At 38.6% G+C, this 72089-nt stretch overlaps 1 protein-coding gene across 1 annotated transcript; it reads left to right on the top strand.

Moving 5' to 3' along the window:
* The first annotated feature begins 12154 nt into the window (after positions 1–12154).
* tox3 (TOX high mobility group box family member 3) lies at positions 12155–48088 on the top strand. The gene is made up of 7 exons (XM_030129934.1): positions 12155–12256; positions 31800–31865; positions 37939–38193; positions 44877–45140; positions 45313–45543; positions 45714–45794; positions 46020–48088. Exons 1-7 carry the CDS (start codon positions 12155–12157, stop codon positions 46848–46850), a joined length of 1830 nt encoding a protein of 609 aa, XP_029985794.1. The 3' UTR covers positions 46851–48088.
* Positions 48089–72089: the final 24001 nt, after the last annotated feature.

The following is a 72089-nucleotide window of genomic DNA, read 5'->3' as shown; positions in this document are numbered from 1 at the left end:
GCTGTAGCAATTAACCCTATAACGACTAATGTATCATATTTGATGCATGAGTTTTGAAGCCCTCTATATGGTCAGTGGGATATTTTTTTCTTGGAAAAACCTGATGTATACAATTAGACACATGCAATACATGGATAATCCACCAGGGGGGAGGAATTCGTTCACCAGAGGCTTTTCCAGTGACACTACAAGATTGTCATTACTGAGGAAGGACACAGAACTTTGCTAATTACCTCCGCCAAGGAATGGAGGAGGTTATGTTTTCATCAGGGTTTGTCTGTCTGTCTGTCTGTCTGTCTGTCTGTCTGTCTGTCTGTCTGTCTGTCTGTTTGTTTGTCTGTCTGATAGCAAGATAACTCAAAAGGTTATGGACAGATTTGGATGAAATTTTCAGGAAATGTTGATACAGGCACAAGGAACAAATGATTACATATTGGTGGTGATTGGGGCAGGGGTGATCTGCCTTGGTGGAGGTCTGCGCTCTCCAAGTGTAGTTTTGAAAAGGAATTACCAATTCGTTAGACATGTTTCTATTATATTATGTTGTTGTTTGTTCAAAAATAATATTTCAACATTGAGACCTACTGTATCAAATATGATACAAAATTGAAACTCATACATGGAAATTGATACTTGAAAGCTTTTTTTTTTTGGTTGTTCAGAAGGACCAATAAAGGCTCCAGTTTGAACAAACTGGAATTTTCTGTCAACAATTTAACGGTTCAGGCTTTATAGGGTTAAACTGTCTTGGAAGGAGGAAAATCCGCTAACATACAGTAAAGTGATATCGATACTTGAGGCATGAAATGTATTGGGAATGCTGATTTACACATGAACTAGAGTGATTTATCTGCGATGATGTTCCTGCAAGCCCACTAAGAAAAGAATGAAGCTAGTTTACTTTTAATGTCTAATCTCCTTTATTATTACTGACGAAGTGTAATAAACGCAATGGGACCCAAGGGCTCAGCATAAAACGCAAACACAGTGGTGAGAGAAAGGGAAGGGTGGGGGTGTTGTGGTCCAGAGGGGGTTTGGCTTTGCCCACTGCAGAATGAGGTGTTATGATACTACCTGCTGTACTGTATGCAGCATGCAGCATCAGTCCTGGGCAGCAGATAAAAAACACCATGAAATTGCTTTTAACATCACATCGACCCAAAAAATCTGAGATATGAGATAGATTTTGCCCTTTGCATTATTGCTACACTACTACGACCACATCAGCTTCAGAAAATGATCATTTTAATTTAATGTAATCTGTAGTATCATAATGGAAATGTGAAATAATCAAATGCATTTTTAAACTCTGCTTATTATACTCAATCTGGTTCTTTTAACACTACCATTTCTTTTCACAACCCCATGTTTAAATTATACATTTTGCACAAGCTTATTCACAGCATGATGTATTTTATTCAAAGTTGTGATGGTATTGCAGCAGCTCCAGTATTATATACAACTGTGTAAAGAAAAAAAAAAAACAAAACGCCTGGTCTGCTTCTTTTTTTTTTTTTTTTAAATCAGATACTCAAATACTGATCTTTACAACATATACTAAAGTTAATCAAATGTGTCCTTAGCTTCAGTTGCCAGATCTGAATTGTTTGATTGATCATTGTAAGTTTGATTAATTCCTGCACACAAAAGATTTCAGTCACTATTTAGAATGGCATACCTTTGCAAATTGAATGTCCTTGACTGTAACATAATATTCAGGAACCTGGTGTTTGAGACAGAAATCTAACATCTGAACAAAACTGCCCTAATAAAAAGCTGAGCGCCTCATGTAGTAGCTTTTATCCTCATTTAAGGAAATCTATCCAAGAGGGCAACAGAAGGATAAAGCTGATATGTAATGACTCAAGGCCTAGAGAGTTTCTTCGACAAAAAAGGCATGTTCTCTGACCTACTAAACAGATTATCACTGCAGTCATTCCATTGATTAACTTTTATTGTATTTTTTTCCCCTTTCAGCCTTAAAGTCTTTTTCCATTTTTGTTTAAAAAGAAGAACAGATAATAAAGTAAGAATATAATTATTAATGTGTCTTAATAACAGGCACGTGTTCGGAATAGTGATGGATGTCAAAAGCAAGTTATGTGATGATTTGCTGTGAGGTTTGGAGTGTGTTATCCTCTCATGTTTTCAGTGTTTAGCTGCAGGCCACTGTCTATCTGTGAGTGGGTGTCAGACTTAAATTTGTCAGTGAAGTGTGTGTAGACATGTGTGTCTGTGTGTGTGTGTGTTTTAGGTCTCAGGGCAGTGGCTGTTCACCAACACTCCACAGTAACTAACACAGTCTTACACCAAATCCCCATTTTAATCGTATAATGGTATTCTCGTGCATTATGTTTTTTTTGAGAGGATAACACCTCATGCACCTTTTCTCTGTCTTGATTTTATTAATTTAGAGCTTACTGAAATGACTGTTTCTCTGCACCACATAAAACAGGCACTTGTTCTATATACTTATGGTATAAGCATGTAGAGTTACTTTTAGCTCATGTTTAGGCTGTCCTTCTAATGATACAGAAGCTATCAAACATAATAGTAGAAGATTACCTCCAGTTTGACTGTTATTTCTTCTACCGCCTCTCCTATTGTGCAAGTCTGGATTTGTCAGCTAAAAGAAACAGCGATGCAAAAAATAAAGAAATAAAAAACAAGTGGTGTCAGGCACAACAAACCCCGCCCGTCGCATATATTGTAACTTATTTTGATATTGATCCAGTTGATGTCATCATGTCTATGCGTGTGCTGATGTCAGTATATCAGTTGCCTCTATATATGTACCAACTTTGAAGTAAATTGAAACAAAATTGATGTTTTTATAGATGTGAAATCCTGCCCATTATAAGTAAATGGGAGGAAAAAAAAGATGTAAACTACAAAAGGACTCGGAGAGCGCAGACATCAGCCAAGACAGATCAGCCCCCCCCCCCCACACACACACACACACACACACACACACAATCACCATCAAAATGTATCATTTCTTCCTTGTGCCAGTATCAACATTTCCTGAAAATTTCATCAAAATCCATCTATAACTTTTTGAGTTATCTTGCTAACAGACAAACAGACAGACAAACCCTGATGAAAACATAACCTCCGCCGTCCTTGGCGGAGGTAAAAATTCATAAAAAATTTGAACTTTGACCTACTTTTCCCAAAATGTAATCACATTTATTCTTGGTCACTGGCAGTCTATAAACCCAACTTGATATGAATTCAACTAATAGTTTTGCTGCTACAGACATTTGAAATTTTGCCCATTATAAGTAAATGGGGATTTTATTTTATTTTTTTAATTCATAAAAAATTAAAACTTTGACCTATTTTTCCCCAAAATGTAATGACATTTATTCTGGGTCACTGGCAATCTAGAAACCAAATTTGGTATGAATTAAACAAGAGTTTTGCTGCTACAGACATTTGAAATTTCACCCATTATAAGTAAATGGGGGGAAATAGATCAGAAAAATTCATATAAAATTTTAACTTTGACCTACTTTTCCCAGAATGTAATGAGATCTATTCTGGATCACTGGCAATCTATAAACCAAATTTGGTATGAATTCAATCAACAGTTTTGCTGCTATAGTGTTAACAAACAAACAAAGGAACAAACTGAACCAAAAGCAATGTCCCTTACCTCCCTTTTGGGGGGCAGGGTAAAAAATAACACCAACTGAACTGAAATCATGATTTAAAATATCAAACATATGGCAAAACAATTTCCATAACATTTGCATAAAATTGTCAGGTTTGTGTGATATGATAATGGATATCATGTGATAATAGAAAATGGAACATTGTTTCCTATCATGCACTATTGCCTATATCACTGTGATGTAAATCACCCACTTTAAGGCACTATTACATGTCATTTGTTTTCTACCACATGGTACAGATGCAGACAGGAAATTTGCATGAAAGGAACATGAAGGAGAGTGAATGTGACACAGAAGAGGCAACAGAAATTTGTTGTAAGCTTGAAATGAAAATTACAGAAAATGTGCAGCACTCATGACATATATAGTGAAATTACACATAGTGCAGTAAAAGACTTTGGCCATATGTTATTTAGTGTTAGTTGAAAATCTGATTGTAGATACTTGTGAAAGGGTCACGCATTAACAGAATGACACACTTAATACAAAGGGGATTGTACAGTAAATAAAGATTATTAGGTTAATTAATTATTTTGCATTTATTACTCTTTTGTACCTCTATATAATTACTCCACACTGCTTTAATTGAATTTGTGCAGGAGCCAACAGAAGATCATTTGTTTTCATGTTACCAAATGGCTCCAGTGTTTCCAGGATGAGAGGAAATGACATATGGTAGAAAAGCATAATTCATCTGGAGACACTGATACCCAACCATCAGAAAGGAAATTAATTCCGCTCCCTGGCTGCACAGCCACACAATATGAAAAAAAAGAAAGAAAAGAAAAGGAGAAAAAAAAAAAAAAGCAGAAATAAATAACAACAGCAACCAAAATACACACACACCACTCTTGTATCATATTGAAAAGCAAACAACCAATAACTAGGCTGAATTGTGAATGTAGTGGGGCTTGCTTATCTGATATGTAGTGTGTGAGTGTGTATATGTGTGAGTGGGGAGGGGGCTGCGTGGGTTTTTGTTTTATGTGTCTGTATGTGCAGGAGTGAATGAGATTTGATTGGGTGGGCGTATCAGTGTGTAGTATGTGAAGGCATTGCTTCGTTATGCATGCAAGAACCCCTATCAAACAAGAACATGACGAAAAATGGTTTGCATATGCATCAATATGTCCATAATTACAAAGCACATTTCTTGGCGACTATCATGGAATGTTGACCATCTCTAGGCAAGCAAATGAGGATTATCTCCTCCAGCACAGCACAGTGGAGTTTAGCGCTGTATGTCATTGATTAGGCTTGCATAGATTACATGCCAGCACACAACCCACTTGCATAGTGTTTCCTTCTGCCTCATAATAAGTGCCTTAAAACATCCTTATCTAGGGACAAACATGGATACTATATGAATACATTAAAAAAAAAATACTGCTTAATTTATGCCATACATTTGAATGAATATACAATGATGCTATACATTTGAATGAATATACAATTACAATATACTTGCTTTTGCATGAATTTAATAATGTTTAAGTAACATGTACAGTAAAGCCAGTGCAAAAAAAAAAAAAAAAAAAAAAAAGAAAGAAATTGGCTCCCTTGTCTAACACTATGGATGAAAACAGAGCATACAAGTGTATTTATGGATTATGCGCCTTCTAAAGATGCACAGGTCATTGGACTGAATGAGGTCTAAACACAGCAGCTGAGAAAACATCAGTAATGCATGTGCGATCTATAATGCACTCTTATATTAATTTTGATTTACTGATTACTGTTTAATTGTGCGGCATTCATTATAATTGAAATTTGGTTTGAATTTTAATGATAAATTAATACAAATATGATTCAGAGGTTAACTCATGATATTTATTTTTAATACTGCATGAAAAGCACAGATGTAATTAAAGGAAAGCTGCTTTATATTCAGCTCCTCTCCGTGTAATACTCAATATACATCGCAGTTACATTACAAAAAGGATATTAACATTTCCCTTTTCTTTGTCTGGAAATGTCTCGAATACATAGATATGTTTTATCTGCTCTTTCACATGCACAATATCCTTACCTTTTAACCTTATCAAACAATCTTATAGTATGTGTAGGTGGGTTTCTGTGGAGCGCTGGAACACACCGTTTTCCCCTTTGCTGTATAACATCTCAAAATAAAGTCTCTGTCTGGTTGTCGGAAAATAAGACTTTCCAGCAGATACAAACAGCATACACCTTCACAACCCTGACTCAAAAACAGAGCAGTGTATTAGGGGAATAGTACACAGGCTTTATGTACAGAGTAATCATTTACAGTAAAACAACAGTTACAGCAGGGCCAGGGATACAGAAGGCAAAATGTTCTCTCAATATATCACACACTATAGTTGACTGTACGATTATTTAGCCGTGGGTTAGGGATAAAACTTGTCCGTTTAAAACTTTACTCCTTCAAAAAAAAAAAAAAGATGACAACAAATTTAAGAGTCAAAATTACTAATATTAAGAGGATGCGCTGAAATGTGAAACACCATGAGGTTTGTGCCTTAAGTTTAGTCTGTGTTAGCATTCATGGTCTGGCTCCTATATCTAATATATGTTGTAATATATCAGGTGATTATATCTTTTTTGTACGTGGACAGAAATTAGGTTTTGCTGTTTTTTCCACACCATTCTCTGGAGGCTAACTCTGTTCATTATTATTATTATTATTATTATTATTATTATTATTATTATTATTCATTTTGCAGCTGGGGTAAGAATAGAGTCAATATAGGCTAAAGTCTAGTTGTGAAAGTTCAAGGAAATGTTTTCTTATCATTAAAAGTTTTTTAAGGCAGACCCACACAGGAAAAATTACTGAGCATTTTTTCCAGAGTCAAAGGTATTTTCCTCAAAAAGAATAAATTTAGCTCTATATGGAGTAAATTTGGCTATATATTGAGTTTGGAGAGCTCTACCCAAAGAGTAACTTTTACTTTTTTTAAAGACAGACCAAATGTTATCTGAGTAGAGTAAAATTTTCTTCAGTTTGAGTAAATTTTACACAGGAAAATTTCCTGTGCACCCATTTACTTTGGAACCTTCATGCATTTCTCATTCCATCTTGTTTTCTTTTACTGTATCTGATGATGATTACCATACCATACCAACTTTATTTATAAAGCACTTTACAAACTTTACAGTCGGCCAAAGTGCTGTACATGAATCATAAAACAAGGGAATAAATAAGTAAAACTGTGATAATACAAGATTCAAAGTGGGCTAAGAACAACAAAATACAATCATAAAACCAAAGACAAATTCAAATCCGGTAAAAACAGCAATGGAAATCTAAAAAAACAATGAAACATTTCACTTATTGATAAAAGCCAACAAGAAAAAGTGTGTTTTTAGATGAGATTTAAATATAGCCAGAGATTGAGCCTGTCAAGATTATTATTATCATATACACTGTTGCCCATAAAGTTAAAATAATTTTGTTTTCAGAAAACTTCCTCTTTTTATTCCTATTTATGCACATCAGTGGTCACCTTTCACCAGTTCCACCCCCAGTTCCACTTTATTTATCAAGAATAAATCCAATTGTCACAATCATTTCATGAGAAGAGGTACAAATATTTTATTCCAACTTTATGGCCAAGAGTGTATTTGCTTAAAAATATGAAAGTAAAACCAGGGGAAATCTGGTTTGTGGGGATGAACATTACTAAAGAGAAATTATGTAATGCAATATTGCAAAACTTACATTTGAATAAAAAAGGAAATAGCGCATTATGGATCTACCTAATCTCAATTTAAAGAAATACAAGGAAATATTGGAAAAGGGACAGAGTGAATGATGCCTGGAATATGAAGACTAGTGCTACTGAAACTAAAAGTGGGCCAAGCCAAACATGTCATGGAAAAGTGGCTTGCAAGCTGCGCAGGTGTTGCATTAGCAGTTCAAAGTAGATAAATACAGAACACATAAACATGCACTGGGCAAATGCAGGGATAAAGTAGGGTAAAAACCTGCTTACAACTTCGGTTTGAATGAGGAAAAATAATGTGTGGTGGATTCAAATGAGGCTACGCTGCACCAGTATGTATAGAAATCCAAGTGTGTTTAGCCAAAGAATCTGACAGCAGCATCTTTTTTAGTAAATGTAGAGGTGAGATGGAAGTGAATAAAGTTAAATTTAAAGTTTATATCATGAGTGTCAAACTCACTTTAGTTCAGGGGCCACATTCAGCCCAGTTTAATCTGAAGTGGGACCAGTAAAATAGTAGCACAACAGCCTGTAAAGAATGACAACTCCATTTAAGTGCAAAACAAGTACCATTACACTATGAAAATATTTACATTTACAAACCGTTCACAAAAAATACGCATAACCTCAACAACCATCAACAACCTACAATTTCTTTTAAAAAAAAAAAGCCATTTTAACTATATTCTGCCTCAGTTTATCATTTACACATGTACATTACAATGAATAGCTCATGGTGGATCTACAAAGGCACAAAACATTTGGTAACAGACATCTGGAACCGATAAATACAGTATTTAACTTTATGATCAAAACAACTAGTCCAGACTCAGTAGTAGCTTTTCCACTGGACATCTGTGCAAAACTTTACTAATATATATGCTTTATGTTGCTTTATATTTACTAAATGTCAAATAAACAAAAGTGTGTAATGTCGGTTTTTCCATTAAATCACAAATGCGATGACTTCTTTATTTATTATCGCGGGATAGCACGAGAAGTCATTCCATAAACATGGCGCCAAACGTAAATATTGTGTTGATTTACAGATATATTCATTATTATTACGTATTACCCCTCTGTCCCGTTCTAAATTTAGAAATTATTTGGTTTCGTGGTGTGTCCACACATACCACACATACCACACCATGTTTCTTTTAAAACTCTTCTTCTTTGCTTGTTGTAATGTCTGTCAACATCTGTTTTCTTATTCATGTGACTCTACTTGCAGAAAAAGGTCTTTCCATTGCAGTTTTACATGATATACCAGTTTCACTATGCCTGAAAAACCACCTTTTGCCAGTGCAAAAACTTTTCATTGCAAAACAAGCGTTTTGGCAAAATTGTTGTTTTTCCATTAGGCAAATTTTTATGCGCAGCTTATATTCACGCAATTTGAGGGTCAATGGAAAAGCGACTAGTGGCACCCTTGACTGAGCCCGTTTACATGCACACTAAAACTGAGCTCATGATCTGATTTCTGGAGTTATCAGATTATTCAAGCGCTAATATAAACAGCATAAACAGATATGCTTTATCAGATAATGACATTAATCTGATTATAAGAAATCCGATTAACACACCTGGATTTCTCCCCAATGCTATTGACTTTGTGTGTGTGTGTACCTGTTAATCTGATTTATTTTGTTCTTTTACACCTAGAAAATGTAAGCAACATAGTTAAATGTGAGACAATAATAATATGTTCTCTGAAAGAAATAGATAGTGGAAATGTCTAAACCAGGGGTTTTTTTGATTATCACATTTCTGAGGTGCATGTAGTTGCTGTCTCTTAAGTCCAAAACGATAATTTTTCAGGAAACTGGAAAAACTATGCATATAATTTAAATAAATGAATGGAGTTAAGAGATGTAGTCACAAGCTGTTTTCAACACTTTTCATTGGTTAAATATTTCTAAAACCATCAGGCCAATGTGAAGACTGACCAATAGAATCGTTTTATGACAAAAAAAAAGAACAAAAATGGATTTAAGAGGTTTCCGCCCAACAGCGACGATATGATTGCTCCTAGTTCTCTGATTTTGATGTTCGTGTAAACAGGGTCACTGTTAATGTTTTCTGTGTATTCTTTGCACATTCATCCCGTGGGCCGGATTGGACCCCATTCCTGCCCAATTTTGGCCCATGGGCTATATGTTTGATACCCCTGGTAAAAGTTTCAGTAAGCAAAGGTTTTGTCTTTTTTACATTAAATAATTGCTATGATTGCAACAGTTTTTTCAGACACATATTTTATATATTTTTTGGGTATTTAGCATTATTACAACCCATACAACTTCGTGTATTGGCCATAAACAATAGGAAATTAAAGGGCTCCGCCTTTCAATCATCACACTATACTTCCGATCAAATTATTAAATGTTTATATAATCAATGAATAACAATGCTTTTTTCCATTAAGTGTATTAATTTTTTAATGCCTCTGGATATCAAATTTAATGCTTTTTATGCCATTTAAGGCCTTAATTTTTACAAAATCTGTTTAATGACTTTAAATGACCCGCATCAACCCTGTTTATGTCTTATAGATAGATAGATAGATAGATAGATAGATAGATAGATAGATAGATAGATAGATACTTTATTAACCCATGAAGATCCGGTGCTACTTTTATGTCAGTCCCCAGTTGAAATTTTCTCCATATCTCACCTTTCTTGAAGGATTTATCACCATTTATTTGTAATATTATCCTCTCTATTTTGTATTTTATCAGTATAAATCAGGTATTTTCCTATATTTAATTTACTGATCGTGAAGATGTTCATTAAAGCTCAGATTAAAGTTGAGGGCTATTTTATCAAAAACAGAGAAAACTGCAGAAAAAGTTACTTTTTCAGTCAAATATGTCATTAACTGAACATAAAACAAGCATCTCCATCCATTGTCATTGATCCAACTGAATGGGTTTTACTGGTGAATCGATGTTGTAGAAGATGACAGTGTTTCCATGGTAACTACGGAGCCTCTGAATGTCCAGATGAGTCATATCTAATGACCATGAAAAGATGACAAACTTTATTTTACACCAATTATTTACATATATTGATAGGATTTGTGGTTTTCAAGTTATTAAGTCTTATATATCAGTAGATGCTTTTGGACACCGGTGGATATTTGGGTTTTATAGGTTTATCCGGAGAGCTGCAACCGATTAGTTGATTAGGTGCTTGAAGCGAATGTAAATATTCACGATTCGATTAATCAACTCAAATTGATTGAAGGGAAATATTCTATTGCAGCTTTCCTGAATTGAAGCTTCTTTGTGCGTCACAATAAGTGTCCGTGTGAAACGCAACAGTGGAACCAATGTTTAACAGCAGAGAAATGAAGGAAACAAAGCTTTGATTCAGGAGAATTGTGGTTGAATGATTTTTTTTTTTATCACTTTGAGTTGATTAACCAGTTGCAGCACTGATTGATAGATAGATAGATAGATAGATAGATAGATAGATAGATAGATAGATAGATAGATAGATAGATAGATAGATAGATAGATAGATAGATAGATAGATAGATAGATGTACTTTATTTATCCCAAACTGGAAAATTCCTATGTAGCAGCAGCATGACACATATTCAATAACAATATAATACCACAGCATTATTATTTTTATTTTAAAGTGGACAGCAGTTTTTTTTTTAGTTTTTTTTTTTTAATTCATTTATTTTAGGTGAAGCTGTGAAACTCTTGTCCATTATAGAAGGAAAAGTATGCATTGCTGAGTCTCAGGAGATGAACCATACATGTAGGCTGTATGATGAAAATGCAAAGTGATGCAACAGTTTGGTGTCATTCAGACCCATTTGGTGATCATATAAAAAAAGAACATCCATGCATACACTAAATGGTAAAGTACACGCAGAAATGCAAACATAATTGTAATGCAAATACTACAAGCGTCTGGTGATTAATTCTGATGTGGCAGGCTGTCACATGGACTTAAATGCGGTGTTTTCATGGGAGTGGCTTGGTGTGTTTGGGGAGTGGCTGTCTTGTTCACACATTTCGCCTTGTTCATCAGTAGGACAGGCAGAGCCGAGGGCTGGACCGGGATACGCACTGTACTACATCCCATCCATTAATTGCACCATCTGTGGAGTGTTGTTTTGCTTGTTTTACAAACTCCTCAAACGATGTATTTAGCAGATGGGCTCGGACGGCCAGCTTAGCTTCCTCAAAGTGCTTCATCAACTAGTTCAGTAAGTTGGACTAATAAAACTTCAGACAGACGCACCGGAGGACGCGGACGCGCACGGGTCACACAAGTGCGCGGTTACATCCACGAGGTTTTATCGACACTTTATCGCCGTTTTTTTTTTTTTTTTTTTGTCTTTTTTTTGTGCATCTGACAGGGGGGGAGGAAAAGGAGGTGGACCCACGCTCAGTCGCCGGTCTCGTGGCTTCTTTGTATACAGCAGCAGCAGCAGCTGTGTGTAAATGCATGGGCGCACAGCCTCTACAGCTCCTTGAGGGACAGCGCGTTGGGTTCAGTCCAGCCTTCATGTGGGCTTCCTCGGACATGAAGCGGCTGACCCAGGTGTAGAAGAGGAATATCCAAACATTACTCGAACCTTTTTTTCCCCCTTCCTCTCTCTTAACAGCAGTGTTTTTTAGTCCTCCAAAGCTCGGGTCAGTTCCACCGCCTCTCTTTCTCCGTGCGTCTCTGTGCGCTTGGATTGTAAAACGGCACAAACAAACTGAGCTCCGTGCACAGTAGGTTACTGCTTCAGCTGCGCGGCTCCCACTCACCATGGATGTACGATTTTATCCGACTGCTGGTGGAAATTCTATTCCAGGAGATCCACCAAACCTGGATTTTGCCCACTGTCTGGGCTACTACAACTTCAACAAGGTGAGAAAGCTCCTTTTTTGTGGTGTAGCCTAGTTTTGTCTAATGCGCCCACGTTGGCGCTGAGGGCATGCGTGCGTCCTAACTCAGATCTATTCCAGCCTCAGTGACAGAAAAAGCATCTGAAAACTTGATTGAAAAACCACTTTCTCTCACTTATTCCCTTGTGGAGTAATTAACCCTCACCTACTATGTTCCAAAACTTTGGATGGAATTGTAATGAGAGCGCAAGTGTAGTGACAGTGTGTCCACGGTGGTTTATCAGCTCAGAACAGCCAAAACGCACCGCTAAACTGTGCCCACAGTGATGTGATCCACAGTCATGGACGCAGTTGGATATTTAGTTTCATGTAGCTGAACATCAGCGGTGGAGCTCTGCATCAGCACCCGACAGAATAAACGTAAGAATGTGATAAAAGTCAAATAGAACCTATCAGGTGTCTTCCAAACTGCTCTGCTGGACTGTGATCCTGTTTCATGAGCCTCTACATGAAGCCGTCAAACACCACGTTATAACTAACACTTGTCTGCCCTTTGGCTTTTACTGGGACTCTGCAACTCTTTATATGTCAAGTTAAAACCATTTCAGTCTGGTTTTATTTTAATTTAGTTTTGATCACACAGGAAAAACACACATTGATCATTTTACAACTTCACAGCTCTGCACATACATACATATAGAAGTCTGTGTGGTATTAATGCAGTTATTGTCAACACTGTGTCGTACACTTACACAGCATATGTTCAGTAATAACTCATCAGACTGTTTTACTAATAGAGGAAGTAACATCATGCGTAAAACCCGGTGCTTTATTCACTCCCTCTGGCTTTAACTGTGTTGACAAGTTGTTTTATTCACTTACATAAGTATGTAAACAAGTATTCTGCTTTTATGTTCTATTTAATAGCATTGCACATGTATGACAAGTCCACTGTCAGACTGGGGTTATGTAAAACACACTGGATGGTTTTGCTGTTGTGTTACTGATGTAATACTTGAACTTTTAGGCCCTTAATCCATCAGCAGCTTGACTCCTGTGTACCCAGCGTGAGGGAACATCACTGTGACAGAAAAAAATTACACAACTGCAGCGTGCTGTTTTTAAAAAGTCTAAACAATGGCACCCCTCACCCTTCCTCTCTACCCCCACCCACCACCCACCCACCCACTCCGACACACACTCAACACACCCACCCCCTTCCCAAATTATTCAGCCCTATAGTGCAGCTCTGTTTGCCCTTGCAATCTGATGCTGCTCGAAACAGTTACCAGGTTTGTCTCACTGTTTCATCAGCTCTTTGTCATCTGGCCAAGTTGTCATATGTGCCCAATTTCATCATGTCTTCATCAGCCTTGAGAAATTTTAACTGCATTGCTTTGAATTGGTGTAAGAGTTGAAATATGAGTTTATTCCTGCTCATAAATTCCCTAGGTCAAGTAAAAATTTCCATCTGTAACAGTAATGGGACATAATGCAAAAGGAGGTAGAGAGTAGGTGGTGGTGGTGGTGGTGGTGTGTGTGGGGGGGGGGTGATGGGAAGGTGCTTATCCAGTATCTCTACCAGTTACGTTACAGACAGAAAGAGACACAGAGAGGGAGTACAAAGCAGGCATTTCATGCTAATTACAATGCTTTTCCATGGTGAACAAATAGGCTCTTTTGCATGCATCTTTCAAATAAGCCTCCAGTTTATCTGAATCAAGTCACTGAAAGGAAACACAATGCATAGCAGTTAGTCATCCAAAAGATATGGCATGCTTACAAGTCAGAGAACTGATTTATTTTATTTTTTTTTTTTTTATTTTATTTTGTTTGACTTCTTTAATCTATTTATAAGCTGTCACAGCACCTTTTGCAAGCAGCAAAACTTTGACTAGATTCACAGTTTTTGATTCAAAAACAGGCAATACCCACTCAAAAATGCTGGCACAGGAAATGTTCAGATTTAATGACAACAGAGACAGAGGGGCCCAGAGGCACTTTGAAACATCACAGATTCTTTTAAATTTACAGAAAAATCCAAACGAGTGGCTCAAACTTAATTAGGTACTGCAGTCATGACTAATGAAGCTGCCTGTGTTTTGGCACCGAGATGAAGGAGAAACAGTGGTGCTGAAGAGAAACACGCCACAACTTCACACAGTTGAATAAGGCTCATAAAGTCTATCGTGAACAATTGCAAGCTCTAATCTAACAGAATTAAACACGGTCTCTTTTATTAAAACATATTAAAGGCTGGTGTTTGGGTTAGTTTGTGTGAATGCTGAATGAAACATGTGATGCTGGGTGTTCAGGTGTGTGACGGGGCTGGCTGTCGCAGCAGGGTCTGTTTTTGTTAAAGTACCCTGACTTAAGGTTGAACACGGATCAGTAAAGCTTTAGTACTACCCACAACGCCACCTATTTCCACTGATGGGTTGTTACTTTAAATGGTATTGTTTTCATTTGATCTTTGATAATGAGTCTCTTGCAGGTTTTGGCTTGTTTTAAGAACACCTGTTTGTAGCCAGTAAAATTTCTAAGAACTGCCTTTTTAACTTTGGAAAACTTCAAATGAATCCATGTGTCTATTTCTCATTTGTATAATTTCTTACTTGCTCTTACTTCTGCCAGTTAGTTCTGCAAAATAGTTAAACGAATATGTTTTTTTCTGGCAACTCTTCAGTCATGTACAACCAAAGACAAGGAGCTGTTTGGATTCAACTGGTTTTGGTATAAGTCAGAAGTGATTGACTTTAATGGTTTCATGAAAGAGACCCAGTGTTATTCCCATATTTATGGCCATCTGGTCTTTTCTTTCTTAGAGGTTTAATAATGTTTCAGATACAGTATCCATTTAGTGTGGGCTTTCATTACCTTCAGGCGCAGAGAGACTTAAATTACCAACAGATGTTAATATAAACTCTTCACCTGCACCGGTGGTAACACTTGAGGTTTATTTGCAAAATGAATTCCAGCACCACAGAGACATCTTAATTATTTGTACCTGGGAATTAACCATACATCAGAAATGTTTCAGTGGCTTTAATGCGTATGTTTTGTACATGACAAATGTGTTTTTAGAACCTTGTAAATGGAAGTACATGAGATAAAGTGATCCCACATGACCAAAGAGAATAAATGTGAAATAGTTAAATGATATAAAACGTCTGTGCAGGTAAGAGTGAAGTATAAGCAGTCGAGTTAAATAAAGCTTCAGATCATTCACTTTTTTTTCCCATTTTATACTTAACAGAGACGAGACACCCTTTGTTTAACTTCTACTCTGCGTTTTATTACCGCTAACCTATGATATGACACAGGAACTGTGCTGTAGAAATAATAATAATCAGTTGAAGTTGAAGGCTGTAAGACTTGACATGACAATGTGAGGTTAAGGCTTCAATTATCTGAGGATTTTATTGAGCCTGAAACATGAGTCAGTTCATGGTTAATGCAGCCAACTGACCCCCGACACATATGCAAGAAAAACAAAACACAACAGAGACGTAAAAGAAGCATCTCAATTGAACTACTGTACATTCACAGCAGGACCCCCCCCCCCCCCCTCCCCCAGGCGCTCTTTTATGTGCGTGTGTGTGTGTATTGAGCTTTTCTTTCTGCGTCATTGGGACAGAAAGGGTTAACACTCATCTCAACTCTCGGGCCTTGTGCATCTCTCCAGTGTACACAGCTGGTGCCATTTCATCACATACATTCTAAACATATCCAAACACAACTTAAAACGTGTGTGTATGCTGTCATGATGTGTGTGTTGGGTGGATACTGGTGGCGGTGGTGGTGGTGTGTGTGTGGGGAGGGGGGGGGGGGTTGTCTGCTTTGTCAAACTCAACTGTTGATGGATATGACTCCGAGGTGCATGTTAAATGTTTAAATGTCCAAGAAGTGAATAGCTGATGTGTTTTGCTGGGTCTTTTAATTGTAGCTTGTCAGGAGATGTAGTTCAACAGATTTATTAAACACCTAATTTTCCCACTGAGATTAGAGAGTGTTATTTTTAGTCCGCCTGCTCGAAGACACACTGTATTGGAGCTCCTGCCTCTAAGAAAGACTGCTCTGTCTTACTGTTCCATGATGTATTTGCAAATAAACCTACGTCTACACAGAGCAGATGTGCACATTCTCCTAATGCACGGCATTCTGCTTCTTGGACAATGTCTTAGCGTGGATTTTCTTCAGAACAGTTGATTTTTTTTTTTTTTTTTCTTGCTGTGATCCTACCAGGACACATAATAGAGACTTAGTAGTAGAGGCTTTAAAGGCTTTTAAGGAGTTCATAGTGATCATTTCTGAACACGGGTCTCATGGTAAACCTTGAGCTTGATAGTTTCTGATTCCTGCGGCACCACATTATCACAGCTGTCACTCTCTTTGCTTTGTTGATCGCGTCGAGTTGAGATGTTGACATATAGCATGTATGCACATACATACACACACCCGCACACACACACACACGCTCACAAACATGACAGCTAAATCCTCCTGAATTTGTTTCAGTTCATTTCAACTTGTTTTGCCCGTATAATCCGATCTGAACCAACAGTCTGAACCTGTGAGAAACATAAGACCAGGTTGTGTGCTTTGTTTATGAGGTGGATATGACAAAGGCTCTGAAATCTTAGACAGACATACACCATTAGCCAGATCAGCACTCGTAAAGACCTTCTGTAATCCTGCCATCACTGCTCATAAATCCACTTCATTACATCTCGTTGTATGTTAACTCAGCGTCAGTTCATTTAGGCAGACCACACACTCTAAAATAGTTTCCCAAGTGGTGGGTTGTGAACCTAAAGGGCACCACGTGTCGTGACATGATTGTAGATGAAGACCGTGTGCCCTGGCTTAGGTTGTGATCTCATGACCAGGGACAAATTAGGGGCCTCAATGTAAAACCAATCAAGTATCCATGCTTACATGTTGTATTAGCGTCCCCTTATCTGGGTCATTCATGTCTTTCAGTGATTAAAACAGTGTATTTTTTCCTCCTGATTTTAAACAAGATAGAGTCGAGGCAGTGCTGTGCAGACTGTCGGCTGAGGAGATCCACAAAACCATGAAAGCGTAACCCACTGCAGAGCTGGTCACAAGTCGTAGTTCTACAGTGAGACTAAATTTGCCTGAGAAATGAGTTTCCCTCTGTTATAATTCCTCAGAGAACAAGACTCTTGTCAAGGTCAATGAGAGGACTGAGGTTCAGTTTTGATGATCTGTAGATAAAACTAAGGTACCTCTTGACAAGGTAACCCAAGTACTTTGGTGACTACAGTTTTGCTAAGTTGTATATGTGTCACTGAAATAAGAAATAATGTACTCGTTTTTGGATTAGTTCATCGTTTGAGGTCAAGAGTGAAATTAACTGTAGGTGTTGAATAAGTCCCCTCATTGCAAGTACTACACACTTTGAATCAAAGTGGGGAAGGGATATTTTTCCAGCATGATAAACTGTTTTAATGTAGTTGTGGTTCACTACATCTTTGACAGCCTTAACCTTGCTGACTTATTAAAAGAAAGGAGAAAAACTGAGAGCCCCAGAAACTGCCTTTACCATGAATTAAGCAGTTTTCAAAAGGACCAGTCAATCACTTCTGGTTGGCTGATTCAATAAGCGTTGTGTCCCTACAGTGGTTAGCCTTGCTGTTAAGACACATTTATTTTTAAAGCTTTCCAGAGAGCGAGGCATTCCATGTTTCATAGATCTAATGTCCAACCCTCTTAATGGGCTCACGGGCTGTATCCAAACATTCAGCTGTATTCCCTTTGACTTCACTTGTTTGACTTAAGCCCTCGGTTCTTTTAAAGAGCAGAGGCCACTGACACATGTCCACCATCTCACACAGTTAGCTCTAATATTTTTTTGGTGAAGTTAAAATGAGTGCTGTATTTTAAATTAGACATTTGTTTCAAGCTCCTCTAGCGATTACCCTTTTAACTTCTTGATTTATTTATTTAACATAAATGAAGTTTAACATAGTTCCTGTAAAACTGGATGCACTGCTCAGTTCACTGCAAATTTACATACACATTATGAAAATTTGGGTTTTACTCTCATAAAGTCACAACAGACCACAGATATAGAAGTATAATAATGTCTAATACATGTAACATAATACCGGGTAGTAAAATCAAATAAACTGCCATACCATACGCTCAACAGATACATAAGGCTTTTCCACCAAACATGAATTAATGGCTGTGTCGGATTTCTTTCTATATGACCAGCTAAAGGAAAACAGCCCACTCATAGCAATATTAGTCACTGTCTCAGTGATTGTGTGTGTATCATGTTGAATGTGAATTTCTTCCTCATTAGAGCTGTATAGGCTGCAGGTGTGTGTACTATTATATGCTACCCAGTGTGATTAATCCACCCTTTTTCACCTGCCCCCTCCCACATCACACATTCCCACAATGCAGCATGTTACCAGGTTGCACTAAAAGGACTGACAATAGTAGCAGGTGTGCAAATATCCCTCAGACCCGTTGGACAAAGAGCTTAAATAATGGGAGTAAATAAAACTTTTATTTGAATGGGCAAATAGATGGCGTGTTGGAACAACACTGCCCATGTGTTCGAGGAAGGGTAACATACATTTTAACCTGTTTATCACACTGCAAAACATGCAGGCATTACTTGGTAAAGAAAAGTTATTGGAATAAAGGTCTACGAATATTTTCTGCTATAAAAAGAGAAATTAGTGTTAATATATTTTTCATCTTTAGCAACACTTTTGAACATGATTTTTCGATGTAATGGACAGCTTAAAAAACATAACCTTTTTGCATTATTCCATTCACACCATACAGGCTTGTTGATTATTTTCTAAAAGGTTTTCAGTCATTGTCAGACATTATGTGTATTTGTAGCAGTGGGGCAGTGTTAATGTCTGTCTGAGCAGTTACTGCCATAGCAATAATACTGCTGCCTATAAACCTACTTCGCCCCCTAAATGAGCTTTAATAATCTCATAGAATTGGAAAACTGCCATCTCACACTGCCATAGTTTGATTGCATCTTTTATGTACATCCATTACAGTGATAAATATATTGTATGCCTTTTTTTTTTTTTTTCTAGCAACAATGTCCTTTGCCATAAATTGTATTCATTTCAAATGATATCAGGATCTCAGTAAAGTGCAGTGATAGAAGATTGTTTTCTGTAAAGCCCCGAAGACAAATGAAACAGCGGTGTTTAGAGGAATATGTTTGCCCTTCATGTCTCCCTAACCTGAATCACCACATATCTTTGTATCAGCCTGACACAACATTTAAGTTACACTAGAATTAAACTAAGATAAAGCCCTTAACATTGCGTGACTTATATTCATTTACTGCCTCTTATGTGTTCACTTTAGATTAGTCTGTAATTTTCCACCAATGCTTAATATTTATGGAATTAACTAGTTAACTTTGCGGATTAGATAGACTATTTTCAATTTAAAACCAAGATTCTAATCATTTCCTTAGCCGAGGGTCCTAACATAAGTGCAACCATAAAAGTATATTTTCATCTTATAATAAGTGCCCAGGGACCATCTATCGTTCTCATTTAAATGAACATTGTGTGTTAGTGAAATATCACTGCTTTAAGATTTCCAAAGTGATAAAGATCATGCAATATGCTGTTCAGTTTCCATTCAACTACAGGATTAAAGGAACAATGGACCCTGCCTCAGTACAAGCACCAGCCACAAAATAAAGGTCCGGTCCCTGAAACCTCCACTGGGTTAAGTGAAAGGGGTCCATGAAATTCTTGAGCCGACTTCTGATATTTTGGAAGTTGAAGTTGAGGCTCATTCACAGCATGTCTTTGTTTACTGTGATGTGTGTATTTTGGCGGCTCGCATGCGGCCATAGTGCGGGATGGCAGAAGTAGAAACAAGATCAAGGTCTGCGAGGCCTCAGCATTGGCAGGGTTTCCTTCGCTGGACGACCACTGACAATTCTTACAAATGGCATTCCTTCCAGGCAAACTGATCTACTGAAGGTCCTCATCTTTTGGAGGTTTTGACTCACGGTGTAACTTTTCAAATACCTGCGTGGCTCAGGAAAAGGATCTCTGTCTTTTTTTTTTTAAAACAGGCTTCGTTACATTTGTGACTCCCGCTGATGAACAAGAAGAAAAGCTAAATGATTAAACTGTTTCAAAGGCATTACAGGCAGCTGATTAAAGTGTTAGGTCGGAGTTAGCCAAGGTTAACCGTCCATAATGAAACACATTTTGAAAATAATGATACGCTGCATGGTTTTATGAAAGCTTGTGGCTGCTCAGCTCAGCAGTGGTGACCTTCAGCAGTTCCACAAGCTAATCGCAGTGATCCCACAGCACCCCTGTAGTTTTGAGACTCCATTACCTTCTGATATGCATCTAGGAGAACAGACTTCGCACAAGGTCTGCCTCTGAAACCATTCCTGTATCACTGAGGTGGCTGATCATCATAGCGTTCAGCACACAACATGAGATATGCCTGAAACTGCTGCTTTGAATTTGTGAATGTGGATATGGGGCACAGCAGGACAAGAGAAAGTGGTTATAAAAGAGTTATTCTTAATAAGAAAAGTGAAGGACTTCAGTTCACCAGAGCAGCTGTATTGTATTTGTAACAGGCCTGCTGAACAATATTACATCACGTCTGAGTATTTGTCATCTGTTATTGAAGAGCATGTGGCCTGCGATTAAAAACAGCTGCATATTGTGCACCTGGGTAGTTTGGACTATACTCTTGCCAGTGCTTTAGGTTTTATATCCAATACTGGCAGCTGTCCATGCTGCTGTTGTCCATCCAAAAACCAATACCTATTGAGAAACTGAAACAACAATATTAGCTTTGGCTAAGTGTAATGCCTTTGGGGTGTGAACACCCTTGGGATTTGTCAACAAATATAGCAGTGAATGTGTTCGACTTAAGACGTCCAGTTACATGACACACTTGTTTTTACTCACTTACGAGGTGGAGACGTGTCATGTAAAGCGACGGCTCCATGTGCAGCCTCACATTTTGTTGATCTAAATATATATATTTTTCAGAAGAATACACTCCTAACAGGAGCTAATGAACAAATAAGACTAATTGCCTGTTTCTTTCATTCATCACCAGAGTCTCTCATATCAGGCAAGCTTCAAGCAGAAACAACAAAGTAGTACATAAATCAAAGTAGTTTCCTCTGCCAAGCCAGAACCCCCTGGGAGGTACCTTGGTGCTTAATTAAAATCCAGAAGGATCATGTTTTAAGTGTAGGTGAGCGAGCACTGAATAACAATGACAAATCATGCCCTAGAGCATTAGTGGTGTGTTTTGGAAAAGAATAACTGCATCCCCTTTTTTTCAGTCCAAAATAAATGAGATTTAATGTGAAAGAAAGCTGGTTTCGGTGTGGCACAAGGGCTGTGGTTAATTCAGCTTTCTTGGCTCCAGAACCTGCCAAAACCAGGACTGACATATTAATCTCATAATTACCCTTATAGTACTATAATGAACTGCTCTTTATTAGACATTATTGGAAGGCTTACCCTTTTCAGCACTGTTTATCATCCCTTTTTGAGATTTGCCATCACTCAGACTAATAGTTTTTAGGAAATGTCATAAGTCATGCCTAGAGAAAATGAAGTTTCAATGAAAAATGTCATCCTACCAAATTAATGTAAAAAGGGCCCCGTATGGGTAGCACAAAATAAATGAGATTAATGAGACAATGCATTTAAGCCATTGTATACTATTTAAAAGAAATATTAGCAGCATGTAATATATTGAGCTTTGTACATTCTGTATATTTTCAGGGATCAGAGGTCAGGATTTAGGCTGTTATTGTCCTCTGTCTTTATGTTTCTAGATCTGAGTTGTTGCACAAAGACTGGGTAAAAGAAAAACACAATCTTCGTGGCTGTAACCACAAATAGAGTATAATCATCAGATGAAACACTATGTAAGTTCACATTTTTTGGGGTTGACATCTCAGACGTAAACTGTCCTACATAACTGTTTCTGCCAGCGTCATTATTCTGACGTACACAGGCTCTTAGGAGAGGCTAAAAAAAGAAAAGTACATTAAAAAGAGAATGTGTGTAGTTATCAGCAGAAAAACCTCTCCCAAGTCAAATCCGCTCAATTACAGAGCTCTGGAGAGCTATCCCCAAGCAACCCTTCCATTGGCTAATCAGTCACAGCAAATTGCAGTGGTGAATATTTCAGACTCGACAGATTTGAATAAAGACATCATGATTATTTCACTGTTGTACAGTATCCTGGAATAATTCTACAGCCCTTCAGTTGAAACCAGTACAAACTGCATAACTCCTGATTTAAGAAGAGGAAAAAGTGGAGGGGGAAGAAAGCAAACACAAGGGCTGTCAGTCAATGTGGCAAGCTAATTGGGTCGATCTCTTTAGTGAAGATGAATGAAGAGATTAACTCTCCCTATGTGTCCAGTGAATCTCCCCCTCTGGCTCCAGGTAAATTAGCTGATGACAAGTTGACAGTGGGAATTCTCTTTCTCACACTAACTTAAAGCTGCAGTCAGTATTTCAGCGTTGGGCCCACTGACATCACAGATTCCCCATTGCAGGCCTGTTTATGTATTGATTAATTGGATTAGTGACATTTGTCTGTCAGGGCTTATTCATTTTAACCACCTGACTGACACGGGGAATCCCATTACCTGTATTTTCTAGCTAAAAAGGTTTGATTATGCAAAATGTATAAATGCTTAAGTGATTAGCATTAGTCCGAAGCATCCGCCGCTGTGATTAAACACATCCAATCCTGTCGTGTTGCATTGTTCTTCACATCTGCAGTTGGCAGCAGCATGCCAGGGTGTCATCTCTTCTATATATACTGGCAAAGAACTGGAGAAGTGGGTCAAACATGAGCGAAATGAAGACAAATGAAGAGTGTTTGGAGAACATGTTCACACCAAGGTCTAAGTGCAGAGCAGTGCCCTGCTCTCGTTTATTTTAGCTGAGAAACTCACAGCATGGTCCTAAAATAGAGGTCAAGGCTCAAATACAGAAAGTGTCACTGACCCCTTTTTTAGCTGCCTGCACAGGAGAAATGGGATAAATCTGTGGTCATAGGAGGAAATCAATACAGCCTTAAGGGGACTGCATAATTATTACCAAAAAGACTCAATTATTTGTCATTTTCTTGTTTTCTTCTGTGCAGTAATGGTCTACTCAAAAATACATCTGTAAAAAAAAAAAAAAAGCCATTCATTGATTTAGGTGTGTCTTTATCTTGTGCATGGCTGTGTTGGCTTTTGTGACAAACACATTTTAATAGTGAAGTTTAGATTGCTTGTATTTGATTGCCCTTACACTGACATATGTCATCATCAGAAAAAACTATTTTTTGCGTAGAAAATATGAACACTTTTGTAACTTACCTTTCTCTCCTAAAAAAACCCCCCTCTGCTTCAGTACATGGCAGACCTCCAGGTTTCTGTGTCTCTTTGATCTCAAACCTCATAGTTTCACACAGAGGAAAGGAATAATTTTTGCTTTACGACTAAAAGTGTTGTGTGTCTTTGTTCTGAATCTCTTTAAATGTCAGCGCAATGATATGGAATCTAAGTTGAAGCTTAGTGTTTGTAATTATTCAAAGCTGGTATCTTAATCTCACATTGCTTTTGAAGTAGGAAATGTTAAAGTGACATTTTGAGTTTAAATACTGTTAAAAACATTAGTGAAGCACTTAGCCTGATGGCTCCTGTCACAAGAAAAACAATGTCTGCAGCTCAGCAGCCGTCAGGTTTGCTAATGATGTCCTGCTGTGCTGTCAATCCCGCAGATGAACGGACAATAGTATGGCAAGAAGAAAAAGCTTGAAATCGCTAATTGCTTTCTGCTCAGCCATTCTGTAACTACTACTGTAAGAGCTCACAGATGTCTTTTCCAGATGCTATTTCATTATGAAGCGCAAACATATTACAGGAGCAATGCAGTGGCTTTCTTTATGTTGCACATCAACTCATGATGATTATAGATACATTATTGCAACCACAGTGGGAGGGAAAAGGCACGTGCTGGAACAGCACAAAGCCCAATGTCCATATCTGTGCATTTTCATTATTTCACTTAATTTGCCCCAGTCATTCCGTTAATTTCTGCCAACTTGTTGATTGTCAGTTTGGAGACTCATTTCTGGAGAGGAGCCCGAGAGCATTTGCAGCCGGACCTCTGTCAGTAGCGCCAAGCAACACAGCCACAAATTGGAATGTGGTACAGCTCTGGGAAAGCAGCCAAGATTTAAATTAGACAATAACCTCTGCTCTCTCTATATTGCCTCTCTTTTCCAGCTGCAGGCCTAGCTATTTGTTTAATACAGTCAGCCCTGTAGTATATAATAGACTGATATATGAGTCGCCGCTCAGCAGTTTGTGTTTTTCAGATTTATAGAGATTGAACAACTGGTCGGTCGGTTTGTGCTTACTGTGGGCTTATGGTAAGAATAACAGAAAAGAAGCAGGTTGCACAGTCTGGATATGCCTGGAAAGTATAGTTAAAATATAAACAAGAAATAAAATCTATTAGTCTTGAAAGTTTTCATAAACAAATAACTAAGAGAGTTAAAAGAGCATAGACTAAACATTTAAGATGTGTTGCATACTTTTTTGGCAGAAAATTTTGCACTATCTCCAAGTTTGCAATCACTGTAAAAATCATATTTAGCCACTATGGTTGGTTTGTTTTACTCTTTTTGTCTGATTAAGTATCATAAATTGGGCTTAACTAACCCATATGATACGGTCCATATTCAGAAAACCAGACGTTTTCTTGCTTATTACCACCTCCACGATAAGAAATAAGGGATTGTGTTGACTCCATCCCTAAAAGCTCTTTAGTACGGCATTCCCCAAAGCTGGTAATAATGAGTGTATTTGCTATCTATGTCACATAGGGAATGGAAAAATGCATCTGTTCTACTAAGCAATAAGAGAGGACTCCACTCCCAGCAGCTTTCAATAGAGCTTTATGTGGTTCAAGTCCCAGAGCTCATCTGAGAAACCTAGAGAAGTAGCACAACTAAGTGCCACCAAAACCAAACCTGGTTGCAGTGGCAGTTATTTCCCATATGACATTTAACCCATGTCACATTCAGCAGCCTTGTGCTACGTGGTGAAACAATGACAAACAGCGCAAACTATTTTTGGTTAAAATGCTGATACTATCATGAGCTGGAGTTTCTTCAAAGCGGTACTGGGTAAACGGCCTTGAGACATGGCACGGTGGTAGAAAGCAAGACAACACCACCATGACAACTCTTTCTCATGTTGCTTTCCTGAAGAGCTGCGCGCCCATGCAACAGCAGCCATTGTGAGAAAGCTACACCATGTTTCTGAGGCCCTCTCCATCGCCTAAGCTCCTTTGTGGCTGAGGGCCAATGGCTTTGCACCCCGCCAGATCAAAGATGGCACCCCATTTAGCTTGCGCTTTCTTTTAGGATTTGCTCTTGAGATTACAGAGCAGACTCAACAGCTAAAAAAAACAGGATGTTGGATGTTGACCCGCATAGTATTGAGAGTACTATGATCAGGCATTGGGTCCATTATGATAAATACTTAGACCATCTTTGTTTTGGCAGCATTTGCAAGCCTTAGAGAGAGACCACGGTGCAGCTCTGTGTATTTAAGTGTCAGTGTGTAATAGGGCAGTCTTGGATGTTGATTTATTGCAAAAGCACGATAATAATGTGTTTTTGAAAAGCTGCTTTAAGTATTGCCTAAGTCTTTCACGGCATGTGTTTTAACTTGCTTCTTGTAAAAAAGTGAGTAGATTTTAACACCTTTGCACAGTGGAGTGTGAACTAGAAGTTTACTTTTGTGTGACTGACAGCTTTTCTGCCTGAACTAATGTGTGAGCTAATGCAGTAAACCGAACTAATCTCATTCTCAAATACTTAAAAAGAAATGCAAAGATCTTACAAATTCCGTTTCACCCTCGTCTATTTGTGTCGTGTTATCGCTCTTGTACACTGTGTCTGTGCTGAATATAAATTTAGCCCAGAGGAATATGCTGAACGCACAAACTATAGCTTGCCTTTTACTGTCTTTCAACACTGCCATAATGACATGGGAAGCTTGGAAAAACACATTTGCTGAGCTGTGAAATCGCTTAAAGTTTTTCCCTTTATTTTGATAGTTAAGCTTGTGATTTTGGTTGGATATGCAAACTTACTTTCATGGCCTGTAACAGACTTGTAGTGTTTCCCTACCCTGTAGAGTAATTTGAAGAATAGAGGTTTTGCTTTACTTATGCCAGCCATCACCTATAACACCTTCCTCTTATAGACCACGTTGACAGTACATTCTGCATTTCATTTCTTACCTCCAGCACTCAGATTAAACACTAAATAGTTAGAAGAAGTACAGTCTTGTCTGGTTATGGTTTGACACCTGAGGAATGGTTTAAATGGTTCCTCCTGGTCTATGTTTGCTGAAATTGGGCCATACAGTGGAGATAATAGACACACAGTAAGCACAAAACTATCAACATGATTCAGGTCCCAGATAAGACCCTCACTTTTTCTCCTGCTGGATCTGCACCACTGTGAAGGTACTCACACTGAGAGGTAAAGGAAGAGTGAGATGTATACAATGAACTGCTCCTCAATGCTACCTTATGTAGCCGAGAACTAGAAGTCCTAATGGTGGAAGACAGTGCTGGGCTGGGGGAGTAATGATTTTAGCTTTAAACTGAATTACCGATCGATTCAGCCTGCAGATCAGAACAGAGCTTGCAAGGCAACAGTGTGGACATGCTGTGTTGTGGAGTCGCTTTACAAATTGACTACTGCACACATAGAAGGAAATATATCTATATATGTCAGCTCTACGCAGCGTGCACAGTGGCCTGCTGGGCGTGAATAGGCCCTGTGATCACTAGAGAGGCAGCTGCAGCGTGTTTATGCTGTATTGGGTTGTAAATGAGCATGTATTCGGTGAGGACCTCAGGAATCAGGAGATAACTTTCCCAGAGGCTACAACAGTACCGAACCAGTATTGAAGGGAAAAGGCAGTGGAGCTGCTCTTTCGAGTGTCCAAATCCCTTTCACTGAATGAGAGGCTTAAACCTGGCGGTAGGCCATGCTTAGGAGGAAATTGCATAAAATAATACATAGCAAATTACTGTGGGCTTCTCTGGATTGGAGGTTGAGTTTTAACTGTGCTGTTTTTGCTCTTTTATGGAGACCACTGGAGAACATATTAGCACAAGTGTCATGTTCCAGGGAACACATGCTAGGCTGTGATTACTGAGCTCAAGCTGAACTGTAAAATCACTTGTCAGCAGTTGATATGTTTCTGGAAAAGCCTGGGCTCTTGATTGAATTAGTTTGGTGGTTTTCAGTGGGGAGGAAGAATGTGTCCAATTTGCTTACCTGCTGACAGACGACACTGATATTGTGACTTTTTGATTGTAAAGTAGACCCAGAGAACAGTCTGTTGAAACAATGCAGTGGCTCATGGTATACTGAGGAATGTATTAATGAGATCTGTGTTCAAAAGAGAGAGTCGGAGTAAGGACATTTCAAGTTCTCTGTGTTTTACAGGACAAAAGCATGACACACATCTGTCAGGCGTTTATCATTTGATGACCACCGGCAAAGCCATATTTGGTTTTCAGATGAGAAGGTAGAGACGGGGAGATGTGTTTTTTGATTTGTATGCATGCACAGCTGGCGGCTTTGCTATCAGACGCTCTTCAGCTGTGTATTCTGTGGCTCTTGGTTGTCCAGTTCATGTTTACTGATAGGATCTGTGTGGTTACTCCATCATATTGGGGGTGAGATGGGGTCATGTTGGTGCAATATTGTGTTCGCCCTGAGGTTGAAATAATTTTGTTTGCTATAATAGCTGTAAAACACCTTATTTCCCCCTGGACATTCTTTCATACAAATAGTTCTGCGCTGGGATTTAAAGGGTGGAGGGAAAAAAAAAAATCACCCAACAAAATTACACTTGCTTTATTCAGGAAAGCAAAAATGCACAGTATGCTTGATGTTTAGATTCCGAAATGAGTTTATTACACAGTTTATTTTTATAATGAATGACTGAAGCATTACACATAAAATTTGCAAGGCTTTGAAATCTATTCTTGAGATATTATCCTTACATGGACAGAATGAAAAGAATGACATTACTTTGCAGTTACAGAAAAATAAAGAAATTCATATTCAGCCCATTCACTGTGAGGCTACTTAGTTTCCCGTCTGTCTGTGATCATGCAGACAGTGGAGTCTTTTCACGTCAGGATCAGGGTCCATGTAAGCTCTTAATTCTCTCCTGTTAAACAGTTATTGAAGAAATGTGCTGGTGGTGCAGAAGGAGAAATAAAAACACTAAGTGCCCAGTGTTTGCTCTGCCATGTAGCCATGTCTGGCTCTTAGTGCGACTCATATTACAGAGCACCTTTAACCGGGAATTCACTCTGTTAATAAAAGCCTCATACCCCAAAGCACTTGCACTATTTTCTGTGGTGTCCCATGGTTCTCGTCTGCCAGAGAGAAAATCATGACAAATACGTGACTTGATCTTTGCAAATGTGGAAGTTTAATTGTAATTCTTTTTTTACACACATAAACTCACTACTGTTGCACTGTATATACTGTACATTTCAAACCAGTCTCATACCAGAATGATACGTTTTCATGAGTATATGATCTATTTCACTTCATCTCTAAAGTGAAGCAAATATGTTTAGAACAGGGTGAAAATATTCATATTAAATCTCTTTCATGATTGAATTAGGCGCAGGATTTATGCAAAAATCGTACCTCAGACATCCCTAATTTGACACACACATTAGAACTCTGTTTTCCAAAATGCACACACATGATTGTTTGGCCTCTCTCATGGCTGCCACGGCTCTTGTCTAGCTCGTCACATCATTTTAATTACAGAGCCTTCATTGTCTGCGCTGACCCATTTTTGTTCAGTCCCTTACCGTCAGCTGCGTGGTCCCTCCAATCACACTTAATTTCATCTGGCATTTGACTCAATCGGCACTGCTGCGAACATGAGCTCTGAATGCCCTCCACCAAAATGAATTGGGAATAACAATAACAATCTCCACTCTATGCTTTGGTTGTCCGCAGAGGCCTGTGGCCTGCGCTGTGCCACGACATGGTAGAGCTTTTAATGGTGAAGATTGATACTAGTGGCTGGGGACATTTCTTGGGATGTTATTCACAGTTCTCTGAGGAGATTTGGAACTGCTCTTAAAGGGCTTTGGAAACACAGTAAACCATCCCTGATGTGCCCTGGGAATTTCACCACACTAATTAGCACTTGGACTTAAGTTGATTGTGTTTTCTAATGAAGCGAATTTGATTTTCATCAATGTCTTTGCTTATAGTGTGTGATTCATCCGTACCTTTTGTAGTGGGATGTGTGTAAATAACATATGACTTTCAGATTTATAAGTGCTTTCATGCTTGTAAAGTTGTCATCAACACTAACCAGTGATGTGTAACATTCCAGGTAATTGAGCTGAAGATGTGTGACTATTAATGCCGTTAACAAATTTATACAGATCCTGAGATAAAAAAAGCACATCACTGCTTTTCTATAGATGCAACAGGCAGAAAAGTATAGAAGCAAAAAGAAAACAAACCCATGTCTATTCCTGTGGGCTTTTCTTCAATTGTCAGGGAACTATTTACAATAAAGAGAAATTGTCCACACTCTTTAAAATCTTATTCACATCCGGACAGAGACAGGGAAAGAAGAAACAGAGACAGCATTGCGTTAAGCACTATCTTCCTCCACAATCAGAACAATGTTCCTAGTGCTTGAATAGAGAGGGATATCTCTGAGACTTCAATTTGTTATCTAAAAGAAGAAGGAGGACAGAGTAACACTTCCAAGATAAGCGCAGCATAAGGTTAATTACCAGCTGAGTGGCTGATGTAACCCAGCCGTGTCATGTCTCAAATTTACACACAGTTGGGAAATAAGGGGTACTAAACCTATAGACAGATGTTTCTCACTGACTGATGCGCTTTTGCGTCTTTACACATTTGTTTTGTGTTGAGGTAACGCAAACACGCAAAACGTCATTCTAGAGTCAAATATAGTTTAGTGGGGCAGCTTCAGGTATGATGACACTGGAGGCCTAGTGAGCACAAACCACCTGCTTTAGCAACTGCTTGCAGAGCTTGTGGCTCCCTTTCTCATTGGTGCGTAACACTGTTAACATTGCTGCTGATTCCCCACACTCTCTCCAGGGCACAGACTAATTAATGGATACCATTCGCAGTTGATTAGCAGCAGTTCTTCGGTAATTACATTCGCATACTAACCACTCAGAAGAAAAAGAGAAGAGAAAAAACACAAAGGGCTAGAAAATATATTAATGCACTTCTCAGTTCACTCTGATCTTAATTTGTTTCCACTATTGTTTGGCTTATGCTAAGATAAGAAGCCTTTTTTTTTCTCCCTCTCTGTCAATTAGAGTTCTTCGTCACTCATAATGTTTTAAAAGAGTGACTTTGTAATAAACACATAAAAGAGATTACAGCAGGGCTTTGTTGAAAATGGGGAGAGTGTTCTCAGTGGAACCTCATGAAGATGAACTCGCTGTGATTCTTTCTCCTTTCTAGCCATGTAGGCTGGGTTTGCACTCCTCACTCACAGAGAGGTGCATTGTGCTCCTGGGCCCAGCTGCTAGCCCATAATTCTTCATTCTATGTCCCATTGTTCCTACCTGTCAGCATGGTTGTGTCTCCGAAGAAAGGAAGTGGCTGCCATTTTGCCAGCAGGCTATATGTGGGTTTTGGGGGGGCGGGGGGATGTTGTGAAAACATGTTATTTCATACCAAAGTACAGGGTTTTAATAGCATATCGAGTGTTCTAAATGGTAATTTGTCTTTACAGTGTGTCACTCACAATTTTACCACCAGTGGCTTTTACAATACACAGCTATCATCTCTGATATTAACATGTAAAAACTAATGGATGTTTTTTTTTTTTTTATGAAATTGAGCTGTTGTACTAATAACTAAAATTTTGTTTTATTTTTCTGAATCCAGAAAATGTTATGTTTAAGTGAGATTTTCATTAGCGTAAATTAGTGTCAGAAATTATCGTGGCAAAATTAATAATTTATCTCCCATTAACCAAAAAGTGCACTCCTCCCAAATTAAAAACACCCTCCACCTCCTTATTTCCCCCCTGTATCAGTACTCTCCCATAGGTTATTTGAAGTTAATAACCTGCCACTGCATCTTGATGCTTGGCTTTGTGATGCAAACATATCCTTAATTGCCATCCCATAAGAGCTGAATAGTTGGACCAGATTCTCATTACCCTGGTTTGAATTGGCGTGGGCCTCTCACATGCCTCTCTTCATGTCACAATAATGGTAAAGTGGCAGAATGCACTCGTGCAAGTAGTAAAAAGGGGGTTAACTCAGTGTGCAAACATTCAGAGCCAAGTGTGACAGTCTGTTTGAGTGACAGGTGTCCTTTATGAAGGAGGAAGCGTGAGCTGTAACGGCATGTATCTGGACTCTAGGAGGCTGATTGTGTTTCTGTTTCTTTAATTTTTGCAGTTCCAGAATAACAACAACTACATGAACATGGCGGAGGCTAATGGTGCCCTGCTCGCTGCTGGTGATGTGAGTATGAGCTTTATTTTCCCTATGAGTGTGAGAAATCCAATCATAAATGCAGTTCAAATGAAGCCTAGTATAGTTTTCTGAATGACTGCAAATGTGAAGGTTTCTCCTTGTAAATACTAGAATGAAGTCATAAAAAATATTGCTCCTTTTTAATATATCTCTGTGGTTCATGATTACCCTTTCAAAGGTAGGAAAGTTGGAACCACTAAAAACAATATCATAAAGCAGTCCGGTATTCCATAAAGTCAGATATTCCATAAAACCCTCCATATTGCCCAAAAAGATTCATCCCAATTCAAATGTCTCCGTCTCTGTCACTGGAAACATTATTTTATATTGCCTGAAAAGCTGCTCTTGAGACACACAAGACAGTAAGCTTACAGAAGGATGAGGCAGGCTCATCCTTTATTGTCTCATAGTAACTTCTCAGAGCTGACACTGATGTGGTCTGACTTTCTTGACTGTGCTCTGTAAGATTAAGTGATATCTCAGAAAGTTGAGGATATAAACACCTGTTTTCTTCCTCTTTCCAAAACCATAATGAAGGAGCCCAAAGAGATTTTGCAGTTCCATCAATCTTTGAGCCACTCCATCTGCTGACACTTACAGAAAGTGAAATGTCCCCGAAAATATGAGGCTGTGGAGCTGCCAGAATAACTGTGTACTATACTGTCACATTAGAAGAAAGAAAGGGATCCTTCTGTTTCTCTGGAGGTATATAACAGGCTCTTTGAGCCATAGCAGGCCTAACAGTGTGCTAAATTTATCCATTTTATTCCCCCTCCGCCCACTCCGCTGCCCTGTCATTAGAGACAAGTGCACCAAAAAAACCCCATCATCTTCTGTGGTTCAAACAGACCAATCTCATCCAGTTTAGATCAGGAGATTGATCTGGCTTCAAAACCCACAGAAAAGCATCATTACATAGCTCTAAAATACTGAGATAGATGTTATTGTTAATATTATTGTTTTGATTCATGTCCGTTCAGCATTTGTGGCACAACTGTGACACTAAACCTCAGGCCGCTGCACAGAAGCGTTTGGCGGCTGTGACCTCATGCTCATAAAGTGGCCCCTCACAAAGCCACGGAGTACTATGGAAGAAGTTTAATTTTCCCCCACATTTACGCTGAGTGGGCGCATCCTCTGTATCCACGGGCTGCTGAGGCCCACTGCAGCGGGGACCACGCCGACACAAGCTGCTTGGAGAGCGTTCAGTCCCCAGCTGTGAGGGCCCACTGTGGCAGTCAGAGGGGGGGGGGGGGGGGGCTGGGGGGGGGGGGACTCCTTGATAAAAACAGCTTAGCTCATTTGCATTTTATCAAAAGGAACAACTGTTTCCAGTGTTAGGGCACAGATGGTATTGTGCTTAGAAGGAGTGAGAGAGAACAAGTCTTAAGCATAGTTTTTTTTTTTCTCATCAGCCAATAGACTGTACAGTATTATTTGTTGCAACCTGAGCTAAAGTAAGAATAAAGCGATTCTTAGTTGTTCGGTTTTGTGGCTCCACTGTAATGCTATATAATCTCTACTGCGTCTGCTTTGGGCAGAGGGTACAATGGGAAAGGAAATATCCTATATGAGTGTTCCATGATGAACAGCTTAGTTTGACAACCAAGCTAAATTTATGCCAGCAAAATTGGTTAGCCATTGTTTTCAAATGAAACCACAAGGTAATTATTTTAAACATGCTCTCTATGTCCATGCACTCCCACTTTTTGAGCGACTACACCTCTTTGTGAAATTAGGTCAGATATAAAAATAGCATTAAACATGCTCTAAATCATGCATGTTCACTTTTTAGCCAGTAATTACAGGTTAAAGTCTTAGTCAAGCTTAAAAGTGATCTTGCATATCTATTGTCACGCATGATAATTTCTCAAACAATATCATGGATATATAAGATTAGCACTTAATTCAGTTAAGAAACCCATCAAATACTGTGGTATTTTTCTGTTGGTCCTAAGAAGACATTTTTCAAGGTAAATGTTCTATTAAAGCAAGCACTCGCCTTATGCGTCAGCACCCTGAAATCTGAGTGACACGACTGACTCCCATGCAGTTAAAGTTAATATGATAGTCACGAAAAGTGTCCATCCAAACAGATGTACATGACATTTAGTATAAATGTAGTAGTGCATTTTTTTTGAGCAAGATGAAAGCTTACATGGAACAGACCTGTGTTCCTGTTTCGATGGCTGGTGTATCATTTACCTTATGCACTTAGAGGATGAGATAAGATGACCTTGGTGCGCCTAGTAAAGCATACATCCTAGCAGGGAAAGCTTGACTGCTTCCCTCAGGGAAAATGATACTGTACACTGAGATTGTGTTCCACTCAGATGTATCACTTTACTTTCCCAATCAAATTAGAGTCATGTAATCAACTATAAATATGTAGAAATGGACTACAAATGATCCAAATTTGAAATAATGTTGATTAGGGGTGCCATGGTGTATGTTGTCATTTGAGTAGCTGCACTCTGCCTGTCTAGATATTTGAAACTGGATCTTCAATGCTGTCTCTATTGATTCTGAGGCCTATTATAGGCAGTAATTGCATGCTGCTGCCTTTAACAAGTCTTGGTTATTGCATCTGTGAATCGCATTACTATGTTTATTGAAGGACTGGGAATAGTGCCTGAAAAGCTTTTTTCTTGCTCTTTGTCTTGATGCTGAAAGAGCAGGAACGTCAGAAAGGGAAAATTCTCTGATAAAGATCTTCTTGTGACCTCTACTGTAAACATGGCTGAAAGGTATAATTTAATATGGAAATAACTGTCTACATATATTTAAAGAAAGACACTGGAGTATTTCCAAGGCCCCGAAAACACTTAATTTCCTGTTACCATGAATTTGTATTTTGCCGTTCACTCATTTCATTTTACATCATGCTTTCCTGTACCCATGCAGGACATTGTGGTTATCATAAATTATTAGGTATTTGAGGGTAATACTACACTGTGTAAGTGCAGTATAGTGCTACATCCAGTAGAGGAGTGGACATTCCACATACCTGATCAGGATATTTAAGCTGGATATATAAGGTCTCTGTACAAGCTCTGCTCTCACACTATTGGACCCTGTTGTTGCCAATGGAAAGACACACATATACACGTCTCTCTCTCTCTCTCTCTCTCTGTTGTCTGTTGTGCTCTCTCTTACCTCACCTCTTAACATGTACATGCCTGCACATCCCAAGCCAGCATCTGGCTTGATACTTGGCTCTGCTGAGCCTTTCAGAACAATTTAAATGGATAATCAGGCTGGTGATGCGAAGAAAGTGGATTGTGCATCTCTTAATCTCCGATCAGAGCCCCCTAAGCTCCTCCTGGTGCAGAATTAGACTGGCTTTATGTGAAATGACACCAGACAGTGTGCAACACTGTAACACTCAGTGGGTTCCAGTAAAATCTGGCACCTCTTCCCCAGGGAGTGGGCCTTTTTTTCAGGGACAGCTGACATCTTCCATTGCCCCCAAATGAGACACAAACGGCATGTCTCCATTATCAGTGTCCTTGGTGTTGATGTTAATTTGTGTCATCATTAACAAAGGGAGGTGGTGAACACAACCACAGCCTTTGATGCTGATCTTCCCTCCCCTTCTATGATTTTTGTCTTTTTGTGTCCTCCACTCCCATGCTGTTTAGCAGACGTTAAAGACTAACGTTCCTTTCCTCCAAGTACATGTTTGTGCTTCACTTAAAGGTCACAGTCATGCTTGTGCTGCTCTCCTTCAAAAGTACAGCTCACCTCGACCAACCTCCTTCCTTGAGGTTTGTCTCAAATCTCTAGTTTAGCTCTGTAATTTAGGCCACAATGCAGCAGCCCATAGGATCCTGTGGCCTATATAGTTCTGTCCTGATTTACCTTACATAGTATAACACCACAGGAAACCTACTTACATCAGCAAATTGTTTCTATAGCAGAGCAAGAGAACAAAAATGTGTAAGAGACATGTTGCCTTCCTCAAAGCATCTCTCTGAGGGTTTAAGCGTATGATCATGACAGCCTTTGCTGTGTCTGACTCCACTAGACAGGGCTGAGACATTATAATAGTGAACCAGTGTTTTGACTTTGCTACATGTTATGATACAGATGACACAGATGGAATCACAGAGTTGAGTTGTCAAAGCTGGTGTGGAGACTGGCCCGGCTTCACAGTGGGAAGAGAAGAATAAAGACTCTGATGATAAAGAATATTTGGAATTTTTGTCCATGACTCATGGCACTTATTTTCTTCACTTTATAAACACTGTGTGTTTTAATTGACATGATGCTGAACAGACATTATGGAGAGCAAAGTTGCAAGATTTTTGAGTGGACTAAAGCATAACGTTACAGCAAAGGACTTCCAGTAAATGGTTTGAAGGTGCTTGTGATTTATTCTGCACTCTGTAAGCCAGAGGCCAGGGCTGTGATAAATATGACCTTCGCTCCTTCTGAAAAGAGAACTGATTCTGTAGCTGTGAAACAAGCACTGAAAAGTGAAACAGTGGCAGGGAGCAGGAAGAGAGAAAGAAAGGGGGAATGAAAACTCTATTAGCTGCCTTTGCCACTGGAATTCATCAGTGCTTGTCAAGGCAGCTGCCCTGAGTAGGCAATGAATTAGTTTCAAGTGTCTGTGTGCTAAAGCAAGCAAGGGGAACATTAATACTCCCTAATCAAGGGCTGTGTTGGCATATTCCCTCTGTTGTCTCCCTTCTGTTATTCCATCCCCAACAGGAGACATGGAGACAGAGTGGAGCAAGACAGGGAAGACAAGCCTGGTTAGTTCTGTTGTTGGGTTCAACTAAAAGAATTGAACGTGTTATCAGTAAGTGTTGAGGTCTTGAATGTGACAAGAAGAGCCAATCTAAAACTGCTCGGTACAGAATGATTATTTACATCTGAGTAAAGTCTCAAATGTTGTTGAGTGAATGAACAAAGTAAAAGGGCTACCTATTCAAAGAAATGGGCTCATGTCACAAGTTGCTGCCCCTCCAGGTTTTGCATACTTGTTGAAAATGATGTGATGTGTGGAAAGCTGAACAGTTGATGAGGTCAAAAGAGGCAGTCCTTAAACCGTGATAAAAAAAGTGAAAAAGGGCCTAAAGTTTCTGTTTGAGATCAACCTGAAGCACTTTCTGTGTTCTTGCCGGAGTCTCTTGGATGCAGAGTTGGCCGTATTTTAAATTCTCTTAAAAAGAAAGTCATGGTTTTGGATATTTCTAATAGTTTGGTCAGTTTAATATGATTTTACCACTCTGCTACCATGTCCTCTTGCACTTAGCAGTTTTCCAAGTGCTGGAAGTTAAACTAATTTCACTTTTAGAAAGAGACCCATGCTTCCAAGGGGTTTTCTTGAACATAACCCCACCACCTCCGATATCATGCTGCTTGGCCCTGTGTTGAGCTGAATATGTTGCGGACCTGCAGTGTGGTCATTGTGAGGATATGAATATATTGGCTCTCCAGAGTGTAGCTTAATGCAATGTGAAGATGAAAACAAGACCCAAGTAGGTGAACATTCCCATCTCCAAGAAGGCACATAAGCAAATTAAGTGTGACCAAAAGCTTTAATTCGAAAGGCAGAAGGATTACGCTGTTTGATGAGCAGATTTAAGGGTGCAGGCAAGGGGAACAAAAAGAAACACTTCTGGCCAAGCGTAATAATCTTTGAAAATGTTCTTTAAACCCATCTCCCTGTGACGTGTATTTTCACTGCACTTCAACCCAACATCTTCCATCCCTAAGATTAAGGGCTTTTATCATGTATCCTCTCTCTTCCATGATTGCCGCTTGATATTTTTTGCGTTTGACGTCTTCTTCTTCTGCCTCCGCCTTTTTCCTTCTTTTACTCAAAGTGGACTTTAATAGGTTTAGGAAATGTTACATCTTAGTGCACTTACAGACAAGTGTATTTCCACTCTACTAAAACACTCCCTCTCTTAAACAAAGTTGTCTGATTTAATCCCTGAAGGTTTCCTGCCGGCATGTTAGATAAGACCCGCCGTGGCAAATGCTTCATGGTTTGTTTTGTGTCGCTGGATTTCATGATTTTTTTCCCCTCCCCTTCCCTTCTTTACAGACGTTTCACACACCCAGTTTGGGAGACGAGGAGTTTGAGATTCCTCCCATTACACCTCCACCTGAGACGGAGTCTGGTCTGGGCCTAACGGAAGTGGACTCTCCCTACCCGGTAATGCCAGAGCCACCTCCAGCTCAGCACAGGGGTCCTTTAATCCCTCAGTTCCCTCCTCAGAGCTTGGATCTGCCCTCGATTACCATCTCACGCAACATGATGGATCAAGAAGGGGTGTCTGTCAACAACGGCCAACCTGTGGTGAGCACTGCAGTACATTCACACCAATAGTAAATTAAGAAGTCTATTTATTACCCCATGACTAGTAAAATGTAAGCTGAGACTGATTGTGGTTGCCTGTTATCCTCATTTGTCAACACACAGATCGTCCACTAGCACCGCTGCAGTGTGTGTCCTACTTGTAGCTGCAGTGCCAGATGTGGTTTACTGATAGGATGCCCAAAGTAAAATGTATGATTTGGAAGTATAAACCACTGGAGACCTTTCATCAGTTCTTAAATGAGTCCTTTTATTGAACCATAATGTCACCTTCACAGTTTTTGTGTGCCTCCTGTTGTCGGTGCATCTGGCACAGCATCTGGCCTTGTTTACAACACAGGAGGTATATGATCACATTGAGTAAATGTCATGATATTATGTTACTTACTGTGAGGATTTTAAAAAGCACACAAACTGCGGATGATCCCCTCTGTAAGGTGAGCAGATGTGAATAGATCACAGGTGTATGAGTACAAAGCGCACTCAGCCCCCAGAAGGATGGCAAAAATGGGACCCAAACTGCCACAGTTTCACATGTGCTTATATATTATTCATGTTCCCTCCTGAAGCCTTTTTCTACTGTAAATGCTGATGTCTCCCTGTCCAATGTCACACTTGGTCTTCACATGACTTCATCTGAATGCTCCATAAAAAGGACACAGTAGTTCATGTACAGCTTAGTTTCAGCTTTGTCTGTATCTGAAACCACCGCAGTAGAGAATTACCCTCACAGTAAGGACTTGATGAATAGATTTTTTCACCTAATTCCACTTCCCACGAAACGGATGGCCAAACATGGAAAAATAGTATTCACTCTCTTTATGTTCGCACTGTTATGTGCTATAGATTGTAAGATTGTTGTCTGAGAGTGGAAAGGCATTTTCAAATGCCACAATCATAGAAGCATTGAGGAGGAAAAATGGAAATGTCACTGGCTGACTAGTTGTCTCACAGACCTATTACAAATATAGAAGCTTCATTTAGGAGAAAAGAAATGAAAGGACAAAGGCATGAGCAGAGAGATGATGATATTGATGCTGAATTTTGCTTTGTGAACCACGAAAACACATTGCATTGAGGAGAAAAGAAGGTGCCATGTTTATTATATCTAAATGGTGTGTTGTAGACCCCTCCCCTTAACACATTTGTTGAACCACACTGATATTATAGATATTTATTTACATTCCATCTGGTAAAGGGCTATAAAATTTTACAGCTCTTTTCCCTGCTTCCATGCTTCTGGCATGTAAAATAATTGCAGCTTTTAAAATATCTCTGCCGCATACAGTAAGTGAGCCCCAGAAGGCTTTTGCCTAAAGAATTTTCATTTCATGGTCAGTTAAGCTTTCTACATCTGGAAGAAACGGAACCTTGACACAATTACATTCCTGACTGTTCTCACGACTTGCTGGAGGATTAGATTTGATTCTCAAACATTATTCCTCTTTAACACCATTTGCATGGCTCATGTCTCTGATTGTGTGGAGACTCTATTAAAAACTGAGGGGAGAATGTGGGTTTCTGCTCCTTGTCTTGTGGCATTGTCGTCGGCACACTACTCACTCGTTATCAGTCATCACACATTGTACCGCGGGAAGGCTTGTGGTGGCCCTTCATTTTTCCTGTAAATGGGATTGATCCCCAAAAGTCCAGTGACAATGCTGATAGAAATTCTATTCATCTATGGTTTTATCTTTGCCTTGAAAAGGCAACTTTTAAATGAGATAAGTAACTGTGCAGCTCTCATTGCATTCTATATACAGACACAATGATTCACGGAGGCCCTAAGAGGGGTGTTTTGTCATTTTGTCAGCACACTGATAAAGGAATGACAACCTTATATACATGATTACATTCTGTGTTATTTGTTATGGCTGCGGGGGCAAACAAATAAACCGTGCACTATTGCAATTACATTTTTCATCAAGCCTCCATGCTCATATTTCCCAAACACTTGTCTTGGTTTTCTTCCTCTATGCTAGCTTACTGCTAGAGAATATTTAGTGTGTATAAAGGCTGTCTGTTATCAGAACTTAATGAGAAACCCAACCAGAGAATATACCTGGGCTATTTTCAAAGGCTTCTTCCATGGCATTGCATTGCCAAGTGTTCTGCTAATTCCTCTCCCATAATGTTCAGCGTATGTCTTATAAATTGGCCACAGATGCTGAGCTTCTACAAAGAGAAATGCATTTTTTTCAGCTGCAGTGTGCCTGGCAAGCCCTGAATCTGAAGTCATTATTTATTTAATCTGCTCTCCTAACAAGCTTCTGACTCTCATTTTTGTCTCCCAGCATGTGTCCTCCTGATTTGTGATTGAGTCTCAATAGTGCCAAATAGTACTGGAGTTAGAGCTGCCAGTATTGCTTTATTCACAATTTCTTCTCAATTTTCTCCCTGCTGCACAGCAAGAGTCTTGGGTTCTATTTCAAAAAACACCTGGTGCCTTCACCACATTTTAGGTTTTTCTTGACACATGTAAGCATGTACTGAAATGGGCTCCGTAGATTGTATGATTGGATTTGAAACTTTCAATCAACTAGTTGTATTAGATGTTAAAAGAAGCATTGTTAGAGAAGTCAGCCCTGTTGTCTTAATGTATTTACTATTGTACGGCTGTATAATGTATATTTCTCATCAACGGTTTGTTCTTTTACACGTCACTAGCCTTACAGCGGTGACGATAATATCTAATACAACATAGATAGTGTGTTTGGTCCACATGCATCATGCAAGATAACACTGAGTCTAAAAAAGCCATTTGTAGTTTGTTGTTCACATGATTTGATATGCCTTGATACTGTGCCGATTGGCAGGGAGTATAATACCTTAAGTTTGACTGGTCAAAAACCACTATATCCTGAATCAAATGGAAAATGTGAGTACTGTTGCAGAAAGCATGTTTTTCTACACTTCCCTCTTATCTCCCTTCCAAGCCAAGAAGCACTGACATGAGTTGTACATCAATTTAAGAGAGTGGATTTTTTTTTCGCTCTGTTTCTTTTTTCTTTTCTCCCCTGACAGGCAGCTATTGTGACATATTGGGTCAGTCAGAAATGAAAGATATTCATGCAGGCATGCAATACTTGTAATGAAGTCTCAGCATGACCTTCTGCATGATTGATTCTGTAATTTACTTTTCTCAGGCAGCTCTCAAAATGAAATGATGTCATGTTGGACAAGTTTTAAATACCCATAATGCATCACAAGAAATGGTGGAGGGGCTATGGGTCAGTGGCTGTACCGGACTGAGGGGATAAAAACCTAGTGGCCTCACAGTCTGAGGGGTAGAGGAGAACTGGGGTGACGGAGAGAGATTTGTTTTTAAGTTGGGGTTAGAGGTTGGGAACAGAGCTTAGACTGAGTTTGCACACCACGCAGAGAGAAAGAGAGAGAAGTGTGTTTGACTGAGACAGGGCAGGGGAAAGAAAAACAATTTATCTTCATGCTATTATAGCCTTTACCGGCATTCAAAATTCCATTTTTCTCATTTGGCTTAAGCACGGACTTCAGCAGGTTGCTGAAAATGGAGGAAAAAAAATAAAATGATGTACCCGTTTAGAAGCCGAGTAAAGGAATATGTGCAGAGCACTGATAAACTATCTTTAATAGGACTGACCTTTCATGCTGGCGAAAGTTACTGGGGGATTCATCCTTATAATTACCATATAGATGATTTTACCCCTCTCCTGCCATGGAATATTTCCAAGAGCTCTGGCATTGATTGAATGGAAATTGAACTTGTTAACATTCTTTTCAGTCTGTTACAGCTTAGTACATAGTGCCACTGTTCATAAATTCCCCCTAAATTCTGATTTTCAATATCTTTAAAAACAGACTCAAGCCTGTTTTCATTGACATCAGTGTTAAGATTTTTATCACCACACTTGGTGAATGCATAATGTTGCATTTTGAGTCCAGCTGCTGCGTTTATTGGCCTGTGTTTATTGTGGAAAGGGTTTTCACACATTGTCAACACTGAAGCTTTTTTTTTTGTCCTTATCTGTTAGTTTTGTGTGTGCTTTATGTGGCTCTGTGTGAAGTGTGCACTGTGATAAGTGTGGATGAGGCCAAGATTAATGTACAAAAACGGCTGTTTTTCTTTTCATATGCATTATTTTGTCGTCAGCTATTTCGGCTTTGACATCTAAAATTGACACAATGGGGAGCATAACAAACTTAATGTATTAAAAAGGCTGTAGTGATTAGGAACATATTTCAGCTTGTCGCGTTAACACACAAACACCATTACACCCACACACAAACCTGACTAAGGAAGGCACATCTGGCCACTGTGTACTCAAGATAAGGACTTATTTGCAGATTTACGATGACTATCAAAATATCTAGTTAGATGTCTGCTGTGACTGCTGACAATACTGCAATCAAAATGCAAATGAGATAGCAGAGACATAAATAAACATCCTAGTACCAGATTCATGCTCACAATCAAGGCAACTGTTACTTAAGATGATTTTTCTTTTGCTAGTGTGTTATTAGTTGTTATCTGTTCAGATTCATTTAAGAGACATGCTAGCGCTGGTGGCTAACTGATGAAACTGTCATTGCTCTTTTAGAAAATGACAAGCAAAGTGAAATCCCTGCTTCTCCGCTTCATGCAACAACATGCAATGAAAAAAAGACATTAAGCATTCTTTTCAATGTGATATGATTAAATGTTGGATGTTTAACCGTGGTCATCAGTGCATATTTTTTAAATATGCTACATCCAAAGGCCATTTAGAAGGAATAACCATGTTCCAAACAAATGGCAAAATGGGCCATTGCTCGAAGTCAAAACTGCATCATTGGGATTGAACAAAAGTGTTATTATACAGATGGCCACAACTAATGAGCTCAGTGTGTGCATCTTTGATGTGCACAGCGAGCAGAGAGCACACTGCAAGCCATCGTGTTCTCAGTAATGAAGATGACAATAACACTTGGAACATCCCCGGCTGCAGATATGTAAATCACAGTCATTTGGTCACAGACTTGTTTATTACATCTTTTATTTGTGAGAAAACTCAAACTGTCCATATTTGAGGACTCATAACAATATGTCTTCAATTGCTTCCCAACCTTTGCCTCGTCTTTGTAGAATCTCTGTTGGACATGTAAATATAAATTTGTTCTCACTTCATAGATTGTATTTATGATAAGCAGTAGACATGGCATATGAGAGAGAAATGGATTGTAGATCCAATATGCTTCCATCTGAAATGGTGTTACAATATTGTTTTTGAAGACGGGCATTCATAAGGTTCTTTCAATAAAGCCAGGTGCGTGGGTTTATGATGTGTTGATGTTGGGAGAGATTGAGTTTGTGCTGCTGAATACCAGATGGATGTACCTAGGGAGAACAAATCACCTTTTCTGTTGTGTTCACGTCCCCTTCTCTGTTCCATGTCAGTTCTGCTGGCTTTCTGATCAGTCTTCCCTCAGGGGAGCTGGCAGTCTTCATAATTTCACCCTCACCACAATCAATGCAAACATGTAGGCTGCACCTTTTCTAAAACCAAATGTTTTATCAGGGGAAAAAATGTGTTGGAGATTTTGGAAATGTTATTACATTTTACCCTTAATAGTAGAAGACAGGGGACCTGTCCAAAGCTTTTAGGCTTCACGCTTTCACCCAGTTGATTTATGGTGTTGATTATATATAGGGGTATTTTTTTCACTCCTTGGCAGTCAGTTGTTTCTATGAAATGTGCCTCTTTCACAGAGATTTAACCTTAAAGTTGTGTCTCACCAGATTATGTATGGTTCTTTATACTGGTGGCTGCATACACACAAACGGGAACTCAAGCAGTCTTTTTTATTGTAGCATTTGAAGTTACCCTTTTACCCTCCCAGGAAGCCAAAAGCAGTGTCACAGATTTCCATACAATAGAATTTTGAAGTGAATTAACTCAACCACACCCCTCCCAAATTCAGGTCCATGCCCAGGTCTTGTCCCAGGTCACTGTGTACTGAGCCAAATGGAAATCCTATCTCAAAGAACAGGAATAGAATAAAAGCACCACTTCATCGTGTACTTGAGAAGAGTGCAAAATGTAGAACCTATCCATTGTTAAAGACAAACAGGTTCTCTTTTACAGAAATAAAAACCTTAAAGTTGTTTCTCACCAGAGAATGTATGGCTCCTTGTGCAGGTACATGCATACAAGGTGCGACCCCAGCGGTCTTTTGATTGTGGCATTTGAAGTTCTGGTATGTGCCACAGTTACCTTTCCCGGATTATTACCCTACACACACAAGGCAGTCAAAAGGGGTGTCACAGATTTCCATACAATAGAGTTTGGAAATGAATCAACTGAGCTGTGTAGCCATCTATTACTGGCTTATAAAGTTGGCTGCTCGGGTGTCAAGATAATTTATCATGGCCTGTAATAGAGACATTTAAGACCCAGGACATCATGACATGCGATCTTCCACATAACAATCCAAGAATCCAATGACCCGATTTTCTCTCTGGTAAAAGGATACAGCTTCACAAGCAAGAACTAGGCAGTGGGGAGTCATAATGAGACCATCTGAGGTACAAGTTTGTACAGTTAGACCTATGTTGTAGACCCTCACTGGCAGTATTAACTCAGAGAATGCGTCAATATTATTTTACATTAACAATCCCATTTTCCTTTTTTCTGTCAATTCTTTTGCAGAATGTTGGACAAGGCCACCTTCGCCAGTACCCTCCCAACCCGGCCATGGTGATGAAGTCTATCATCAGCATGAACAGTCCTAATGGTATGATGTCAAGGAATCAGCTGACCACCATCAACCAGTCCCAACTTAATGGCCAGTTGAGCTTAAACATGGCAGGATCTAACATCACCCACACTTCCCCATCACCCCCTGCCAGCAAGTCAGCCACACCATCTCCTTCCAGCTCCATCAATGAAGATGACCAGGATGATGGCAACAGGGTAGGAAATCCCTCCAGCATAATACAAACCATAGGGTGGATGCCTTCATACCTCAGTTTAGAGATGCCAGTCATGTCATTATTGTCAGAGTTAAATGAAAGACAGTCAACCTGCTCATGTATGGGACATATTTGACATATTTTCACATTTGTGTTTACTACCATTATTGCAGGTCATTGGTGAAAAGCGACCAGCCCCCATTGATCCGACAAAGAAGCCCAAAACACCCAAGAAGAAAAAGAAGAAGGACCCCAATGAACCCCAGAAGCCGGTGTCAGCATACGCCCTGTTCTTCAGAGACACTCAGGCTGCTATCAAGGGTCAAAATCCCAACGCAACGTTTGGGGAGGTGTCCAAGATAGTAGCATCCATGTGGGATGGCCTGGGCGAGGAGCAGAAACAGGTACTGCTGTAGTAGCCTACAGTAACACAGATCAGTTAAAATAGGTTAGTTCCTGCAATGGGAGCTAGATTCAAGGATGGTGTGTGTGATCAGTGTTAGGCAATATGAAGAATTACTATTTAAAAAGAAACTTTATTTGTCTATTCACATGTACTTTTGTGTCATCACAGGTCTACAAAAGCAAAACAGAAGCTGCCAAAAAAGAATATTTAAAAGCCCTTGCAGCATATCGCGCTAGCTTGGTTTCCAAGGTGAGAAACTTCTTTACACGTGAAAAATGTGTTAATTTGACAGAGAAGTGAATTAAATTACTCAGAATTCTTGTGTTCCATTATGTGCTGTGAAGGTGTGAAAGGCTTTTTTGTACCCGCTGAAACAACAGAGGCAATTTAAAGTGTTGAAGATGTTAGAATAAATAGCATTTTACAAAAGGGAGCTGTAATGGCACATTTCTTCTCGTTTTCTTCTTCATGCAGGCTGCAGCAGAATCAGCTGAGGCCCAGACTATCCGCTCAGTGCAGCAGACCCTGGCCTCTACCAGCTTGTCCCCAGGCCTGGTTCTACCTTCACCCCTGAACCAGCACCCCTCCATGCCATCAGCTTCCCAGGCACTTCAGCAAGCCTTACCACGGGCCATTGCCCCCAAGCCTCTGCAGATGAGACTAGGGGGCAGCCAGATCGTAACTTCAGTCACAGTTTCCCATCAGAACATGCCCTCTGGGATGCCACCACAGCTGCTTGGCCAGATGGGTGCAGGAGGATCTATGGTGGCGGGAGCACAGTCCACGGCGGTGTCCCAGATGAGTCCTCCAATGCAGCCAGTGCAGCAGCATGCAATGCAGCAGCTCCAACAGCAGCAACAACAACAGCAGCAGATGCAACAACACCTCCAACACCATCAGATGCAGCAGCAGCAGATGCACCACCAGCAGATCCAACAGCAGATGCAGCATCAGCATTTCCAACACCACCTCCAGCAACAGCTGCAGCAGCACCACATGCAACAGCAGCAGCAGCAGCACCAACAACAACAGCAGCAGCAGCAGCAGCAGCAGCAGATGCAGATGCAGCACATGCAGCTGCAGCATCAGCTGCATCAGCAGCAAATTCAACATCTCCAGCAGCAGCAACAACAGCAGCAGCAGCACCAGTCCCAGTGTTCTCCACCCCATCACTCACCTGGTACACCCCATTCAGTGGGAGGCTCGGCATCTCTTGGTAGCCCTCAGCCCCCCCCACAGCAACAGCCGCACCCCTCCCAAATCCAGGCCCATGCCCAGGTCCTGTCCCAGGTCAGCATTTACTGAGCCAAATGGAAATCCTATCTCAAAGAACAGGAATAGAATAAAAGCATCATTCCATGTTGCTTTTCTAAGTTGCACTTAAGAAGTGTGTAAGATTTAGAATGTTATACAAAGAACCTGTCCATTGTTATAGACGGATATGCACACATGTGTACAGGGGGTAAACTAGCTGGGTTTTTGTCTATAAAATAGGCTGAGCTATGACAGAAGCCTGTTAGGGTGAGTGCCCAGTGATTGTTTGTTTTGTGAGGTCTTTCAGTTGTCAATTTAAAACTGACTGGGCACACAATATGTTGAAAGACGTGTGTCTTTCACTGTTTTATTTAACAATAAAGCTTTATTTATGAGGCCAGAGTTGACAGTTCAGTGCAGCAGAAGGACATTTTGAATGCGTCTCAACAAAAGGATTTTTATCAGCTCTTGCCGGGACTGAATGACTCACCGGATCTTTGCTGGAAACCAGTAACACACATCAGTCTTTGGTCCCACACTGGCCAGTATATAGCAAGACTTTCTTCACTCCAACCTCTCTTTTTACCCATCATTCTTGCAGATTTGTTCATCAGTGGCTTGGGGGGAGGGGGGGACGATCAAACATCACCGTGATATTTGACCACATTTAAACCATGTCAGAAATGCAGACAATGTATTGAAGAATAAGAGAAACTGAAATTAGAAGGTCTGGGACTTGGATCTCTGGATGAATGACTGAACAGACTGAGACAGAAACTGCCATAAATCATTAATGTCATCACATCATCAAACTGTAGCTGTAATCTGCTGTACATGTTTTGTAGAGTGGGAAGAGACAAGACCTCCTTTATCCAGTAATCGACCCTAGAGATGATTTGCCCAAAAGCGTGTAACTGGCAACCCCAAACCTTTGTTCTTTAATGTATTTGTTTTCACTTCAGATGTTTAACAATTAAATTATGTTTTTATTTTGTGTAACAAATGGGATATTTTATGGTAAATACAAAATTCGGGATCAAGGCAGATGGTTTGGGGATTGATGTATTTTTACTCTGCTCCTTGATACCATAATTGTTTAAAAAAAAAAAAAAAAAAAGGAAAAAGAAACCTAGCAGAGCCAGTTTGTTGCACTGCCAAAACTAAAAAGGCATTGGAGGTATTTTTGCCAGCTGTACAAATGTCCCTTAAAAAAAGAAAATGTACATTTTTCATATCACCTGTTGTAAAGTTTTAATATGTGAGGCTTTAATTAAAACATTGTTAAACGACCTGTGGATTGCTATATCACATAGTGCATTTCTGCTCTTTTATACTTTTTTATGAGTTACAATAGAAGCAATTAATTTTGTTTGTAATTTGCTTACAAACCAACTGCTTTTGGAAACTGTGCATAGAATAAATGCATATCGTTATGGAATTCTTGAAAAGTTGTTTTCAGCTCACAATAGGAACAGTAATTTAATGTTTGAGTTTTTGCTCGGCCATGAAGACTTATCCAGAGACATTCCATCACTAATATGATAGTAGCCATAATTTTGTATGAAGTATTATATATTTCTTTGTGTCTCTGTTCAAAATTAAAATATCAATCACAAATATTTATTTGAAGAATTGGTTTATTTCAAAGGTTATATTAGCCATAATTTTTTCTATGAGGTATTTCTTTGCATCTCCTTGTTAGTTATTTAAACAGTGATAAATCTCACATAGCACTCCATTCTTTACAAGATGTAAAAATAAATTTGTATGTTTTCTATGGAGTAATTCTATGACAGAAAAAAAAAAGACTTTGCAGGGATATATGACCGTTCATGTTGGCATTATTATAGTGTTTCCTGTAACTCGGTGATTTGAATGGAAGTCCATTGTAACTGTGTGTAAAAACAGTGTTGATACCGGACAAGGTCAGCATGTAACTGGTACTTGTCTCAATAACAGTCCCCTTCTCACACACTAGTGCATTGGATTCTGCCTCTTTCTTACTCCCTTCAAAATCGCTTCATTTCCAAGACATCCCCAGGGGTTTTGCTGAGCTCCCTTGAATAATATGGTGAGCGGGGGAGGGAAGGCAAGCAAACAATAATTATCATATCTTCACAATAGGCTGTGAATCCACTGGTCCAGAGAAGGGCCTTTCCAAGGCAGCTGAGACATTTAAACATAGGTTAATGTTAGTTACAAATTAGTGGAGGAAATCTGCTCCTGTGCTTCTGTGATAGCAGTTTGATAGAATTTTCACATTTTGGTTTGTTTTCAATTAGTTTGTTTTCGGAAAGCATTTGTAATTTGGGCCGAAGCCTGCTGCTGTGGTGATTGGCCCTTCAGCTCAGTATAGAGAGGATGCCCATTTCTCTGCCGTGATTAATTGCAGCATCTGTCCTGTCAGAAGCCCGAGTGAAGAGGTCTGCAGGAAAACTGCAAATAAGCGCTGGCAACAGTCTTAAAGTGCTTATGATGAAATGAAAATTAAAAACAGCAAGTGGCGTGCATGACCTGAATCTTAATACACTGGGAGAAGAAGAGAATGTGAGAGCGGGTGTCCATGGATACCAAACACATGCTTTAAAAACACACAGTAATGAGGCTCTGGGAAATCGCTGTTATTATTCTGAACAGATTCACAGCAGAGCCCATTAATAATGCATGGAGCTCCTTGTTATTCCATAACCCCTCAGTACTGCGGTCACTGTGTGTACAAATATCTCACAGCCAGGGTTGGAGTTATGGGACTCTGCAATAAAAAGGTTACAGATATTTTCAAAACACTGCTATACACACACACATAATTTACAAGGATAATACACTGCTTCTGCTATAATGGGATTGGTTTAATTTGAATAGGTGAATAGATAAATTTCACCTGCTTCACTCATTCGACACAGAATCTAATGTACATTTTTTTCAGCGCCGTACAATGTAAGTGCACAATCAATAGCCTCCATGTTTCTTTCTGCCGTCATCATTAAGTACTGCTGATGAAACGTATAAAGGGCACTGTGACATTAATATGTCATTTGAGTAATGCAATCACGAGGTGACCTAATTGTCTTCCTCCTACATGCTGAGGTCAGTTGCTCGGCACTATGCTGAGGATGACTAAGGAGTCAGATGTGGAAGCTGGGGGATTCTGTATTTTAATGATTTATTTGATTCTTTTGTTGTTTTCCCATTCAGTGCACAGATACAATGCGTACATAACAAAGGCCCTGCTGACACTGACCATCTGACCGTCAGACCCACGCTGCAGCCAATCTCCCAGTCTGGACTGAGGTCACAGATGCAAGACCTGATGCTAGAGTCTTGAAACCTAAACTTGGAATCTTTATGAAAAAAAAAAAAAAAAAACTTAAAAAACAAAAAAAACCTCAGGCCTTTGTGCTGAAAAGATCTTGTCCAGAAAAAGTGTAAAGACAGGTCCGATACCTAGCTGTGTTTACAGGAATGAGCTGCGCCTCAGGTCAAATGGTTGACTATGTTTAAGGAATTCTTGACCTTGTGGTGATGAACTTTGTGGGGAGAACTATTGACCCTTTGGATGAATAGTGGACTTTGTTTGGGGCTGCTGTCTGCCATGTTGGCTGGCTCGACTGTTGACATCCCTGACCAACGCTAATGCTTGTTTATAGAACTTTTGACCTGCCAGACTCAATGAGCGCCATAGCCTCCAAGCAAAGTTAAAGTAAATTTACAAGGGGTGGAGGGATTAGTATAAATGTTATGATACCCTACAACCCTCTAATAATGTTGTCGGAAAATTTAGAATGGAGACTTTTAACTTACCAAACCTCTACTCAGCGAATACAACACACCCAAAATAAAGTAAAAAATACAATTGTGAGGAATTTGCCCACAATGAAATGACTAGTGTAATTAATACCTTTGTTTACTTCCCTTTCCCTGTCTTTCACTGCCACATGTCTCACACACACACATACATACACTCTCCATGTTTGGATTCCTGAGCAGTGATGTTGCCTTGGTGATAGTGATTCAGTCATTACATTTATACCCCTCTTTTGTTAAATTCTGTCATGATGAGAGCTGGATCTGCCTGTATTTTGTCCAGCCTGTGCCTCTCTACTGCCAGAATTCTGACACAGCCTCTCTAATATACAGCAAACCAGCAACCTGTGACCATCTATTGAATTCCAATTACATATTTAATATTGCCAAGGCAAGAGGGGTTGCTACCGGTCCCCGTTTCTCAAAGTATTCATTAATTAACAGCACATAATGATTTTCAGTGGATAATTGAAATGCTGACAATGCTGTTACTTGTTAAACCACATTTAAATCCTGCAACACACTGAGCAAAGAAAAAAAAAAAAAGAGTTGTTGTTATTCATTCAGGTTAATTTACCAGCTTTACATATTTTGTCAGTAAATGCTTGTGAGCAGAAAGTCAAACATTTAGATTTTTCCACACAGCACCGTTGCATTATAAATATATTTGTGTACGCATTGTGCAGCTGAGCTAAAGCTAGACTGAGTGAAGATAAGCAAACTGCTATTATCCTGCTGTCAGCGTCATAAAGGTCATGGAATAAACATCTAAAGCCCAAAGAAAAACTGTTTATTGAAAGCAGTTGTCATTGTAACAACAACACTGGTGAGTGTTTGAGGAGCTGGTTTGTTTCAGATTATTATGTTTAGCTCAGAATGTTATGCATTGTCAGTGTTTAGCCAGCCAAATGCACCTGGAGCATTTATTCTGTAGTTATACAGTTACTATAAAAAAAAAAAATTGCACAGCAAGCTGTCACTGATTTGAGAAAGCTTTTTTTTATTGTGACAGATCATCATGCCCCAGAGGTTGACAGATGTCCCTGCATTTCATGGCAACGTTTGCAGTTTCTTTTTATTTGGACTTGTTTGGTGTAAGAATGTAAAATCCAACTTTCTCCCTCCTACTGGCATTTTATTTCATCGGTATTTTATAGGTTTTATGTTCATCAGAGGATCCAAACACTGAAATTGTGTTTTATTGCAACTTACTTAGGCTGTTAATATAGGCTATTACACAGCCAACATGTTTCTATAGCAACCAAACTGATAAAGTGTACCAGGAGACTGGAGTGATAGATTACACGTGCACGCTGTGTCACATCCAATTAACTCAAACTGACTGTACACCACATTATGCCACGACTCACAGGAAAATCAATAAATATGGACGGTACCCAACAAGGTTCCCCCCTCTGTTTCTTTCTTTCATCCCTTACGACGGCAGCGAAGCCAAGACAGATCATGCCACTAGGATGTCCCTGCTGCTACAAGAGGCAGGTGCTGTGTAGACACCATTCAAAACTTGGCCTATTCAGTCTAACTCCTCTAACGCTCCATTCATGCATAGCAAAACACCATCTGCTCCTGTTTTGCCCGGAGCAATCACAGCTGACCAAAAAAAAAAAAGAAAAAAAAAAAGAAAGAAATCCATGATAACAGCTGTTGCCAAACAAAAGCCAAACAAAGGGGGTAGGAAAAGGTTAGAGACAAGTTCGACACCAAAAATTACTCATTGGAGACTATGAAGGAAAACATTTACTCTTGGTAATAGTCAGGGAAATGGGATGGCATCCAGCTGAGTGATGGGTAAAGGGTTAAATGTGAACCATTCGATCTGCGGCTCCAGGAGACATGAAAATGTACAGGATCGGGTGATCGGATTCAAGCTGAGGATGATTCTTTTACACAGTGGATTCTCAGGGAGGAGAAACAGAGGCAAATGAGCCATGGAGTCTGTGCACAGTGTGAAGTGGAGCTCCACATACACCCAGGTCCTCCCAGTACATTACACTAGTCCTACAAACTGTAACTTTGGACATTCAAAGGTCAAATCACACTCTTACATTTGTGCTTAATGAAAGAAAGCTTTCATGTAAAAATGTAAAGCAGCAGTTTACATTTATCATCCAGACCCATGGCACCAGAAAACAACACAATCTGTCATCTAATGCTATATTTTTTAATGTGTGTATTTGTGTGATATTTTTATACAGTCTTTTTTTTTTTTTTTTTTTGCACAAAGTGTTTTTTTTTTTTTTTTGCTACTAAACAGAACAGAGCTGATAAACTGATTTTAATTGTTCCTGTGACAATAAAGATCTATTCTATTCTATTCTATTCTGTTCTGTTCTGTTCTGTTCTATTCTATTCTATTCTTTTTTTTCTATTCTGTTCTTTTCTATTCTATTCTATTCTATTCTTTTTTCTATTCTATTCTTTTCCATTCTATTCATTTCTATTCTATTCTATTCTATTCTATTCTATTCTATTCTATTCTATTCTATTCTGTTCTATTCTTACTATTCTGTTCTGTTCTATTCTATTCCTTTTTTCCATTCTATTCTTTTGTATTCTATTCTATTCTATTCTATTCTATTCTATTCTATTCTATTCTATTCTATTCTATTCTATTCTATTCTATTCTATTCTTCTTTTCTTTTCTTTTCTTTTCTATTCTATTCTATTCTATTCTATTCTATTCTATTCTATTTTGTTGAAATTGTAAAAGTTTATATACATCCTGAAAGCATAATTTACCATCAGAAAACATACATTTAATTAGTTGGAAACATACACTTGACTGACAAGCGCAGAGAAACCAAAGAGACTGACTGACTCATGGATTCGACCACCACTATTGCTGCTTCAGCTATAGGCTTAATTTCCTCCCCTGCTACATGCTGCATTGTGGTATGATTGGCATCAGTTCCTCAACCCTGTGAGGCCTAGCTTGATCTAATGTATGGCTGCTGACCTGTGGGAGGGGCTGCGAGCGAAGGTGAAAGACCGAACAGCTTGCATGCCTCCAGACCTCAGCTGTCCATGCAGACGGTGAGCCGTAAAACCACTGTTTGAGCCTCTCAGAAGCCATATACACCACTATATACTAAGCTGACAGGAAGTCAAAGTAAAAAGAAAATGTTGCAAGCACCTGACACACATTACAGCAGTCAAACAGTCGCCTGAAAGGGAGCAAAGCTGAGGTGGACAAAAAAAAAAAAAGACTGGATGGTGATGATCTTACTCATGGTCGCCATGGGGATAATAACATTTTACCTTATCATACCTTATGCTGACTATGAACAGACCTGAATGTAATTGCATTTTCACATAATTCATAAGAGTGGAATAATTTTTATCCTCATAGTATAGTACCAGATGGTCGGGTGGGTTTCGCATTCATAAAACAAGACAATTCTGGTTCAGACAATCACAGAAAAGTGGTTTATTTATTGTGTGTGTGTGTATTGTCTCTTCATTTTTATAATAATTTATGACATGTCTCTCACAACCTGAATAGATGCTATCAGGAAGGAGTATAAGAAGAGCTGGACATCATTTGCAAATGTATTTTTAAACAATTTGACTATGAAATATGCAAATCTCTGGACTGATGCTGTGAGAGATCGCATAGGTGGAGCTTTATTTGTAAACACAAACTCCTGTGGCAGTTGATCAGTCAATTTGCCTAACAAATGACTCGCCGACACATTTTCAGTTGGTTGCACATGATGGACTCTTTGTTCGTAACATGCTGCCATTTAAGAAACCTTAAACTGAAAGAACGCTGAAATACATATAAAAATGAGTGATCCCCTGGAGACGGTGCAGACAGCTGCTCCTTAAGGTCACGTCCTTAGCTATGAACCCGGCTGAACAGCTCAGATGGCCGTGTGGATGCCTGGACAGTGTACAGTAGACTTATAATGAAGAGGGGAGAGACAGGACAGAAGACAGGCTCCAGCCTCACGCCATTAGAGGTGATTTGTCTGCCAAACTGATTCCAGTCCCAGTAGTTTTATCAGTTTAATGCCAGGCAGCGTTCATTATTTCTTTGCCGGGAGGGTCAGCCTCTCTTCAGCAGAACAAGTGTGGGTTGTGTTTCTGTCAAAGAGGGAGGGGGGTTAGTGCTTGACCCGCAAAGCCATTCAGCTCTCAGAGTGATCCATTGTTGGTCCTCTCTTTGTTCTGGCCCTGCAGTGAGAGAGAAGGGGCCAGCTAAAGGGGAGGGAAGGAGCAGAGCTGGGGTCTCGCTGGGTGCCAGGGGTCCACACTTACCCTCAACACATTCTCACCTACAGTCCTTTTGGTCCTAAAAGGCCATACAGCCTAATGTTTGTTATGCGTACCAGTGTTTCCATACACACACACACACACACACACACACACAATAGTGTTCACACTGAATCCTGCACTTTAGACTTACAGTACATGTCAGAGTGCTCTTTTCGCAGATGAAATATTAAAATAACTCTGAGAATTCAAGCAAGAAAGACAGATTTGAGCAGAGCAAACATGTTTTCTTTCTTCCTTTTTTTGACTTAAAGAGTACTAAAGGGTTTCACTAAAAGAGATTGTACTGATGTGGCCCCCCTTTTTTTTTTTCCTGAAAGCTAATTTTGTCCGTTTTTGACGAGCATCCAAACCTTAAGTGTAATTCAATTGAAAATATACAATAACATGAACTTAAAGGTTATAAATGTGTTCAGTATCTTTGTATCAGCAGCATCTTGATTAGAACGACCAACCTACTGAGTTTCAAATCAATCAGATGGGAATATTGATTTTTATTGTAACAGTGACTGACCAACACTTGGACCGATGTTTTTACGGCGATGCATGGGTGCATCTGCAGTGATTAAATCAATAACCTTAAATTAAAAAAACAAAAAGGTTAATTAGACACAGTTATTGTTAGTGTGTCCTTGTGTTTTGCTCCTATACCCACCACACCTTCATACCTAAATATCAGAATAGATCTATTACCAATGATGCCCAAAAAAAAGAAATATAACTTGGAGACTGAGCAGTATCCCTATGGGTAACAAAAACATATGCTGTCAGCAGAAAAAAATTACACAAAATACCTACAGTAACAATAAAGTAGACCTGCACAATATATCGTTTGAGCATCGTCATCATAATGTATGTGTACGCAATAGTCACATTGCAGGTCCTGCAATGTAAGAGGTAAACGAACTCAATGTGTTCTCATCTAATAATTATAGTATAGTATATAGTATAGATATGCTTAGACTAGGAAGATTATTATTGTTATTAATTATATAAAGAGAAGGGGTGGGAGTTTATAAGTTGTACTTCGTCTTACTCCTTTTCTAATACGTATTATATGTCTTACGCTTAAGTGTTTTGTTTATTTATTTTCTTCTGTTTGACATTCATATTCAAAATAAATACATTAATCAATCAATCAATCAATCAATCAATCAAATTTCAACTTGGGTACCTGACACACACTGTGCAGTGATCCACCAATCACAGTCATCCTTTATCAGTTCACTGAAGCAGACCACGCCCCTGCACACAGAGTGAGTTAATGGTAACAACACTGAAAAATGAGCAACAAACAAAAGAAAACGAAAACTTGGTGCCAAAAAGAAAAGCAGCGTCAGTCATCTGGAATTATTTCAGCTACAAGAAAGATGATACTGAAACATGTGTTCTGTGTTGATAGTGTCTTGCACTTGTTGCCACAATGAGAGGAAACACAACTAATTTGTTTGACCATTTACGCCAGCGCCAAACAGCTATTATATCCTCCTGAGTATTTTTTCATATTGCAATATATATACATACAGGGTGGGGAAGCAAAATTTACTATATTTTGCGGCAGGGATTGAAAGACAGTGTATGACCAATTAGTTTATTGAAAGTCATGAGAATTTATTTGCCACAAGAAAATGTACATAATAGAAAATGTTTTTATTCTATGTGTCCTCCTTCTTTCTCAATAACTGCCTTCACACGCTTCCTGAAACTTGCGCAAGTGTTCCTCAAATATTCGGGTGACAACTTCTCCCATTCTTCTTTAATAGTATCTTCCAGACTTTCTCGTAATAGTTTTGCTCATAGTCATTCTCTTCTTTCCATTATAAACAGTCTTTATGGACACTCCAACTATTTTTGAAATCTCCTTTGGTGTGACGAGTGCATTCAGCAAATCACACACTCTTTGACGTTTGCTTTCCTGATTACTCATATGGGCAAAAGTTTCTGAAAAGGTATGGATAATAGTGTTAGGTATGATTATGACATCAATATATGTTTGGTTTCAAAACAATTGACGTAGTGCCTGCTGAGAAAAAACAACTAAATGTTCATTGTAAATTTTGCTTCCCCACCCTGTATATATTTTTAAAAATCGCAATGTCATTTTTTTCCAATATCGTGCAGCCCTACAATGAACTGAATAAAAATAACTGATGTATCCAGGCTGTTTTCATAATGTCAAGGTTAAACTAGACACAACATTTCAGGATAATGTTGAAGTATGGCCCATAATAGGAACATCATCATGGATACAAAATAACAGACCTGCTTAAAGCCATGATATGTAACACACGTGCAGAAATTCCATTCAAATTCAATCCATCACTTATTTATTTATTTATTTATTTTATATATATGTATTTTCAGTATGTGAATAGATTGTAACATACCTTAAACAACATGCAAACGTGCTTGACTTTCTCAGCTGCCTACAATTTTATAGACTGATTCAGGCTGAATTTCCAGCTAAAACCCAAAGGCTGACATTTATTCTCATTGCCTCTCCTCTGCTTCTCCACAAAAGCAACAACATGTACAAGAGCCGCATCAAAAAACTAATGCCTCCAGCAAAACATAGACTCACATAAATACACTAACATGCCTAAATGTAACATATTGAACCTTTTAAAAACAATCTTTACTTTCAAGTCACTCACCTACACATCACTGTCTGGTGATTTGGGGTATCTACAGGTACCTAACCCCTTAAATAATGGGCCAGTATTGTCAGTTCCCTGATGAGGTTGGGCAGGCCTACATGAACCAGAAGCCCTGGGCCATTTGTTTCCAGTGGGAATCATTTCAATGTAACACAAAGCAATGGATTAGCCAGTAGCAGAAGCTTCATTCATATAAAACCAAGTTATGATCAGAAAACAGCAAAGGTAAGAAAAAATATATTACATACATTGTCATTGCTTTGTGATGAGACCTTTATTTTTGCTCTTCTTTGTTTCGTTCAGTGAGTTTTAGAAATAGAGGAATAATACTTGTACTGTTGGATCTGCTTCATGTCAGCAAAGTTTGTCTCAATGGTTTGTTGTTTTGTGAAATTCTTAAGGACATACACTGGTCTCAGAGTGTCCTGTCATTGAAGTGGTCTGGGTGGACTCCAGACCTCTGCATGTGTTTTATGCTGTGTTTTCTGGCTGTAGAAAATCTACTCCATGACACATGTTTTTGGCTCATCAGTCACTTTTAGTCATCCCAAAGACGAAGAGGAAGCTGAGAGGTGTCAGGGCTTTTTCAGTGGAGTGAACTACCTTTGCACATCAGACAGGCTGACTCAGTTTATGTCTTTAAATCCTCTCTTAAAACATATTTTTTCTCTTTTTCTTTTAACCCAGTGTGAGAGGTCAACTTTTATTGTTTTAATGTATTATTACTTTTATTGTTTTCATACATTTTTTATGTGTTTTATTTGTTTTTATGTCTGTGTTCAGCACGTTGGCCAACTGTGTTGTTTTTAAAGTGCTTCATAAATAAAGCTGACTTGACTTAATCAGATGTTTTCAGAAAGGAAGGCATGTTTAATGCGAGGTTGACTGGTGCTGATCAGATTCTATCAGATGAATCTCTCCACTTCACTTTCCATAAACAGCACGAAACAGCTTCAGGTTGTCTGTGTTTATTTTTTAGTCTGATTTGGACTGAGAGAAGAGAACTGCAGAAGGAAGATGTGTATAGTCTAAGGCAGGGGTGTCAAACTCATTTAAATTTCAGGGGCCACATTCAGCCCAATTTGACCTCCAGTGGGCCAGACCAGTAAAATAATAACATAGTAGCCTAAAAATAATGACAACTCCAAATGTTTTATATGCAAAAAATAAGATTAAATTATGAAATCATTTACATTTTACAAACTATACAAACAAAAACGATGTGAATAACCTGAAAAAATGGACATTTGTGAAGAAAAATAAGAAGAAATAATAAGAAAAATTTGATCAATATTATATCTCAACTTATGAGTTATACATGTGCATTACAGATCAGACCTACCAATACATAAAACAGGCAGAATATTGTTAAAATTACATGTATTTTTCTTTAGACATTTCAGGTCATTCATATTTGTTCAGGTTATTGACATTTTATTATTAAAGGATATCAGGATTTAATGTTCTTTGCAATAAGTCAAAGAGAAAAAAATTGGAATTGTCATTATTTATAGGCATGATGACATTTTTTTCACATTAAACCAAGAAGAACATTTGGAGTCATTATTTCTAGGTTATTATGCTGTTATTTTTGAGTTCGACACCCTTGACTGTTAATATCTTCTTCACTTTGCAAATCCCGCGGGCAAAACTGGAACTTTTGGTGGACCAGTTTTGGCCCCCGGGCCGCATGTTTGACACCTGCGGTCTAAGGCGACATTCAGACTGCAGGCAAATGTGGTCCAAATCAGATTTTTTTTGCCCATATGTGACCTGTAGCTGATCTGTTAAAGACAGTCTGAACAGCACAAATCTGATTTTTTCAAATCCGACCCAGGCCACTTTCATATGTGGTCCTAAATCTGATACATATTTGATATTTACCTCCGCCAAGGATATGTTTTCATCTGGGTTTGTTTGTTTGCCTGTCAGCAAGATAACTCAAACAGTTATGGAAGGATTTTGATGAAATTTTTGGGAAATGTTGATTCTGGCACAAGGAACAAATGATTAAATTTTGTTGGTGGTCAGGGGACGGTGTGTGTGTGTGTGTGTGTGTGTGTGTGTGTGGGGGGGGGGGGGGGGGGGGTTTGTTTGTCTGTGTGTTAGCAAGATATCTCAAAAAGTTATGGAAGGATTTTGATGAAATTTTCAGGAAATGTTGATACTGGCACAAGGAACAAATGACTAAATTGTGGTGGTGATGGGGGGGGGGGGGGGGGGGGGCTGATCTGCCTTGGCGGAGGTCTGTGCTCTCTGAGTGCTTTTCTAGTTTCCAGTGTGACTTCAGTCTGAACGGCCAGGTCGCATTTATCTGACCTTTACGTCATTTAAATGTGACAAAAGTAAGTAAGTAAGTAAAATTTTATTTATATAGCACTTTTTAAAACAACATGTTACAAAGTGCTTCACATAAAGGGGAGACAGATCAAATAAAATCAAATCAAATTTTAAGCCAATTTCCAGAAACCCAACAGAATCCTCCAGGAGCAAAGACTTATGACTGGTGACAGTGGAAGGAAAAACTTCCCTTTAACAGCAGAAACCTCAAGCAGACCCAGACTCCTGAAGGATGGACGTCTGCCTTGACCAGTTGGGATTAAAGCGAGAAAGTAAAGGAGGAAAAAAGAGAGAGAGATAGAGAGAGACTGGTGGAGAGGGGGGAGGTAGGGGGAGACGCATGCACAGATAACTGAATTAGAACATCTATGGAACAGTATAATAAACGCTATCGTAACTATATGGATAAGTGAGTGATTACGATAAAGGTGGAGAGAGGCAGGACCACAGCAGCAGGTCCAGAGATGATCTTAGGAAAACCTGTGATGATCCTGGAAAACCTGTGAGGCGATAAAGCACAGAGACTCCAGGGAAGAAGTCAAGTCAGTAACATGTATTCACTGGGGCGTAGACAGAAGAGATTTAATGAAATGCTTGTTTATAAAAGTGAGTTTTTAAGAGTTGCTTGAAGGTGTCTATAGAATCTGATGATCTGATGTAATGGGGAAGACTATTCCAGAGGGTTGGGGCCAGAATTGCAAAAGTCACAATTCTGCGTCTCAGGAGGTGGAGTGGCAGGAAAAACATATTTACTTCTGTAAACACAGTGCATGCCTGTGCGGTCATGTGTTACATCAGGACCTCTTTTGCGTATGCAGGTCACTTCAGGGTTGCATTCAGTTCATACTCAAAACTGATAAAAGTTGCATTTAATCAGTAATATGAACGAGCACACAAACAAATCCGATTTCACCAAAAAATTAAGACCTGCTGTCTAAACATAGCCTTAGTCTGGCATTTTTTTTCTTGTGAGTTCAGCTCCTGCAACTTTTAAATAAACACCAACACAACATCATATGCACAGTTAAGCCTCAGTCTGTTCTGCTTTTATCTAAGATGCAGGAAACAACAGGTTGATTAACAGAAAGTGACAATAAGCCTACATATAAATGTTTGCTAATTAATCAGTTTATCACTGATTAAGAAAATAAAGCTCGTGTCAGTCAAATCCTACCCAGCCTTATCTCAGCCTCTGTCGGTGTCATAATACGCAGCCAATTATCTTCTTCTGAATGAGGTTTTGTCTTTGATAAAAAAAAAACCTTTTCAGTGTTTACTGTCAAAGCAGGGTGTGCCTTCCTGAAGGTTACTGCAATCCTATGGAGAACAACAAATCAAACAGACCGCTAACAGTTTTCAGTTGGGTTTCATTTAGTGTGTACAGCTAAAACAGATGGTTGGATTATGTTCATGGTAAATAAATACACAGGAAACCGATCAAACTGCAGTACATCTATCACTTAACAGAGAAAGTGTCTGTAGTCAGTTCAATCCTGTGTTGCCTGATTTGACTCTATGGGCAGTGGGTAACCCTGACCAGCTGAGTAAGAGGTTCTATGCAAACACACACAAGCCGGCTGATATCAGCTTAAGCGGCGGGTGCAGTCAATTTGTCTAGCAGCTCTTTGAAGTGATATGGGGACTGGCTGCTGGTTGGTCTATTTATCATACAAGTCCTAATGTGCTAATTCTGTGTTCATAATCTGAAGCAGCATCATCGATCAACATCCGTTTGACAGGCCCCACCCCCCGCCTTCTCTCTCCGAGCCTGTTCACATGCATAAGGGGGTCATTTCTGCACAATGCCCTAAATTCAGAATTTCACTCTGTAACAATACAAACGAGCTTGCTCTGCCATTGTTGATTAATGGAAAATCACGTCTCCTCATTCTTTTTTTTTTTAGTTATTAAAGAAACGTCTGTGTTTTGGATGAATGGGGTTTGTACAAGAGATGCTCCACTCTGCAGTTCTATTATATGGCACTATTTTTTTTTTTTTTCTGTTAACATTGAAAAAAGTGGAGAGCAATTTAGTGTGATTAATTTTAGTATCCACTTATTGCAAGGATACAATGATGATCTAATGTTTGCGAGCTTTTATTCATTTGTCACAGCTAAAGCTTTTTAATTCAAACCAGGTAAAGTCTTGTGAGAATCTCATTTTGTATATTTAGCAGCTGAATTCATGAATCAGGAAAACCTCCGTAAGTAATAAATTTGCATAATTTATTTTTTTGTTGCCCACATGTTTTTATATTCATATATACAGTGCAATCTCTGCTTAATACTGCATGAATACTAAACATATACTACAATCAAATGAGACTCTGCAGAGTGCTAAGGTCTGATTCTGGACAAATTAAAGGTGACACAGCTAATTCAGAAGGCAGACATCAGACATGAATGCTTGCTTTGACCTTTTCTATGACTATGAGAACAGAGTAACTCACAATGGGAACTGTATTAGAAAATAAATGAAAGGTTCTGGTGGAAAGGTCAGAACACATGTTTCTGTGATGTGGAATAAAGTCTGTTTATAGTGAGGTTTGGCTGACTGCAGCTCCATCCAAAGAGGCAGCAACAAATCAACTCCCATTGAATCTCAATGAATATACAGTGGGATCATGTCTGAAGAATTTCTAAAATATCCAGTATCTGACAGGTTAGGACAGAAACTTTAAACTATGTAAGTGAAAATGTAAGTGCTGACTCTTGAGTTTATTTTATATTCTATCTGATATGACCAACATCAGCAGATTTATGATAATCAAAGCTGGCAGAATTACGGTGATCTCAAACTTTTTCGTATTGTTCAAGTTCACATTTTTATAAGTTGAGTTGTGATCTTAACATTTGAAGACATATTGGAAAAAAGGCTTGGAAGTATCACCACAGACAACAATTAGCAAAGAAACCAAGTCCAGATGTCAAGATAATGTGAGTCCAACTAGGGACTCCAGTGAGGCTGTAAAACTGAATGAGAGGAACATTAAAAGCAAAACAGATGAGGCAGTGTGTCTCTGCAGAGGTGTCTGTAAGGCCATAGACTGGGTGCAGATTCTCCTATTAACCCTTTCATGCATGAATTATGAGAACCTTAATCAAATTTTTTTCCTGAGTGTTTTTATTCCCCTTTAGGCATGAAAAAAACAATGCGATTGAAAATTTTCTTCTGAAAAAATAAAAAAATAAAAAAAATTAATAATTTAAACATTTTTAAAAAATACATTACAAAAATAATAATAATAAAAAAAATCTTATGAACCTATTTTTCATGAAGTTGCAAACATGTCCACTCAGCTGGATACCACACGTTTAATTTTTGACGCACAGGAACATGTATTTACTGATAAATTGCATGAAAACTATGGGGAGGGCTTGTGATTCTGGGGGTTTATGTTCAGGAGAGATCTACATAATGTGACCAGTTCATGTCAGAAAAGATATGTAGTGTCTTAAAACTTTAATAAAGATATGTGTAAAAAAACAAACAAACAAAAAAACAATGAAAAGAACAACAAAATCCATGAATAAATAAGAGAACAGCTGTAGATTAGCTGTCCACTGTAGTGACCAGTATGCATGAAAGGGTTGACCCATAAAAACCCAGTGTTACTTTTATGTGACATTTTCTCTATATTTAACCTTTCTTAAGTGATTTATCACCATTTACTTCTAATATTATCCTCTGTATTTTGTATTCTATTAGTATACAGGGTGGGGAAGCAAAATTTACAATATTTTGAGGCAGGGATTGAAAGACAGTGTATGACCAATTAGTTTATTGAAAATCATGAGAATTTATTTGCCACAAGAAAATGTACATAATAGAAAATGTTTTTATTCTATGTGTCCTCCTTCTTTCTCAATAACTGCCTTCACACGCTTCCTGAAACTTGCGCAAGTGTTCCTCAAATATTCGGGTGACAACTTCTCCCATTCTTCTTTAATAGTATCTTCCAGACTTTCTCGTAATAGTTTTGCTCATAGTCATTCTCTTCTTTACATTATAAACAGTCTTTATGGACACTCCAACTATTTTTGAAATCTCCTTTGGTGTGACGAGTGCATTCAGCAAATCACACACTCTTTGACGTTTGCTTTCCTGATTACTCATATGAGCAAAAGTTTCTGAAAAGGTATGGATAATAGTGTTAGGTATGATTATGACATCAATATATGTTTGGTTTCAAAACAATTGACGTTGTGCCTGCTGAGAAAAAACAACTAAATGTTCATTGTAAATTTTGCTTCCCCACCCTGTAAATCAGGTATTTTCCTATATTTAATTCACTGATCATGTAGATGTTCATTAAAGCTCAGATTAAAGTTGAAGGTTATTATATCAGAAATAGAGAAAACTGCAGAAAAAGTGACTTTTTCGGTCAAATATATCAATAAATGAACGTAAAAACAAGTGTCTCCATCCACTGTCATTTATTAAACTCCATGGGTTTTACTGGTGAATCAGTGTTGTAGAAGATGACGGTGTTTCCACGGTAACTATGGAGTCTCTGAACATCCAAATGGGTCATATCTGATGACCATGAAAAGATGATAAACTGTATTTTACACTAATTATTTACATGTACTGATAGGATTTTAGATCAGTAGATGCTTTTGGTCGGTGATGAATGGTTGGGTCTTTATGGGTTAAAATGGCTCTAAGACAAACTATTAATGAGAGATTCTTTTGGAGTGAAAACTGCAGCATTGTTCATGGATGACTGTTAAGATTTAATGTTTTAAGAGGAAGTTCCATGATTAACCCTTTAACCCCTGAGACATTATTTCAGTGAAACAGGCTGCTTGGAATTTGTGTCTGTTTCTTGGTCATAAAAGGTGCTGTGAGTATGTGCTTGTGTTCCTTTTCTTCTGTGTTTTTTTTTTTTTTATTGCGTGTTTTAGGGTCAAAACAAGGTGGAATGACAGAAAAAGACAAAGGAATTGAAGTTTTACCGTTTTTTACTAAATAAATCATTCAGAAAGTACATCAATTTTGGCCCAGTAGTTTTTGTTTTGGGGCTAAATCCAATCTAGCTGCTATTTGGCACCTGGTTGAACTCCACAAAGCAGTTACATGGTCGGAACTTGGTTAAAACACAGTAAAAATAAATAAATAAATAAATAAAGGAAAATCACAACAACACTACAAACAACAGTAAAAACAAAACACAAGGAAAAAAAAAAAAGCCCCAACTGTCTATTTTTATAGCAAGTCAGTGTCACTCACTCTGTGTTTCGCCCCCCATTCCACAGGCGGTCGGGGGTGCACTGAGCATGCTCTGATGTCTATGCAAAGAACAAGGTCTATTCTATCAGCACATTTTAGAATTTTTCCTATTGAGCAAACAGTTGAATTTTTCTAAATATTTAAAATAAATCATACATTCAGAACGCTCACCACTGACGTGTCAGGGGTTAAAGGGTTAAAGACTTCCATTAGGAATTCTCATCGGTATTTGTTCTGTTTCTTCCTCTGTCAAAACAATATTGATATTTGCAATATTTTGAACTTTTATTATTAATAATTTAACAAATACCCAAATATCCACTGCTGACCAACATCATCTGCTGATCTAAAATGAATGATATTTAATCGTAATTTAGCTAAATTAATCCACAGCAACCCTGTGATTAATCTGATTAAAAATTTTAATCGTTTGACAACGCTAATACAGTTGCGGAAAAAATTATTAGACCACCCTTGTTTTCTTCAATTTCTTGTTCATTTTAATGCCTGGTACAACTAAAGGTACATTTGTTTGGACAAATATAATGATAACAACAAAAATGGCTCATAAGAGTTTAATTTCAGAGCTGATATGTAGACATTTTCCATGTTTTTTTTTGATAATAACCAAAATCACTTCAGTTCTTACATCCATAGCTATGGCATTGTACTGACAAAAACAGTGCTTTTAGGCATTCCATGTTTTCTTTTCTGTCTGTTTTAGTCACATGATACACACAGGAGTTCGTACTTGATTGCATAACCATTGTTTTTGCAAACTTTTGGTGGTCTAATATTTTTTTCTGCAACTGTATATATATATGTCACAGTAGAGATTGAAATCCAGTAGGATTCGTAATCCTACTAGGACAGATAGGAATTGTCCTAGGACAAACTAAAATTCCTATCTGTCCTAGTAGGATTACGAATCCTCCTAGTAGGATTACGAATCCTACTGGATTTCAATCTCTACTGTGATATATACATTGAAGTAGCATTGTCAACATCTGCACTGTGTGATGTCAAAAAACTCAAATCAAAAAAAGAAAGCAATAATTCAATCACCATTTATTTTTAGTGCAACTCTGGACTCTGGAGGGTTCATTATAGAGCATGTCAAAAAATTGTGTTGAAGCCAGTTATTAAAATCTTCATAAAATTCTCAATAAATCTTCTTTTATAATTTTTGCTTCAATGTTTAGCCTCTAAATCGAGAATGAGAAATTCGCTCCAGTCACGTCAACGAGAGAGTGATCAGGTTTTTGCTCCAGGTTGATGACAAGGAGAAGAATTAGGAAAATGAATTCAAGTATCATAGCATTGTCATAAATCTTACTCTGCTGGTTGGTGACCCAAAAAAACAGGTTCTACAGTATTCTATTTATAACCACATTTAAATAAGTGCAAATCCATTTGACTAAACTGGGTTCGTACAAGAATCCTGTCCAGTCAGTGCGTGGACTATTCAGTACTGGGAAGAAGATTCCTCGGAGGAGAGAAGCCTGATTCTTTTAACTACTGTAAGTCACACAGAACTAAACTGATTTGTGGGCGGTTCATTTGATTCATCTACGTATAAATGTCAATTTTGCAGCCAACAGCCAGCACAGAGCCATATCATAGTAGTACAAGATATATCACTGTAGCTCATTGGAACACTCCCATAAAACATAAAACTTCTATGTTTTATTAGAAGTGTTTTTGCAGCTTCTGTCTATATGTTTTTTGGGAACAATACTGGAAATATTACCTGATTTATAGTATTAATTAGAATTCTATGCTCAATTCCAAACAAACATCCTGTGATTGTACCTTAAAATAGCCACTTTAGCCTTAAACCAAATTCATTAAGTAGCTAAATCCCTCTCAGTGACCTACTGAAAACGATTCACTAACCTACAGTACCTTACGCCGAATAAGAAACATGATGGACGACTGCAAAGCAACAAATCTCTGGATATGAAAAGGTCATGCAGGCTATAAATCCACTGCCTCACTAAAACAAGATGGATTCCTTCATTTCTTGTCCAGTCTTTAATATTTTCCCTCTTTCTCTCCCTCTGTCTCTCTCTCTCTCCCTCTAAGTCGTAAATAGTGATTCACAGCACTGATTCTGACCAAGCTGATGATTTTAATTTTCTGTTTTCAGAGTAATAAACACTGACGTGAGAATGAGCCTCGGGCAGAGACTTCTAATGAGAAAATGAAATTAGTTTTTCAGCTGACTGATCAGAAACATTTCATACATTATAATCAAGCATTTATTTGACGTGATTTGTTTTGTGTCGACGGCATGAGCTTGTGTACTGTACTGAATGTGTGTATGTGTGTGTCTGTACGTGCACATGTAAATACATTATTCATGCTTCTGTTTGTGCTCAGCTACTGCTTGTTATTGCTACACCAAGACAGCGCTTATGACATTTTCCAACCTTTTGTACCAGAACTAGCTGGCTGGATGTCTCAGTATATGTAATTTTATGCCTCATCTTTCACTGTTACATCCATCACAGTCCATCTCGGATAAACTACACCGGTCAAATAACCAATTACATGTGGTTCTCCAGTTACAGGGACTGGAGACATGGATGGTAACCATAACAATGGACGCAACTCTGACACTTGACATCATATCGAAACAACAGGTCATTCTGTGTGGCATGCACTGATTAAAAATTATCCCATTGTAATTCCACAAATGACATGATGATGGTATAAATTAGAATCTTCTCTTTAGGCTACAGATAAGAGACCATGTAGTGACCATTTACAGCCCATTAGATTATGTCCTTGATAGAAATTCATTGATGAGAAAGGTCAGACTGAGGTCCTTGAACCCAAGCATAACTTGTATTCAGTTGTGCTCATTTGTAAGGGAGAATCACTGCAGGATAATATTCCCCATTTACTGTATGTCAAATAATGGAAAACAAAAATAGGAAGAGCAATACATAAATCATTATAAACATAAATAACATTTTTTTTTCTTTAACCCTGTAAAGCCTGAACCATTAAATCACTGACAGAAAATTCCAGTTTTTTGAAACTGGAGCCTTTATTGGTCCTTCTGAAGAAAACCAAATGTTTTTTTTTTGTTTTTTTTTTTCAAATATCAATTTCCACATATGAGTTTCAATTTTGCATCATATTTGATACACCGAGTCTCAATGCTCAAATATTATTATTTTTGAAAAAAACATAATATAACACAAACACGTCTAACAAATTGGTAATTCCTTTTCAAAATTGGCAAAGTTCTGCCTCCTTCCTCATTACTGACAGTCTTGTAGTGTCACTGGAAAGGTCTCTGGTGAATTAATTCCTCCCCTGGTGGATTATCCATTTATTGCATGTATCTAATTGTATACATCAGGTTTTTCAAGAAAAAAAAATCCCACTGATCATGTAGAGGGCTTCAAAACTCATGTATCAAATATGATACATTTGGTGTAATAGGGTTATTTGCATTCTACTGAAGACCATGTAAAAAAGGAGTTTATTTTTTACTAACCAGGTTTAGAATAACCCATTACAAATACATCCAGTCCATTTCATCAAACCTTTTCACTTTTCACTGCTTCAGGTGAAGTTAGAGTCTTAAGCCCCTTTTCCACAGCACTTCTGTTACAGGAATATTTTACCTTTATTCCAGGAACAGCGTCTGTGTAAAGAAAATAATGGGATCATTTGGTCCCACCTTTACTGCGGCTCTGTAACGCCTCTGGAGGTAGAAACAGAGTCGTGATAAAGGTGGAATCATGATTCCAGAACGCTGTGTAAAAGGAATACCTCTCATTCCGCAACCAAGATGTCATTTTGACAACATATTGCTTGTGCGACCTCTGCAGCAGGAGGGATTTAAAAATGAGTGCGGGCCGTGCACAGTAAACAAACATGTCAACACGACCAGAAAGATGTCGATCCGCAAGCTGTTGTCACTCTATCCATGCTAACATTTGTGGAATAGTGACAGACGGGTCAGCTCTGGAGAAGTTAGCAACACCGCTATGCTTGGGGTATTTCTGACGCCAAGTTATACGTCACACTATATACGCTTATACGCTGCGTCACCGCCCCTTTGATTCCAGAACACAGGTCCGCTGTGTAAAAGTCCAGCCTGTCTCACCTCTGTTACTCCTTTGGCTTGGCTGTGGATATCGGTCAACGGTGGAAAAAAGGTGGGATCACCATCTCACCTTTTTTCGGGGATCTCTGTGTAAAAGTGGCTTTAGTTATTTGCTGAGTCTTAGGATTTAATGCAGTTGCCAGAGGCCTGTACTACAATACTGGATTCATTAGCAGTTGTTTGCTATTCACTTTTCCCAATGATATATGAAGAAAAGCTAGAATTACTGAAACCACTTCTACTCCCTCTTAGTACAATTTGACAAGAGGGGCAACGAGAAAATCAGTGGTGTCAGAATGGTTTCAATGGCATGTAATGTCAGGTATCTGAAAGTTTAAGTTCTGATACTACAACAGCAGCACTTACTCTGTAAAGACAAAGTTGATTAGCTTCACATTCACATGTGAACTGAGGAAGATCCATCCATCCATCCATCCATCCATCCATCCATCCATCCATCCATCCATCCATCCATCCATCCATCAGTGTTTTAAAATCAGATCCAAATAATCTGATTAGTGCTGTTCAGATTGTCATAACAAAATCAGATATGGACAAAAAACATCAGATTTGGACCACTATTTCATGCAGCTTTTTACCTAATCATACGGTCACATTGTCATAAAAAGGCACTAAGTGTTGGATACATCTGAAAAACACAAAACCATACAAGGCCTCATGTTACATTTAAACAAAATCCCCAAGTCCCAAAATGGAAACAGTCTAAAATGAAGTCATAAATGAATGAATAGTTGCCTCACAAGCTAAGATCCCATTATTAGCCGAACCACAATGATAAACAGCCAGTTATTGTGTAGAGAACAAATGGGAGCCTTGTTGTTCTGACACAAAGGCTTTAGGTAAACTGCTGAAAGAGCAAGACTGCACATCTGGAGCAGAGAATAGCAGAACACGTGCTGAACCTGAGCCCCGTCTGCTCGTTCTCTACTATGTCTGTCTCTCTGCTGCATGTTCGACGGCATTGGGAAGCTTGCCTTCTGCATGCTTCACCGGCATTCTGTGGGCTCACCATCCATCTGCTGAAAGGAAATGAAAAAAGACAGGTTATTGGAGCTTAGGTGTGGCTGCTGTAACACAAACTGATGGCATGTATGTAAAATTAGGTAGCAGCATATTTTATGTTACCAAATGGTGTTGTCAGATTGGAAATGTTCTATGATATGTGATAACATGTCATAAAAACCTGATGTTTTCATATTATCAGGCGGGTATTTACAATATATTTTCTCTGAGGCTTTGCTGGTTCAAAGTGGACACCTCTGAATATTCTACTGCCTGCTGAGCTATACAACAGAGCAGTAATGATTGTTTAGGCAAAAGCTTATTTCCATTCCTTCATCAGTCGTCACACTTTTGTTTGTGCTTACTGCACTTACATAAATGGTTTTACCAGTTTAACCCATAAAGACCCAGTGCTACTTTTGTGGTAGTTCCTAAATGATTTGTTTCTGTAGATTTAACCTTTCTTAATTGTTGGGTTGTTTAATTTGGTATTGGTTTATTGTGGTTATTTGTTGATTTTAATTGTACAGCTTTTTATCTTTTAGTCTATTCTTGTATTTTATTCTTTTATTTAGGCTTTATCTATTCTTCTGTATTTTTATTTATTTATTTTACATTTTTTATTTCATTTTTACAGTTCTATGTCTTTTAATCTATTCTTGTATTGCACTCTGTTATTTTGGTTTTCATTTATTTTTCTGTGCAGCACTTTGGTCCACTGTAGTTGTTTTAAAGTGCTTTACAAATAAAGTTGGATTGGATTGGATTCTTAAGTGATTTATTACCATTTATTATTGTATTATCCTCTGTATTTTGCATTTTTTCCCGGTGAAAATCAGGTGTTTTTCTATATTTAATTTACTGACCATGTGGAGGTTCATTAAACCTATAACACTAAACGTATTATATTTGATACATGAGATTTGAAGCCCTCTACATGATTAGCATGATATTTTTTTTCTTGAAAAACCTGATGTATACAATTAGATACATGCAATACATATATAATCTACCAGGGGGGATATTGTCCTTAATGAGGAAGGAGGCAGAACTTTGCTAATTTTGAAAAGGAATTACCAATTTGTTTGACATGTTTGTGTTATAATATGTTTTGTTTGTTCAAAAATAATAATAATTCAGCATTGAGACCTGATGCATCAAATATGATACAAAATTGAAACTCATACATGGAAATTGATACTTGAAAACATGTTTTTGTTGTTGTTAAGAAGGACCAATAAAGGCTCCAGTTTCAAAGGACTGTAATTTTCTGGCAATGATTTCATGGTTCAGGCATTATAGGGTTAAAACTCACGGTAAGTTTAACGGTTATTAAGTCAGAAACAGAGAAAACTGAGGAAAAAGAGATTTTTTTGAGCAACAATACAAATAACTGAATGAAAATACAAGTGTCTCCATCCACTGTCATTGACCCAACTTCATGGGTTTTACTACTTAATCAATGTTGTAGAAGATGACGGTGATTCCGCGGTAACTATGGAGCCTTTGAATGTCCAAATGGGTCATATCTGATGACCATGAAAACACAACAAACTGTATTTTACACCAATTATTTACATGTATTAATAGGATTAATGGATCAACAGGTATTAAACAGTTTAGATCAGTAGATGATTTTGGTCAGTTTGGGTCTTTATGGTTTAATTTGTTATGGTAGTGAATGCCAATATTGCAGCATTTTGGTAAAATGTCTCCTTTTACTGTTGATAGTTTCAAAGTGCGATGTCATCTAAGCTTGTAAATTGCACCTTTAAAGAACTTTGGCCTAGATTGTTGACTGCTAGTCTTAA

The sequence above is a fragment of the Sphaeramia orbicularis genome, chromosome 3 (genome assembly GCF_902148855.1).
Source record: "Sphaeramia orbicularis chromosome 3, fSphaOr1.1, whole genome shotgun sequence".
In the NCBI taxonomy this organism is placed as follows: domain Eukaryota; kingdom Metazoa; phylum Chordata; class Actinopteri; order Kurtiformes; family Apogonidae; genus Sphaeramia; species Sphaeramia orbicularis.
This window is presented reverse-complemented; position numbering and strand designations above follow the sequence as displayed.

Excerpts from the sequence above, each read along its gene's own strand:
- tox3 (XM_030129934.1), top strand. The coding sequence starts at position 12,155 with ATGGATGTACGATTTTATCCGACTGCTGGTGGAAATTCTATTCCAGGA. Across the intron at positions 31,866-37,938 it reads CCCTGCTCGCTGCTGGTGAT|ACGTTTCACACACCCAGTTT; the intron begins GTGAGTATGAGC and ends CCTTCTTTACAG. Across the intron at positions 45,795-46,019 it reads GCGCTAGCTTGGTTTCCAAG|GCTGCAGCAGAATCAGCTGA; the intron begins GTGAGAAACTTC and ends TTCTTCATGCAG.